General features: G+C 42.6%; 2 protein-coding genes and 1 pseudogene across 2 annotated transcripts; all 3 read left to right on the plus strand.

The window, feature by feature from the left end:
• The first annotated feature begins 8,745 nt into the window (after positions 1 to 8,745).
• GABRQ (gamma-aminobutyric acid type A receptor subunit theta) lies at positions 8,746 to 29,218 on the plus strand. Its single transcript, XM_013986506.3, has 9 exons — positions 8,746 to 9,376; positions 11,381 to 11,469; positions 16,421 to 16,488; positions 17,926 to 18,146; positions 19,692 to 19,774; positions 20,298 to 20,435; positions 21,194 to 21,346; positions 22,471 to 22,721; positions 23,366 to 29,218. Exons 1-9 carry the CDS (start codon positions 9,228 to 9,230, stop codon positions 24,305 to 24,307), a joined length of 2,094 nt encoding a protein of 697 aa, XP_013841960.2. The 5' UTR covers positions 8,746 to 9,227; the 3' UTR covers positions 24,308 to 29,218.
• Positions 29,219 to 37,614: 8,396 nt separating this feature from the next.
• LOC100152658 (NHP2-like protein 1 pseudogene) lies at positions 37,615 to 38,143 on the plus strand (annotated as a pseudogene).
• A 4,504-nt stretch (positions 38,144 to 42,647) lies between these two features.
• On the plus strand, positions 42,648 to 47,526 carry LOC110257698 (melanoma-associated antigen 8-like). The gene is made up of 3 exons (XM_085007425.1): positions 42,648 to 42,677; positions 43,466 to 43,555; positions 43,854 to 47,526. Exon 3 carries the CDS (start codon positions 43,912 to 43,914, stop codon positions 44,896 to 44,898), a length of 987 nt encoding a protein of 328 aa, XP_084863551.1. The 5' UTR covers positions 42,648 to 42,677; positions 43,466 to 43,555; positions 43,854 to 43,911; the 3' UTR covers positions 44,899 to 47,526.
• The last annotated feature ends 19,859 nt before the right edge of the window (positions 47,527 to 67,385 follow it).

A 67,385-nucleotide genomic window follows, 5' to 3' on the forward strand; every position in this document is an offset into this window, starting at 1 on the left:
CAGCTCACACAAGATCAGATGCAAGTCACTGGCCTCCCTCAACTTGCTGGGGTGGGGTGCATGGTGGGGAAGGTGCCAACTGCACTCAAGGCTGGCAAAACTTGACATGAAGGAGGAACAGAGTGAACGTGGCTAAGGAGACAAAGGTGATGGGTGAGTAGAGTGGAAATGAAAAGGAATTGAACACTAAACATTAGTACCTGTCAAGACTAGTACAGGTCCTCTAACATCCGGGAGAGCTCTGTGAGTCACTTTTAAGAAAGGAGCCCCATTTACCATTTGTACAGGATCTCTGTGTCTCACCGGCTGGGAACAGGAGCAAGGGTGCCCAAGGCCAGCCATCAACAGTCTGATGAATTATAGAATTGCTAGTGACAGCTAGGACCCCAGTGCAGAAGCAGAGATCCATCCATATAAACACTAAAACCTCCTTCCTCAGAAGGATCTTTGCTCGCTATGCTTATCACGTGTCTGTTTCCCTGAGTTGAAGTTTATTTTTGTAAATGACAGCCTGGCTTCCCTGGATCGAGGTAAACAATTAGTCCATAATTACACCAAATGAGCTGAGGACCCCTGGTGGCTAGTAGTGGTAACGACAGCAATATTTCCAGAAGGAGTTTATCAGAAAACTGATGGGGCTGAGGGATTAATGAGGTGAAGCCTCAGAGCTAGGATGTTAGGATGGACAGAGATTTCCCCTCTGACTGCATTCACTGTTCCATTAACAAGTAGGCATTATTATCACCCCATATTTCAGATGAGAGAACCGAGGTTCAGAGGCAGTGACACATACCTAGGTAGCTGGTGATGGAGCTCCAATCTAGATCTTCAGATTTGCAGTCAAATACTTTGTAGTACACTGTGCTACAAACAGTTACAGAGGGGAAAAAATCCTTAGAGTTGGTGGAGCATTCTCCCTATTCCTGCTTTTCCATGATAAGGGAGTAAGACAGTGCTTGAACGTACTATATATCAAAAGGAAGTTTTCTGCAGACTTTGGGGAGAAAGCTGTGACCTACTCAAAATATGAATTCCCAGTAAAAGGGAAGAGAAACCCTGCAAACTCAGAATCAAAATTATGGCAACTCCTCTCTTAATGACATTTGATCAAAATTGGTCTTGACATATTTCATGCCACAAATGAAAGTAGTTTTATGTATTCTCTGTTGGATAACTTTCTGATTAGTTTAGGGTGAGGCAATAGAGAAAGCTTTCTTACTCTCACAAAATTTTTTCTTGGAGAAATGGCTTTCTAGGGAGGAGGGTCTAGAAGGTGTATAAGAATGTGTGTCCCTCATTTACAAGAAATACATAAAGGAGTTTATACAAAAATACTTGAAATTCATCTTAGAAGACATTATATAGATAAATATTTTCAGCTTAGGTTGTCATCAGGGAATTTCGGAGGTGGAGGAGACCACAGGAACTTTGATGCTCCTATATGGCCATCCCTGACTGTGGCCATTCAGTCCATCAGCCTTTGTATGAACAGCTCTAGTAACAAGTCAGGAGTTCACTCTCTTGAAATAAAGTCTATTGCATTTTTAGCTCTTTTTGCTGCAAATATAAACCCCTAAAGGAATTCAACTGCAGTCCATCCTGGAAAAGACTAGTGAGGAAATGCACGTGGTCAAGCCTGAAAGGTGTAGTAAGACACTTAGGGAGCAAAGAATTATTTATTTTGTATATTTTTACTTAGAAACAGAGTGAAAGTCTTGGGGGGGAGGTGGTAAGGAAAAGGAAGCCTTTCTACAAAGATTCACTTTTATTCTGCTTAGTCTTAGAAAGCCTTACGTAAGCACATTTCTCCAACCTTAGAGATCAGCTGCAACCAGCCTTTCAAACTCATAGAGAATGCTCGCCTTTCGTGGCACTTATAGGAAGAGGCCTTTCAAGCATGACAACTGTAAAGCTCCTACATGTCAGGTTTCTCTAAATCCAATTTTTAAGAAATATATGTGGTTAATTGGAATTAAGTGGAAAACATCTTTATTAAATTGTTTTTCATGGAAAATTTGAGTAAAATGCATTTTGAAGTCCAGGATCTAACACCTATCCTCTTGCCTCAATCTCTCTTGCTTATGTCCTTGATCAGGAGGGATCTTATCTCTAACTTGGACCATTATCATGGCTTTCTCTCATTTTTTACACTTTCACTATGATATCTCTAGGAGTAGACTTATTTTTATTTATTCTATGTAGGATTCACTGGGCTTCTTAAAACTGTGAAGTAAAATTTTCAGCCATCATCTCCTTCCCCATTTATCTCTCCTCTCCTTCTGTGACTTCAATTAAATGTATGTTAGATCTTCTCACTCTATTCCTTGTATATCTTATCTGCTTTTTTTCCCATATAATTTGTTTCTCCAGGCAGAACTGTGGACAGTATCTTATGACCTATATTTGGATTGAATAATTCTCTCTTCAAATGCATTTTGCCTTCTGTTAAACCTGCCCATCCATTAAATTCTCAATTTTCATCATTATACTTTTTAGTAAAACTATTTTTTTCCTTTTTCAAATGGTTGTATGACATTTTCTGTCCCCTGAGGATATTTTCAAATTTGTCTTTTATTTTTGAAATATGATTAATCATTTATTATACTCTATGTCTTATAAGTCTGATTTCTGAAATCTTTATGAATTTTTTTGTCATCTATTCTTTTATGTTGGATGTAACTCATGTTATATATTTTTTTCTTTGTATTCCTAGTTACTTCTGTTTCCTGACATATTATGGAAAAAATATTTGTAAGAATGATTTCAGGCCTGGAATGACAGTACCTGCCTATATAAATTATTTACATTTGCTCCTGACTAATGAGTAGGTATATATACCTATGCAATACAACTTTAATCAAATTCAGAGATTCAGATTCCTAGGATGATCCACGTGATGTGTATCTAGACTGTAAGTCCATTCAATGCTTTTTGTTCACCATTATCTTGAAAGGACAGCTACTCAGAATCTGAATTTAAATCAGCACGAAGGCTTATCAAATCTCCCACTTGTTTGGGTCTTGGGCTTCAACTTTTGTCCTTTTTTCTCATGAGGGCACCTCAACCAGAGATTAGTTTCATAACTCTCTTATGTTTCATCAAATACCCTCAGGAAAATGGCAACCACCATTTTACTCTTTCTTTGAGTTTGGGTTATTTAGATTCCACATAGAAGTGATGTCATACAGTGTTTGTCTTTATCTGACTTATTTCACTTAGTGTAATGCGCTCAAGGTAAATCCATGTTGTCACAAATGATAGGATTGCCTTCTTTTATGGTTGTATAATATTCTGTTGTACAAATATACCACATCTTCTTTATCCATTCATCCATTAATGAACACTTAGTTGTTTCCATGTCTTGGCTCTTGTAAATTATGCTTCAATGAGCATAGAAGTACAGATATCTTCAAGATTCTGATTTAATTCCTTTTGCATGTATACCCAGAAGTGAGATTGCCTGATCATTTGTAGTTCTGCTTTTATTTATTTATTTTTTTTTGAGGAACCTCTATGCTATTTTCCATAATGGCTGCATCCATGTACACGCCCACCAGCAGGGCAGAAGGGTTCCCTTTCTCCACATTCTCATCAACACTTGTTGTCTCTTGTCTTTTTGAGAACAACCATTCTAACAGATGCAACATGCTATCTCATTGTGACTTTGATTTACATTTCCCTGATATTAAGCAATGTTGAGCACATTTTCATGTACCTGCTGGCCATTTGTATATCTTCTTTGGGAAAATATTCAGTTCCTCTGCCAATTTTTTTATCAGATCATTTGTTTTTTTGCTGCTGAATTGTATGAGTTCTGTATATAGTTTGGATATTTACCCCTTATCAAATGTATGGTTTGCAAATATTTTCTCCCATTCCATAAGCTTCCTTTTCATTTTGCTGAGTGTTTCTTTTGCTATGCAGAAGCTTTTTAGTTTGATATGGTCCCAATTGTTGATTTTTGCTTTTGTTGCTTGTAATTTTGATGTCATATCAAAAAAAAAAAAAAACTGTTGCCAAGGCCAATGTCAAACGGCTTTCCCCCATGTTTTCCTCTAAGAGTTTTACAGTTTCAAGTATTATATTTAAGTCTTTGTTCCATTTTGAGTTAATTTTTGTGAGTAGTGGAAGTTGGGGTCTGATTTATTTTTTTCTTCATGTGATTAATCCAATTTTTCCAATACCATTTATTGAAGAGACTCTTATTTCCCAATTTAGTCTTTTTGGCTCCTTTTTCAAATATTAGTTGACCATATAGGTGTGGACTTTCTTCTGGGATCTCAATTCTGTTCCATTGTTCCCTGTGGCTATTTTTAAGCTATTTTATTTTTTATTGATGTATAGTCAATTTACAATGTTGTGTTAGTTTCAAGTGTACAATATATAACTGGTGTGAAAGGTACAATCTCAGAGGTTGACCGATTACTGTAACACACTTACTGGTCATTTGTACAATGTAGATTTGAAGTATAGTGGTGAAAACATTAAATGTGACATTTGAAATATATATATTGTTTTTCATATTATTTTCCATTATAGGCTATTACAAGATATTGAGTATTGTTCCCTATGCTGTACAGTAAGTTCTTGTTATATATATATATATATACCAGTACCATTTATTTTGATTATTACAGGTTTGTAATAAAGTGTACAATCAAGAATCGTGATGTCTCCCCTTTGTTCTTTCTCAGTATTGCTTTGGTTATTCAGAGCATTTTATGGTGCTGTATGAATTTTAGGATTTTTTTTTTTTTGTATTTCTGTGCAAATGCCATTGGAATTTTGATACAAGTGTTCATTGAATCTATAGATTAGACATTATTTGTACCTCCTTAAGAAGATGATTTCTTCCTACATTTCATCTACATTTCATTTACTTGTCCTCATTAAGATAGGAATTGCATAGCCTGGAATACCTACCTTCTATTTATTATTCAGATCAGATATGGCCTATTTTTATATTTAATCCTAAGCGATCAAATGGGTTAGTGCCTCTTGAACAATTAACAATACTTTAGATGTTGGCACTTTATTTTTCTTGTTGATCTTTAGCTACTTGGGGAAGGAGGGAAGGTGCTGATATTTTCAATTTATTACTTTTCAAGAAGCTTTTTAAAGATGAATAGTGTAGCTTAATCTTTTTATAAGGGCTTCAGGTGTCATTAGTGAAACAGACTGGGGAGCGTGCAGATGCTTCCTTAGCAGGGACGATGGATAATCCTTTAACAGTTTATCTTAGATTCCTCCCCCTGCCATCTCAGAACAGAAAATATACTTTTAAATGTCAAACACTTTTTTTGTTTTTTAAATAATCAATGTACTATCTGACACAGACTATATACACTTAAGAGTTACAATATTGACATTTCCGTGAATTTTAGTATGTAATGTCTTCACTGCTTTGAGGTTTCTGCCAAAGCAGAAATAAGCAACAGGCTAGGGTTGTTAGATAGTTGCATTCCTAATGCCTAAGTATTGTCAGACTATAGTATTATTTTAATGTTTTTAAAACAATCCATAATCTGCTAGTTTTGCATGTACTTGTGTGAAAGCAGTGCAAGAAGTTGAATAGAACTAAGTAACTATGGAACTGATAAATGTTGATCTAGTAACACATTTGATCTCCAGTTTCTTATGTTAAAAAAAGTCTGATGATTACGTTTTCTTTCGTTTGTAATTCACATTTCAAAAATAATGGTGTTAGTATATGGGTGCCATATTGAATATGAATGAAGTGAAAAAAAAAAACCCTAAGTGTTTTTAGTGTTAGTTTTAAGCATATCTGTATGGTGGTACAGCCATAAGAATAGGGATTTATAAACTTTGTGCAAATAAGCTTTTGTACAGAGAATTTTTTAACTCTATAAACTGTATATGAAAATGTAAATCTTAGAGTTCCCGTTGTGGCTCAGCGGTTAACAAAATTGACTGGCATCCATGAGGATGCAGATTTGATCCCTGGCCTCGGCGTTGCCATGAGCTGGGGTGTAGGTCACCGATGCAGCTCGGAGCCCGCATTGCTGTGGCCCTGGCGTACGTAGGCTGGTGGCTACAGCTCCAATTGGACCCCTAGCCTGGGAACCTCCATATGCCGCAGGTGTGCCCCTAAAAAGAGAGAAAGACAAAAAAAAATGTAAATCTTTTAAAAATGTACATAAAAATAGTGTGTTTTTTTAACTGTGTGTGATAGTCTAGTCATTGCATGTAAATATAATTTACTGTGTATTCTGTATTGTAGATCGTATAGTGATGGCTTACTTTTTTACTGGTAAGTCAGCATCCACTGGATGTTTTCTGAAGAGAAGCTTGTCCCCATTAAGATAGTCCAAATTATCTAGGCTGTCTCCTAACTACTGACATTGTTCTCATTCTCTCTTCCTTCCAGGTTCAGCTCTACAAAGTAACCAGGGATTCCGCCAAGGTACCATTACGATTGAGTCATTTCCTTGTACAAACCTTTCAAAAGCACTCTAAAATAAAAGTCAAATTCCTTTGTTTAGGCAATTAGGTTCAAAATTATCTTTCTTGCTTCATTTATTTATTGTGCACTGAGTATGTGGTGCTCATGTAGGCCAGTTCTGCCTCATCTCTTGCTTCTTATCTGTCTTAACTCTTGTCTTACTCCAAACTTATCCTATACTCCAGCCAAACGCGAACATTCACTGCCATGTGCCAGACCTGGATCCAGAACACAGGTGGGCTAACTTCCAGGTCAGTGTTCTGTCTCCTACATCATGATCTCATATTCAGGTTTGAGTCCATTCAATCTGGATATTTATGGATATTCTAATAAATTAACTAGCCAAAAGCTCAAGTACAAATTATAGCGGCTGTTGTGTATTTCTTGTCATGTTTCAGGCTATTTGTCCTGTGAGTTAGAAATTTCAACCAAACATTATACCTCTAGGGAGAATAGAAATAGGGAAGGACTTTCTGGGATGTAAGGTGTGAAAATGAATTCTTCATCGTCAACTTTTTGGCAACCTTCATAGTCACAAGGGCATTTAAGAGCAAAACTTCAAGCTTCAGGCTTGTTTTCCTGTGACAAATATGAGACCAATTGCCTGTGGAATTTGATTCCGGCATACTGGGAACATTCCACATCTAAATAAATCTACTCCCATCTGCTGGCGGTTGCTTGAATTTCTAGTCGAAGCTGAATCGCACTTAAAAAAAAAAAAAAAAAAAAAAAACCTGGAAGTACGAAAGCCTGAAAACAGGATTCTAGTTTTCTAATGTGGGCCTCTACTGCTTTATGACCTTGGGCCATACTTTTTCCTTCTTTGGGCCTCAGTTTCCCCATATTACAATCCAGATGGTTGGATAAAATGACCGGGAATAGCCCTTCCATTTTTATCAAGCAAGGATTGTTTCTACAAGGATGCCTAAATGACCAGAGACAAGGGGGGCAGAACTAGTGGCAGTAGGGATGAGTTTTATTGATCTACTCCTGTTTTAAATAGTCAGTGACATGAAAGTCCAACTATCTTTTATTTCTGTACCCATGTGGGAAGAGAACAGTTGCTACAATGGTGGAGAGAAGGGAAAGGAAGATATGAGGGTGCTCTGATCATTTAAAAAGGCAAGGAATTGTGAGACACATTTTTTAAAATTTTGATTCTAAGATGGTTAAGAAAGTGGGGATAAAGAGTTAAACACTTAGCTGTGGGAAACAACCAACCAGTCAACTGAAGGTTTTCTGGGCACAAGCAATACCATTGCACTCTGCCAATACTGAGAAAAAGGGCAAGAGGGCTGTATTTCTGTGTGAATGTTCTAGTTAACCAAGAGTGAACTTGAAATCCATTTTTACTGCAACCCTTCTCAATGGCATGCCTTAGGAGGTTCAGCACTGGTGAACCTGACTAAGGTCTATTTGTTGATTGCCCATCTGGCCCATGGGCTTTGAGGAACCGCTTTCTGAACTTACTTTATCAAGGATCTGAGATGGAAAAGACAAAGGGATTGGATGGAGGAATCTCCTTATCCTCTGAGATCCTTCTGTTTCATAGGACAGCGTCTGAGGTAGTGTAAAGAATAAGACCCCTCTAGTCAAAATTCCAGGCTTTTCCACATGATGGGGTCAAAATGCAGTAGCGTTAGAGTTGCCTGCCCGGACTACCTCTGGTCTTTTACCTCTTCCCATGACAGTCACTTTAACTCGGCATACCCTGGGTATGGGACAGAGTCACATCTCAGTAATCCCAGTTGGTGAACCCTTCCAGTTCCCTGAGCTTTGTCCTGGGGACCCAGACTTGGGGCCAAGAACTCTGGGAAACTCTTCAAGAAACTTTTAAACTCCTGGAACCCAATTTCCAACTTGATTGGGGTGAGGGGGAACACTCTTGCTACGGCCAGAGCTCTATCATAAAACCTATTGGTGATTCCCCCTCCACTCACTCAGAGGTAAGGTAGGTGGGATTACTGCAGGGTCAAGGTTTTGGCAATGAACAGTAGGATACTTCTTGATATCCAAGTATGCCCATCTCTATCGGAATGTAGATTCCGCTAGGGCAGTCAAATTTCCTCACTCCCCCCCCCCCCCCACACACACACACACGTATCGAAAAACAAAAACCCTCTTGGGCATAAGGTCTTCCAAAAGAAATGCACATTTTGCATTTTTGCAAAGAAACAGACCATGACCAACCGGCCGCCCCTAGCTGGAGAATGCATGCCCAGCCCAACAGCTGACTCCCCTCCCCCTCCCTCGGGCCAGCTCCGCCCCTGTCTATTTCTGATTCTCGCGGGTGGGGGTTGGAGGGACGACTGCAGAGGCCTGAAGGGGCGGGGGGCCGGGCTGTGAGCTGGCTGCGGGCGGAGGCAAGATCCCGCGCCTTTTTGTGTGGCTCCTGGCACCTGCTGGATTGGTTTAGCCAGTGCTACCGTCGGAGTGGGCGGAGCCATCCAGGCGACCAGCTGGGTGCCCAGTCGCAGGCTGGAGCTGCCACAGACGGAGCGCCCCTCACAGCTGCCCGGCGCGTCCTAAGGGCGCTGCGTCGGGCAGAGCTACTGAGGGACCGCTCCTCCCAGGTTCTGGGCTCCGGTCTGATCCCTGAGCTCGCTGCTCCGCATACTCTCCCTACTGTCTCCTTAGAGGAGACTCCTAATGACCCCCTCCCAGCTTCTTCTCGCCCCGCACTGCCCACACTCAGTCCCTTCCCCAGGCAGCGGCAGCGGACGGCAGTATCTCCTGCCCTCCGGTCGCCTGGAGTGCTGCAGCCATGGGCATCCGAGGGATGCTGCGAACCGCTTTACTCTTGCTGCTCATTAGAACCTGGCTCGCGGAGGGCAACGACTTCAGTTCCACTCCGAAATTCCACTTCGAGCTCTCCTCCACCGTGCCCGAAGTCGTCCTAGACCTCTTCAGCTGGTAAGCGGGAGCCGCTAGGCGGGGTATGGCGGCAGGAGAGGACCCGCAGCCTCGAGCCTCTTGGACGGAGCGGGCTGGGGATGACTTGGACCCGGGCTCACCGAGCTTCGGCGCATCAGCCCTGCCTACAGGTCCCTGGAGGGTGGTGTGGTGGGAGTGGGGGCAACCGGTCAAGATAGAGCCCTGTTCTTCAGCCCACCTGTTACTGCGGCACCTGACAGAGACCCGCGTGCGCCCAAACTGAAGCCCCCGGGTGGGGGGATAGGGGTGCTGCCATCCACCCCCGGGGGACTAAGGCCCCTGGCAGCTTTTCCTATTCATGTCCTTTGGTACCTGTGGGATGGGGGGTGGGGTACAGGGTGATGGGAGATTCACAAAACATACACAGTAGAGACACCTGTTTGAGTCCGGATTTTAGTCTATTCTCTGAAGCTCGTGCTTGTGTTTCTGAATGTGTGTAGTGAGCAGTGAGGTACATTTTCCAATGCTGCAAATAAAAATTATTGACTTAACCTCATCGGTACCCAGACAGTGAGATCGGTGGCTGTATAACATATGACTGTGTGGCCTGAGATGGGTGCGCTTTTGTACTTACTCCTGTGAAAATATTTGAAGATTTGGTGTTTGATTTCAAGTTTGTTTGGGTATGCAAATATCTGAAGAGATGTTGAACAGTCAGCCTTTACACGTAGATCACACAGAAATGGGTATTTGCAGGGGCTATATATCCTTAGCGCTGGCATATGGGTAATGTGTGTGGTCCTAAACAGGCAGAAATGCATTGCTTTAATTCGGGAATAATTCATGTGCTCACTTTGAAATTGTGTCATTAAAGATGATTGAGAGTAATTTTTTAAATGGCAAACCAGAAATGAACATGTATTCAGAAAAAGGGGGGGGGGATAGTTGGGCAAGGTTCCAGCACACAGCCCTGCAACGTCCTCATCTCAACATATCAGACTGCGCTAGTGAACACACACACACACACACGCACACGAGATTTGCAGAGGCTGACGTTCCATAGTCAGTGCGTCAATGATCCTAAGAGTCATACTGATGTGCAGGGCCTGTTCTTATTCACAAGCCCCTTTGGGGGAAAAGAGCCCCCCATGAAGGACTAGGTGAGTTGGGTGAATACAATAGAGACTTCGAGAAAGGCCAGCTCTCTGCAGGATTGAGATGGGTCCATTTACATATGCTCACCCAAAATACGTCTAGGCTGAAGCACATGCTTAGCAAAACAGATGCCTGCTCCAAGAATACGTGTGTTTTTGAGGACAGCCCTGAGCCCCAAGAATCAGAAGTGGTTTGACTTATGAGGGTCATAAATCTCTGCTCCACGAGCAAGGCTCTATCTGTGTGTCATATTGCCATATGCCAAGTCTTAGAAACAGAGGTGTCCAAACAAGATTCACATGGATGTGACAACAAAATGCCAGTCCTAGCCTAGGTAGGGGGACTGCGACTGAGCTGGAGAAGGTAGTCTGTTTGGCTCAGACAAGGGAGGCACTGAGGGTGAAAGATGACCTTTCCTGGGGCAATCAGGTGCCCCTGCAGGGAGGACTCCCTCCAACCTAGAAAGCTGCATTCAGGCTAATGGTAAGGTGGGGCTCCTTAGGGAGTTGAAGTAATGCATTTATATGAAGGCTCACACCTGCCCACACTCTCTCTTCTGGACTTCCTCTACAGAGTCCCCCCAGTCCCCCCCCCCCAGTTCTGCCTGGTAACAAGGATCCAGTCTGTACGCCCCACCGTTTGGATGAAAGCTGGGGAGGGGGAGGGGGAAAGAGGAATTTAGTCTGCGTCACTGCTGCGCTTCTCGCTGACTCACTGTAGGGAGGGAGGGGAGCAGGGAGAGAGGTGTACATGTATGACTGTACATGTCCGCGTGTGTGCAGGAGGAGGGAAGGCCCTGACAAGTTGATGCTCTTTGTTGTTTGTTTTCTGAGAAGCAATGTGGCGTTTATTGATGATCAATATTTACCAATGACTTCTCTATTTCAGCAAAAACTGTGCAAATGAAGCTGTGGTTCACAAAATTTTGGACAGGGTGCTGTCGAAATATGATGTCCGTTTGAGGCCCAATTTTGGAGGTAAGACATGTCTAGACACTAGAGCTGAGACACATCTACCCAGTGAGCTGAACAGTGGTACTTCTCTATCCTTCAGCTCCCACCAAGTTCAGTTTATTCAACACACTGGAGTCAGCGTGATCTTTATGAATCCAATCTGATGACCTCAGGAACTTTTGATGGTTTTATTTAACTTCCAAGTAAAATCTAAACACCTTAGCCTAGCACTCAGATCTCAAGCGCAGAGATGAGAAATGACAAGGAAATGTAAGTACAAACCTCCAAGAAGCTAATACATCAATTTCTCCTTTTATTTCTGCCTAGTCTCCCCCACCCTTTGGAAAGGGTGACTGACCTCCATCACACAACTTTAAGTGACAAGCAACCTACTCCTACCCCACAGAACAGGGATAGCATTCTCTGGCAGAGGGGACACCCAGTAAACCTAGACCAAGGACAGACAACTGAAAGGGTGCATTAAATAGATGTTAGTCAGTCACTTTTCAGCTCAAAGTAAACCAAGAAAGAGCTAAAAAAGCAGGGTAGTTAAGTCAGAGAAACCACTCCACTTCCTGCAGGCAGTAGAATTAGACACCTACTCTAAAGGGTTAATGAATGCTAATTGTTCACATTTGTACATATGAATAGAAGTCTTCTGAATACACAATGCCTCCACGCTAAAGAACGCACAGCTATTTGCCTTCCCATTGTGGTGGACCAACGGGGGCTCTGTGATCTGCCTGGGAAACTCCCTTGAAAACCAAGGTGGTTGCCCTGTGCTCTAAGGTTTTGTGCTGGGATATTTGACTGGTATCCCCTTTGCTGCTTTGCTCCCTCAAAGTATGCAAGTAGAAGGCAGTGCAGCCCCTGGATCCGAGGTGAGTGTGCATTGGGGACTGGGAAGATGGAGTGGCGAGAGCAGAAGGCAAATAAGGTATTAGGACACAGCAAGCACTCCATTGCATGACACTGATTTTGGACCAGTTGCACCATGCAGTGGTGGGTATTAAAGGTGTAGCTGTTAAATTTTCTCCATTCATTGTTCTCATGTTTCTCAGCAAAGGCTGACCAACAGCCATTCGAGTACATCGAGCAAATTCTCCCCACTGCTTCAGGTTGTCATCTCTGCAACATCCAGGGCCAGGGGGAGGGAACAGAGGCAAAGACCAACCTCTGAGGATGTCAGGTGCGGCTGGCCCACAGCATCTTCAAGGCACCTCACCACAACTTTTGAGCTAACTTGTATTTGTTTACCCTTGATGCCTAAGCTTCTGGGTTAAACTAAGCTTTATGGGCATGTAGACCTGGGAGTATGAGAATAGCTGAGTCCCCGATTTGGCCAAACAGTGGATGAATGTGGGAGGGCAATGGCAATTGTAGGACCTTCTAGCATTTAGATGGAAGGAGGCACTATAAGCTTTAAGTCCAGGGCTGCTTTATGGGGGATGGCAATCAGTGGGACTGCTGGGCCATTGGGGTTAGAGTTGGAGTAGCCCAGGACTCCTTGCAAGGCCTCCCAGTAGACATAGAGTCCAATTCCTCTCTGTCTGAAGTTAAGAAGAGTTTCAGGGCTTCACACACAGGCACACAGGTACACATACCCCCCACATGCAGAGGCCTGACCTAACTGTGGTTAGGTTCAAATGAGAGCCTTATTACTTCCTTAAAAAAAAGAAGGAAGATGAAGAGGATAATGAGATCCAAGGAAAAGTTAACAAAACTGCTTCTTTCTGAGCAAAGGAAGTGGGACTCTACAGTGCTGCAAAAGGCAAGTCCCTAAGGATTTTGCCTAGCCCATCACCTGACATGATATAGGTGTGTAGTGAAGGAATAAATGGGGCATTTTTATCATTCCTTCTTTTACTTATTCTTCCTCTGGTACTCTAATGAATGCTAGGGGGGAGGAAGAGTTGGGGTAGCCATGTTTCCAAGAGGAAGGAAAGTGGTTACCACCTCCCACTTGTCATGCTTTCCTGAACCAATCAGGGAGGACATCCATGGGATATCTCTGAGGCCATCACCCCAGAGATAGCATTTAGACACTTTAAGCTGAAGCTTCTTGTTTTCTCCTGTTATCCTTATAGGAATGTGGGATATCTTAGCTAAGCTCTTATTCTGACTACTGCTAGCACATAAGGTATCCCTGCTAGGTGGATAAATTAGAAAAAGGTCCCAGGTCCCCTTCCTCCAGACTACACTCCTTGGCCAGGACTCATGGCTTGGTGAGGGGAATGTAGACTGCATCTCAGCTCCCACTTTCCCCTTTCAACTGGGAGACTTTGGACAAAGCTATGCCCTGGCCCTTTAGGATTCATGTCCCTAGGATTCTGTTGTAAGGGGTGGGGTTGTCTGAGTGATATGGAATGGTCGAAGATGAGAAGTTTAACATTAGAGTAAGGTGGTTGTGGGGGGTGGCTGCCTGGCCCTGTTGGGGCTTGTTGCCTGCCTAACAGTTTGCATCCTCTAAAGGCATGTTGGGAGCCTGAAAAGCTGTAATTAAAAAAAAAAAAAGGTAACTTTCTAGAAACCCCTGTCACTACATAGCACTTTGCTGGGGATTACTCACAATAGCCCCGATGCTGGAGTTTGGGCCTAGCCCTCACACAGAGGTCCACTTATTCCTCAGCTGCTATTCATACATGGGTTCCCAATAACAAATTTCCCTCTTTGCAGCTCAGCTTCTGGACAATCATCCTGCAGTGAAGCAAGCAGGCTGAATTGAAAGCGTCACATGTGTTTCCATAACAGCAGTATGATTTAATACACATAGAATAATGGCTTAGCTGTGGGGTTGAGTGAAGGGAGATTTGATCCAATGAGGAAAAAAATGAAAATGTACTTTTCCACAGTACTTTATAGTTTACTACATATTTGCACATCCATTATCACATTTGAATAGGCAGCCCTTACACCTAGTCCTTAAAAAGAAAGCCAGGGGGCAGAAACACACACAAATTCAATCACAGTCACATATTAACACACACAAACACTCTCATGCATGCACCCACTCACATGAACACGCTCACAAATTTACTCACACATATATACACAATCACATATACATGCTCACACATTCACATACACACATGAACACTGACAAACGTTGACACATACAAACAGGCCCACATACAAAAACACACTTGCAAATTCATTCATACACACAGACACACACTCCCACATGCTTTGACATTCACACACATGAACATACTCACACCTTCACATATGCTCACACACAAATATGTCCACGTATTTACCAACTCACAGACAAGCTCATATATAAACATGGTGACAAATTAACACACATATACAACCACATGCACAAACACACTCACACATTAACATGCTTACACATTCACTCATACCTGTTTAGTGACAAACTAACACATATGTATGAATATGCTCAGGGATTCACTTGCACATCAGCATGGTCACACATTTGCTCACACACAAACACACTCACACATTCAACCACACTCACATAGACATGCTCACACATTTACTCAAGCATATAAACATGCTTACATACACTCACACTTACAGGTGTGGTAATTATGAATGTACAACTGTAATTACTTATCACACTTATTACTTACATAAAAACAAAGTCACACACACAAATACATTCACATATTCACACAATGAACATGCTCACTCACACTCAGACATATAGTCACACACCCATAAGTTCACTTATATTCCCATTCATTCACAAAACACATGTTAAATCATACACATGCAAAAATGCTTACACATGCACTCATACACACACACACACATTTTCTCACACATGCACTCAACATGCTCCCACAGGCTTACTCATGAACATGTTCATACACTTGAAAACACAGACACTTTTAGTGAACACACAAACATACTCGTATACACTCATGTAAACACAACTTTATACACACAATCATAATTATGCATTCACTCACACATGGACATGCTCACAAATACACAATCAAATGAACAGGCCACACAGGCAACTTACACATTAATTCCCACACAATACATTCAAATACATATGCTGACACATACATTCACCCAGAAAAGGGTTCATACATTCACTGGATCACATTCACTCACACACAAACGTGCTCACATACATGAAAATACAAATTCACTCACACGCATACAAACAAGCTCACAAGTACACACATTTACTCACACATAAACACATTTATACATTCATTTCCACACACCATGCCCACATGTTTGCATGTGCTTACACATTTACTTACATGCAGCATATCCAAGGATGTGAACCTGCTCCTGCCTTCAGTCACATAGGAACACACACAAAAATCATTCACCTACATGAACATACTCACGCACATACATGCACAGTCACACACATAGATAAGCTCACAAATATATCCATGTTTACACATTCCCTTGCACATTAACAAGCTCACATATACTCACACAATCATTCTGTCACCCATGAACACACAAACATATTTACCTGCACGTGAACACACTCAACAGATTTACTCATATAAATGAACATGCTCATGTACACTCATGCCCACAACTCACACATTCGTCCACAACAAGACACACATTCACTCATGGACCAACTCATAAGAACTCACACAGATATATTTATGCACAACACAAATCTTAGCTCTTGTTTTTAGACTCATTGCTCTTGAGTTTTTATCAAGAAAACACTTAGAAAAAGTATTTCATCCTGTTATTTTTTTCTTATTTTGCCTTAACCCCTTCCTTTCATCATATAATTGGCCAGGCCCTACTCTAAATGTGTGGCTTGCATTAACTATGAGATCAGAGCTAACATTACCCTCATTTTACTCAAAGGAAACTAAGGCTCAGAGAGCTTAGATAACTTATTCAAGGTCACACCACTAGTAAGTGCTAATAAGGTTCAAACTCAGGCAGTCTGGCTCCTGAGTCCATGCGCTTACCCTTTTTGATACCCTGCATGTAATAGTATCTTCCTGTATTGTAGGTGCTCCTGTGCCTGTGGGAGTATCTATCTATGTCTCCAGTATTGAACAGATCTCAGAAATGACTATGGTAAGTGTGTCAGCTCCAGCTGTGGGGCTGGGGACAAGGGACATGAGACAGGGAGCAGGGTCATAAGCCATTATTCTAACCTGCAACAGAGCCCATATGGAGGAATATGATAGGTGTTGGAAACTATGGCCACCTGGAATAAAAAAATAAATAAATCCAGATGGATTATAGACCTAAAAGTGAAAAGCTATGAAGCTTTTAAAATGTAATATAAGATATTGCTTTGTGTCTTTGAGGCAGGTAAGGACTTTGTTAAAAAGGACACAGAAAACACAAAGTATAAAAATAAATACTGGTAACTTCAACTGTATTAATATTATCTTTAGGAGTTTCCGTTGTGGTTCAGCTGTTAACGAACCCAACTAGGAACCATGAGGTTGTGGGTTCAATTCCTGCCCTTGCTCAGTGGGTTAAGGATCTGGTGTTGCCGTGAGCTGTGGTGTAGGTCGCAGACGCACCTCGGATCCTGCATGCTGTGGCTATGGTGTAGGCCGGCAGCTGTAGCTCCGATTTGAACCCTAGCTGGGGAACCTCCATATGCCGAGTGTGTGGCCCTAAAAAGCAAAAAAAAAAAAAAAAAATCTTTAGGCAAACTTCTGGTACTTTCATTTTGCAAAACAAAGACAAAAAACCAGTATGACAGGTTTGAAAGGATAAGTCATAGCGGACTAATATATTTGCAACATAAAGGACTGATATTGAAAATATGCAAAATTCCTAATTCCTACGAATTAAAAAGAATATTTTTAAACAACAGAAAAATGATCAGAAAATTTAAATAGAAACTTTATTTTTCTGAAGAAAACCAAGTAGCAGATAAACTTATGAAAAGATGCTTGAGTCTATTATTAATCAGTGGGGGTATAAACTGGAACTTTCAGTTCATAGTTTTTATCATTGTGATTTTAGTATGTATGGTGTGATTGCATAATAATATATATAGTATATTTTTATAAGAAAATATTATCCAGCAATGCAAGTGAACAAATTTTAATTACACACATCAACTTGAAGCAATGAATGATTATGAATTATGAATACATGGAGCATGATTCCATTTGGAAAATATTTTTAATTAAGTCCAACTAAACAATATATTTCTTAGAAATACATAAACAATAAAACTTAGGAAAACGTAGCCCCCCCAAAAAAAAAAACAGAAAAAGCAAGAGATTATTATCATTAAAATCTAAGATAATAGGTACTGCTGGGAGGTGTGGGGAATATGTTCTATAAGGAACACATTAAATTTGAAAGTTATTGAGAACATTTTATTTCTTAACCTGAATTTTAGTTATATGGGGCCCATTTTATTGTTAACATTAAACATTGCTACATACAATTCATTACTCATATTTATTTGTGATGTATTCCATACAGCTTCATAAAAAGATACACATACACTCTAAGGACTGAAATTTACCTTTCTTTCCTCAGGACTATACTATTACGATGTTTTTTCATCAGACCTGGAAAGATCCACGTTTAGCATATTACGAGACCAATCTGAACCTGACCCTGGACTATCGGATGCTTGAGAAGTTGTGGGTCCCTGACTGCTACTTTCTAAACAGCAAGGATGCTTTTGTGCATGATGTGACTGTGGAAAATCGTGTGTTTCAGCTTCAACCAGATGGAACAGTGCGATATGGCATCCGGTGAGTTCCCCAACGGACCTGGGGATCATCCTGGCCAGCTAACTTCTTCCCTCTAAGTATCCCACAGTTGCACTCTATCTTGCATGGCTCCTTCACTCATCCTACCCAGTAGTCAAAGTGGAACCCACACCTTGGTTCCTGCTGTTGCTTCTGTATGGAATGGCCCTTTCCTCTTTCTATGAGTCGAAACCTTGCCCACCCTTCAATCCTTAACTCAAATGCCCTCTTTGTCAAGAAATTCTCTTTGGAAGAGCTCTTCTTCCACCTTAGCATTGTATAAACATTATGCTATTTAGTTGTGTATTTTCTCTGCCGTGCAGCGGTGGAGAGGGATTGATCTCTGCCATTGGTCATACATGCATCATGCAAGGGACCCAGGGGGTGTGTAGGATGCATCTCTTGCGTATGGCTCTGTACAGACAGAATGTGTGCACTCCTCACTGGTCTTTTTATAGCATAGCAGATGGACACCAAAGCCTTCCTCACAGCCTCAACTCTTATAAACCATCTCTTAAGACACCATGAGAGATAAATTTAGCTTAGAAAATGTATCCAAGAGTCAGATAACAGGTTAATGTATCCAAGAGTCAGATAACAGGGTAAAGCCCTTTCTCTGGGTCTCTTTCTCTGGGATGCTCTTGCTCTGTTCCTTTGTTTCCTTCTTTCTCCATCTACTTTCCCATGGACCAAGGCACTTGAGTCAGAGAACAGTAAAGCTTACAGGAAACAGGTCATTGGTCATGCTTATTTCATTTAAAGGTGACCTCAGCTGGGTATTGCTCATGGAGGATTCATAAAAGGGAGATAAACACACACACACACACACACACACACACACACACACACACACTACCCACTGTGAAAAAATGGAAATAACTTCAAAGGTTGAAAGGGACTAGGCTGGGGTTAGCAGCTGGGAAGAGCAGGATAAGGAATGGAGCAGAACCTCCCAGCTGAAGCTTCAGGGAGCTTTCATAATTATCCTCTTTCCCACTGGACACTTTTCCTACTTCCTCAGGTCTTCCATGATCCCTCCTATCCATTTACACGCACTGGCATTTTGTTAAGCCCCAGTACCCTCATAAGCAGATACACAAATCTGGAGTTTCAGCTGCTACAGTGCAGCCGTTCCCTCCTGACAGCCTTGCTGCTTCCTCACCAAAAAGTTCCCTTTCTGTCTCTACATTCAGTTTCCTCAAGGACTCTCTCACTTCTGACACCCCAAGGATTCCTGACATGGCATCTTTCTATTCTCTGTATAAGTCCTACCAGACCTCTTGGTTTCTTTGTCGCATACAAATTCCCTCCATCCTCCTTACACAACTGCAACTCATCTTTCCTCTAGGAGGGAAGGTAAGGGAAGAAGGGGAAAAGAAGGAAAGAAGAAAGGGACGGAAGGAGGACCCAGGTCTAATGTAGGCAGTATGGGAGGGTGTTAGCTGAGTCAGTCCTTGGGATACCTCTTCCTGCCCCATTCTTACAGTTTTCTCAGTTACTTACCTGAGCTTGAATCATTGTTCCCTTCTTTTTGCTTTTCCTTTGCAGACTCACCACCACAGCAGCTTGTTCCATGAATCTGCAAAATTTCCCTCTGGACAAGCAGACCTGCAAGCTGGAGGTGGAGAGCTGTACGTATGTCTCCTATAGCCCCTTCTTCCCAAAGTCAGACTTGACACCTCCCTCCCCTCTTTTTCTCTTTCCTTGATAGATAGATAAACAGACAGAGGTGAATAGATAGATAGATAGATAGATAGATAGATAGATAGATAGATAGACAGACAGATAGACAGATAGATAGATAGACAGATACAGACGTAGACATAAATATAGATATAGATATGGAGTCTGGGAGAAACTGCTCATTAGGGTGTAAATAGTCCCATAGGGAAATTGTGCTTTTCTGTGGGGAAATTGTGCACAATCTAGTGGGTAAGAAAACATCTCTTTGCTGTGCTTTCCTTCCTGGATAATAAACTCAAAACTGAGAGTTCTATTCCCATGTGCCTTTTTGCCCATCCTCAGACCCACCAAACACAAAGAGACCCCAAAAGTGCAGGTTCCAACTCTCCTTTGGTTTTCACAAACTGCTGTGGTGTGAAATCTTCCTATAACTGCTTTCTGAGACTGACTCTGTTTCTTTCCCCCTCCTAGATGGCTACACAGTTGAAGACATCCTGTTATACTGGGAAGGCAATGGGAATGCAATCCAGGGGACTGAGAAGCTGCACATCCCTCAGTTCAGCTTCCTGGGAAAGACAATGACTAGCAAAGAGGTGTTTTTCTACACAGGTGTGTCTGATCTTCTTCTCTCCAGTCTTTTGTCTCTTTTGTACCCTAGGAAACTCCTAGTGACCTCTGACTTTGACCTTTAGACTCTCTGCTGCTTTCGTTCATATTTCCTTCTTGTTCTTGACACTTTCCAAAGCCCACTTCATAAAGTCCCAATGGACTATTGCATTTGCAATGATATTCTGCTGTATAGCACAGGGAACTATATCTAGTCACTTGTGATGGAACATGATGGAGGATAATGTGAGAAAAAGTATATATATATATGACTACATCACTTTGCTGTACAGCAGAAATTGACAGAACACTGTAAATCAACTGTAATAGAAAAAAAATAAAAGCTTTTAAAAAAAGTAAACTAGAAAAAAAAGTCCCAATGGCTTACCCTCTGCTAATAAGGAAATGGGTGTGGAAGCACTTGGCCAAGTTTGACATGCCACAGACCTCATTTCTGGGCCAGCCTCTCCCCCTCCACCTGTTTACAGCTTTGAAATATCTGTCTTTACCATTTCCACTTAAGTTGACATGGAGCAAGGAAGGAAGGAAGGAATAGATAGCAGACTTGCTGTGCCATATGTGCCTACTGACACATGCCATTGTCATTGGCCTTAAGGCAGCAAATGGGTCAGGTCTGAAGACTGCTCGGGCTGGAATATTAGAGGTTGAAAGTGCCATTGGTTTTCACTCAACCATCCTGTACTTCACTCTGAAAATCCCCTCATCCCTACCACCCTAATACAAGTATGTCTCATTGTCAGGTTCCTATGTGCGCCTGATACTGAGGTTCCTGGTCAAGAGAGAAATCATCAGCTACCTTGTGCAGATCTATTGGCCTACTGTCCTCACCACTGTTGTCTCTTGGATATCATTTTGGATGAACTATGAATGCTCTGCAGCCAGGGTGACAGTCGGTAGGTCATGTCCCCATCCCAGGGAGGAACTAGGATCATCTTGCTCACAAAAAAAAAAAAAAAGTTGATATTGACAGTAAGGAAGAGTACCTGGAGCAGTGTGTGACTGCACAGGCAAGTAAACAACATGGGACCTGCCCAGCAAGCATTGGTCCATGGGCTCAGCCAATCCCCAGCAGAGAGACTGACATTGGAGACAGGGGTGAAAAAAAAAATCAGGGTTGGGATCTTGGTATGTTGGGTCCAAAGTACCAGAATTCATTATTTGATGGATATGTATATGAATGCACAAGTCACAAATTTAGATCAGAAATTCAACAATAAACATTGATTAAACAATGTGTCAAAATGCCCTACTAGGCAGCAGAGGGCTTCTAGAAGAGCTGTCCTTGACAAGGGTCTAGTGGAATGTTGAGACAAATGTTATCAGAGTCCAGAGGAGGAAACAGCCCAGGTCTTATTGGCTAAAACTGGGTTCTGAAGACTTCCAGGAGGCAGTCCCTAAGAGGCATTACCTAAGAGAAGAAACAGACATTCCCTAAGAGAGGGAATAAATTGATTAGAGGTAAAGTGGCCCTAAATGGGGGCTAAATCAAAGGGTGCCTGGAGTGCAAGCTGGGAAAAAGCCTGAGATGACTTAGGCAGAACTTGAAATTCCACTTTAAGCAGTTGTAATTTCATGTCTAAGCAATGTGGAGCATCAAAGAGTTTTGAGTGGTACCAAGGAGGAGTCTAAGAGATCAGCCTCCTTATTTAGTAGCACACTGTAAACTAAACTTTTATATTTGTGTAATATTACAGGAAAGCTTACATACTAGAAGGCAAAAGGGGAAAGGATCATAGGGCAAAATGGGGCTAGACATGAAAATCACTGAGAAACCATGGCCGGAGATTTTTGATTTGATACTAAGAGCAATGGGAAGTCACTGAACCATTGAAATACAGACTGGGTGTAAATATGGGGTAGGAAAAGAAGAGAGAGCACTTGATCCATGGCCATAAGCCTGGAAAGCTGAAGGTTTTTTGCTGAGGGCTCTCCCCACCTCAGAGATGGCCTTTGCTCCCTTCTAGTGGGAGAACTTCAGCCACCTGAGGAGACTAACCCTGTGCTATGTTTTTCACAGGTCTGACTTCAATGCTCATCCTGAATGCCATCAACTCACATCTGTGGGATAAACTCCCCCAAATTGCCTGTATCAAAGCCATTGACATCTATATGGTCGTATGCTTCTTCTTTGTGTTCCTGTCCTTGATGGAATATATCTACATCAACTATCTCTTCTACAGCCGAAGAAGACCTCGGCGCTCTAAGAGGCAACTCACAAGAGCCCAAAGACTCCTAGCCCGCTACCGTTACCAGGAGATAATGATGCAGGTTTGGTTTTTTGACTAACAATCCACTTTCACCAAGAACCTCTTAAGCCTAAGAGCAAAACTTGACCCTTTCACCTTTCATAGCTACTCAAATCCTCACACAACACACATCACACACACACAAACACACACACACACACACACACACACACACACACACACACACACACACCACACCGCTCACACACACCCAGCAGATAACAAAGAAGTAGAAGAATTAATCATCACTCCCTTATAGGTAGAGTCATTGTCCAAAGTCACAGTACTAGTAAGTGGCAGAGCTAGAGTTCCCCCAGACCTTTGGGCTTCAAATCTGGTCTACTTAGCATGCTTTCAAGGGCAGGTGATAGAGCCAGAGAGAGTGGGAACACAGCGAAGCTGAAAGGAAGAGATGGACACTAGAGAGACTCAGCTACTCCTCCTTCCTTTTCTCTTCTGACTCCCAAAGCCAAGCTGAGGCTTTCGCTGCCAGCAGTATATTAATGTCCAGCATCCCCTCCCTCACAGGGGACCCAGCTCCACCTTCTGGAGAAGGCCTTGCCTCTGTCCCTATACAGCACTCCAGAGGGAGCAGCTACCCCAGGGGGATAGTAGATACCATAGACTTCCCTTGCATGCTAACAGCCTCTCTGTCCTGTTCCTCAGCACCCTGCACAGGAGAGACCCCAGGAAGAAGAGATTTTTTTGTCGATGGAAGAGACCATCCATCACGCTGATGAGGAAAGTCCCCCCACTCCTCCCTCCCCAACTGTGATTGTCCATGCAGCAAGTGACTTCATGACTCTATCCACTGTCTCCATGAAGAGTGACCAGATGGACATAGAAAATGAAACTGACTCTCTTCTCTCCACACCAGTGCAGGCCCGCCTAGCAAGCTCAGAAAGCCTTGGCTCTTTGGCCTCTATCTCACTGCATGCACCGCTGGCCTCCTCAGAAAGCCTCAGCTCACTGTCTTCTCTCTCAGACCAGGCCTGGCTGGCTACTGGAGAAAGCCTGAGTGACCTCCCGTCCACCTCACAGCAGGCCCTGCACAGCCATGGCATTTGCTTTAATGATTCTAAGATTGAAGACACTGTTATTCCTACCGAAATCCGCAACCGTGCTGAGGCCCATGGCCGCGCTGAGACCCGTGACCCCGAAGACCCTGAAGAGAGCTCCAACACCGATGAGAGCCCTGGCCATGGTCCTAGTAGGAGGCATCTGCTTGACTATGGCCGGAGGTGTGTGCAAGATGCAAGCTATGACCCTAATGAGATCCGTACCACCCTTAATATGCTCCGTGGCTTGCCTGATGATGTCAGAGTTGAGACCGGCTACCTTGACCTTGAAAAGCAACTTAAATGTGATGCTACCAGCACCTGGAGCCTGCATGATAGTGATTTGATGAGCCTCAATGGAGACAAGGACAGTAACTCGGAGTCTGAGGATAGCTACCCTCCAAGCCCTGGATGCTCCTTCAGCAATGTGTTCTCCTCCAAGCTCTTTCACCCTGACTACGTCCCTAAGATCGACAGATGCTCCCGAATCCTCTTTCCTCTTGCCTTTGTGATGTTCAACGTTGTTTACTGGGCATACCATACCAATTAGTTCCATAGTGTCCCAGGGTGGCTGTGCTCCTTTCACAGTTCCTTTTGGTTCCATTCTGCCTTCTTTTCCTTCTTCATTTCATTTTGTGGTTATTTGGGCTGTTGAATCAGCTCTCCATTTCTCTTCACAAACATGAAGTGGGGAGTAATTGGAAAGGATGTGTTCTGGCTGGAAGGAAAGATTTGAGAAGGAGTTGGAGGTAAATAACACATTGATTTTCCTTTTCTACAGAATACTATCACCTTTCTAAAGACTACTAACACCTAATAAGCACAGAAAAGCCCCCTGGCAGAAGTTAGAGGACAGAGAGAAGTCAGCTTAGGGGACAAGAAGGATCCGAGCCCTGTGCACAGAAACATTTCTGGGGGCCTTTCTGTCCCACTGAAGTGTTGAATTTTCTTTTTCATTACTTTTTTCTTCTGTTTTTTTTTCCTCCTAGAGATTATTGTCCTTGCCCACCTCCTGCGTAGAGTTTTATAGGAAGGAGCCAAACTGGGTTGTGCTTCAGTGCACAGGAGAAGAGCTAGCCATCTCTTGGAAGTGCAGCAGGACGGCTCTAGGGAACTTGCGGGTTTTGAAAGTGCCTTTCCCTTGATTTTTTTTTTTTCTGTTGTATTTTGTGTGTTGTGGTACAGTGTTATGAATGGAATATGAGTGTGGATAGGGGTGCTGAGTGAGATGTCAGGATAAGTGAGAGAGCATGTTCCCAAAAGGAGCTTGCAGGGGGTAAATGATGTTGGGCTGGAGATTATTCAGATTGAGCTGGCATCTTTGGAAGGATTGGAACTTCTCTTATACACATTTCTGCTTCGGAATGCTTGACAATAGGGACTCAATACATCTTTCTAGGTCAGATGCTGAGTTGATCAATGGATACAATGCAAGTACTCAGTGAATGAAGACTAGGATTAGGAAAGTTCACCATCTGATCTAGAATAGCAGATGAACAACTGTTGTGCATCTATATACTAATCCTTTCTGTTTCTCTAGTGCATAGTAAATATCAATGAGCTCACCAACACATCACATTGTCAAACCCTCACAGGAGCACTGTGAGCCAGGGAAGACAAAGCACATTGTCCCCAGTGTACTGAGGGATAAAAATGAAACTTATAAGAACATGCCTCCAGTGAGTGGTGGAACCACCCCACTTGCTCTTCCCTCTTCTTGTTCTTGAAACTTTATCAGCTGAAGCGCTCCACCATCTCCCCTCCCCTTTACAAAATGGGGTGCTCCATCAGATTCTGCTTAGGCCTCATTCTGCAGCACATGGAGCATCTCTGCAGAAGGAGACTGGTGACCAGTCAATGAGTGTGAACTGAGCACATTGAACAAAGGCACTGTCTACCCAGTGCACCTCCTAAAGGAAGTAAACAGTAGCCTGCTCTCCAACTTGCCAAGCAGCTCCACTTCATTGACAGAGGAGGTAGGGGAGTAAGATTTGCTATGCACTCAATTGATGTCCCTCCTTCCTCCCTAGGCAGCCTCTCCTGCAGCCCCTCAGCCAGCTACCCTTTTAACTGTTTCTATGTTTGTGTTTCTGTGTGTACCTGGGTGAGTGTGTGCATCAAGGTAGTTCTGCATACACCATTTGAGAAGCTGTATATTTCTGTGTACATCAGTGTAAATCTATATTGGTATATATAAGAGTGTATATATAATAGTGTGTGTATGGATATGTGTGTGTGTGTACACTCCTATGAAAGAGCATGTAAACTTATAATTTATGTATTGTGTGATTTTGTGTACACAAGTGGGTGTATTCTGTGTGCATGTGTATAAATGCATACATCCATACATATATGTTTATATATCTGATTTGTGTGGGTGTGAAAGGAAATATACATGAAAGCCTATGTATTACCTGTTGGTAGTTCTAGAACCACGAGAATTCCCTTTGGCCTTTTCCCACATAAGGGAGGGGGGCTGTATTTGGCCAGGCTGTTTAACTGACTGTTTCTTTCCAATTACCTGTTCCAGGGAGCCACGTCTCCCAGTCCCCACCCACTCTTCTCCTACCTCCACCCATCTGTGCTGTCACCTGGATAGAAGATGCAGAAGAAGTGAATGTAGTCCCAGGAAGTGATAATTTAGTGCCTTTGAGGTAGGACGTACTCAATCATGGGCTATGCTGGGAGTGCAGAAATTTTACTTTGTATTGGAAGGAAGTGTTTAGGAGTTACAAAGGCAGGGGTTGGGGTGGGGAAGCCTTGAAGATGTATTAAGAACAAAAATTTGGTATAGAAAATAGGGTAGGATTGCTAAAGAGCTGGAGAGGGGGTTGTATATAGCCTTTATAATGCATGCCTTTATTCCAATCACCTTAAGTCTACAAGTGTCAGGGCCAGAGGCAGCCACAAGCAGGTGAGTGATGTAAGGAAATGGCCCAGGGGATTGGCTGCTAGCCGCTGGGTACAAATAACCAAAGGTGCCTGGGAGATGGCTGCAGGCATGAACTGCACTGGTGGGACAATTCGGGGCAGGGGCATTTTAATAGCCCATCCTGGGATGGTTGTTTCTTGAACTTCAGTGTTGGATTTGGTTTTGGAGCCCAAAACTCCCTCCTTCCACCCCCTCCAAGGAAAGAAATAGTCAAAGGGGTGAGAAGGCTGACCAAGGAGAGAAGAGCAAAGGAACCCCAGGGATGATTGCCTCAATCGGCCCACCTTGTCATCTCTTCTTCTTTTCTATGCACACACACACACACACACACACAAATATAACCTCGTATACACATCCACAAAAACCTACACAGTCACATATACATGTGTACACACATGGGCATTCACTTTTAGTGGTATATACATATATACACACAGACATGCACAACCAGTCACATACAACCACACACACATATATTCACACACAAAATCACGTTTACCCTCATATACACACACAAACACACACAGATGCCCACACACACAAAACTAGTGAGAGGGCTAAAATCAAGAAAATTACTGCTGGAATGTCTAAGATAGCCTCTTTCTTTTTGGACATCCCTCACAGAGAGATCAGGTTGGGAGGAAGAGCAATGACCCCACATCTGAAGCTCCCACAATGGCTATTGAAAGGCTTGCCTCCTGGGGCCTAACCACTGGTTGATTGATTTGGATTTGGGTTTTCAGGACCCAGGAGTGCCTTTGAGCCCTGCAGGAGGCGAGCAGTTCATTTGGGATGAGGTCATACAGAGATTGGAGCAGTGGGGGGAAAAAAGAGGAGGTTTAAGATGTATCTGGCAGAAATGCTCAGGAACGCTTCAGAGTACAGATTAAGGGCAGAGAGGCCAGTTGTAAATATCTCTATAGATCCATGTAACTAGATATAATGCTATACCTTTAAAAAAAGAATATTTTGCCCTATTGTGCTGCAATGAGAGCAGTTGAACTACTGCTACTCACACTGTGTGAGATAAGTGTCAAGATGAGGTGGAGGTTTGGCAATGATACCTTTTCAGAAATTTGAGCCTTTGAGTTTGCCATAGACTTGGTCATTTTAGCCTGAAAATTGCCAGATCTCCCCTTGTCATGTTCTGTGTCTGTTCTGTCATCAGCGTTGTTGTTGAGACCCACCCTTAGCTACCCCTAGCTGTACAAGCGTGCCATCCTCCAGCTGGCTGCCTACCTCCCCTCACCTCGCACCAAGTAACTCTAGAAGTACAGAGCATATAGCGGGGCGCTCCTGGGGCTCAGCCCATGGAGTCTTTCTCAGCCCAGCCAATCAGAGAGTGCTTGTGGAGATAGAGAATTTGGAGCTTGGGCAGAGGGAAGGGTCTTGCTTATGCCGGTATGGAGCAACCCCAACTTTACTCCTCTACCCATCTTCCCTTTCTTTTCCTCACGTGTGATATCCCATTAACCTTCCCCCTAAAATCCCTTCTCCACCACTACCACAGGAAGGAGACCTCTGTGTCTCTAAAGTGCATTTTGTTGTGGGAATGTGTAATACATTTCCTCCAAGTTCTTGCCCATTTTATCTGCCACTGTGGGGCATCTTTGCAGAGATAACAGAAGATCTTACTAGAGCTTGTCAAATGTATTCTTACAATCCATGTCATCTTGTTAATAGCAAGGCTGCAAAGTTTTTGCATATTTAGAGCTGAGATTTGCTGAGACTGTGGCCACTCTTAATGAGGTTTCCTTATTCTGTACATAAAAGAGCTAACCCTGAGCTATTAACTAATGAATACATTACTAAGCTATCCACCTGCATGGTACCCTGCTGTGGTGATGAGCACCAAAGGAAATCATGACTTGTCCTACTGAAAGTGTCAGTGTGTTTGTGTTTGTTGTATAGTATCCTGTGATCAATATGAAATCTCTATTATCAGTGTTGGGTTTTCAGGGTAGGGAGGGGGGAGGGTGTCGCAGTGTCTCCTTGATATACTTCAATTATGAAATACTCCCAGTTGGTCAAGGTCACCTCTGTTGACTCAACTTTGACCTACCATCTTGCCGGGCTGCATCCCCCGGGTCAATACTTAGCAGTGTAACTGAAGGCACCCAAGTCTTTTGCAACTGGCTGTGGTGCCAGGGAACTATTCGGACAGCAGCCAAGGCAGTGCCATGCTGGAAGCAGACAAAATACAGTAAAACCACACATATGCAGGTCTTCAGAAGTGGTGCTGGGCCCAGGCATTGAAAACCAAGAAAGGAAGAAGACCAAGACCTATGTGTACTGGATGATCTGACTGACAAAAGGGCCCAGAGAAGCAGAGACCCCCCTCCCCCCGCAGGATGACCCGGTTCCCTCTTTGTCCTCATTAAATGCACACTTTTGCATAAAAAAGACCTTGACCAGCTCTGACTTTGAGAAAGGAAAACATGAAGAAACATAAAATTATGCTTCTGAAAAATGTTGAAATAAAGGTTTGTAAATAACCAAAAGGAGAAAATAAATATATATACATGCAAATGTGCTTACAGGTCATTGTGTTTCCTCTCTATTGCATTGGGAGGGACGTTCATCTGGGTCCAGGATGCCTCTGGCTTCCATTGCTTACCTTTACCTCCTCACAGCTTTGCATATCCACCTCCTCACACCCTAAGATATTTAAATCCATGGTTTTCAAAAAGAGGGGAAACAGTGATGTCACAGTTGAAATTAGTTTACACTCTCATAGAAATCATTCTAATCATTTAAAACAAAAATTTAAAAACACTGTGATGCCAAAATATAATGTGGGCACATTTCCATTTGGGGGTGGAGGAGATGTCTTCATAAACATCATTAAAATTCTCCCTTGCAGGAGTTCCCGTCATGGTTCAGTGGGTTATGAACCCAACTAGTATCCATGAGGATGTGGGTTCAATCCTTGGCCCCACTCAGTGGGTTAAGGATCTGGCGTTGCTGCGAGCTGTGGTGTAGGTCAGCAGCTGCAGCACTGATTCAACCCCTAGCCTGGGAACTTCCATATGCAGCCCTAAAAAGCAAATAAATAAATAAATAGATAAGTAAATAAATAAAATAAAAATCTCCTTTGCCAATGTGGATGTGAAGAATAGAGAGCAAGAAAGCCCTGTGAGAGTGGGAAGAGGGATGTGCCCAGATTTTAAAGTTTGCAGAGACACATTAAAACATCCTACTGCGGCTCACATTTGTCAGTGCACCTTCCTCTAAGCGACTTGTGATAAAAACCTTGGAGTTGTAATAGGAACCCTAACCCAATGTCTCCTCCTCTGTGGTCCCTTTTGTGCCCAAAACAGGGCAGGAGAGCTGAACATTCACAGGTGTGATCTGCCCAAGGGAGGTGAGGGCTGATGTTGTCAGAAAGAGAAAGTGCAATTGGGGGTAGAGGGGTAGTTTTCATAGTACTTCTGGAGCCTGCCCTTAGCTACTGAGTTCTTTTCTGCTGGTTAAATTTCTTCACAACAACTCAGGTTCTGAAAATGTCCTGCAACCCCAGGTGGAAACTGTGGCCCTTGAATGATCCTACTGTCACCTGCTACCAATGAATTATACAACTACCTCAATGGATATGGAGTAAAAGGAGGGAGATGTGGTCTCCCTTCCTAGTTACAGCTTCTGTAATTCTCAAGATGAGGAAGCCCTTGCCACAACCTCTCCAGGCTTTCAGCAAGATCTCTTCCCAGCCTCCTATGTTGGCTCAGCTTCTTGTGTGCCCTGGTAGGGCCTCCCAGGGACCCCAGGACCCCTTAGTACTGCCATGGTGCCACTTCCCCCATCCAGGTCTCTCCCAAGCTCTTCCAGATCAGACTCACAAGGAAATTAGTGAGGTATACAGGACTAAGGCAGGATTATTTCATTTTTTAATTTTTAATAACTTTTAAAATAACTTTTCTATTACCATTTTTATACTGGTATGTCTAAAAGTAATAGTGGGAAAATGGAGGGAGGAAGAAAATGAAAACCAAAAAAAGAAATAGGGGATAAGTACCTATCCCTCATGAGACTCAAATGAGTTTCTCTCCAATGGTCTGGAAGCAACTCAGGGACTGTAAAGTGAGCAAGGGCCAGAATTTGAACATAAACTCTTTGGATGGCCAGGCTAAGACTACAATAGAATGCAGTTGCGCATCCTTGACTTTAGATCAATTTTAATTACAAATTGGCTCCTTTGAGTCTCCCTTTAATATAAACTGAGGTAAGCAGTTTAAAAATTTATTGGAGATAGAGGACCCCAGTCCTCCCTTACATCTGGAATTCACTGTGTGTCCTTAGGCAAGACCCCGTCCATTTGGGAGCCTCTTCCAATCCTCTCCTTTCCCAGCCTCATCCAAGGAGTCGACACATTTTCACCCCAGGCCAGGTACACCACCCAAAGCTCTGCCTTTTAGGAAGATTTTCTTTCCCCACTGTCTTTCAATACCACCCCCAAGCGCCATCCATTTTCAGCTCATACTGACATACTGAACCAACCTATGCTTAAACTAGCCAGTGCCTAAAAAACCCCATATGGTCATAGATGCAAGCTGGGGAAGTGGTGCTTATGCAACTGTAATGTGTGATATGGGAGTCTGACCTATCTCTTAATATAGTTGCTTGAATCCTCTAGTCCTGCTCAGGCTGGAACAAGCCAGTGCAGTTATCCCTGCCATGCTGAATCATTGGATGGGAGCAGCCTGGGGCAGGCGTGATCTCATTGCAAACTTAGCTGGGGCTGTCAAGCAACTGTGCCCCCTACAATACGTTATCTTCCTGGTGACCTGAGTGGCCCACCTCCAAGACCACAACATGAACACATATTTCTATTGCTAGTGTTGGTCTGTCTCTTTTTATCTTTAGGATAAAATTTTGTACCTAACCAAAAACCTCCTTGTACTATGGCTATAGCTTGGTATAGGCCATGGATCCAGGACAGTTCCCACTTTGACACTTTCCAGAGAGGAATATGTGGATTCTTTGCTACAGAACTGAAACACTCACCTTCCTTTTCAATGAGCAAAAATCACTCTACTCCATCATACCACCAGACAATGGCTAACCACGTAATGCTCAACAGGGTTCCTTTAAGATAATCAAGAGAGGTTATGTGGGCGCTGTTGTGGTAACAACCCCAAAATCCCAGTGACTTATTTCCTTCTCACAGTATGTATCCATTGCAGGTCATCAGGGGAGCTTCTGCTTATCATAGCCACTCAGGGATAAGCTGATGGAGGCTTCAATGACATTTGCTTCTCTAATCTTTGTAGCAAGGAAAAGGGAAAATAGCCGGCATCTCACACTAGTAATTCAATGTTTCAGGTGGAAAGGACACACAACACTCACACTCAGAACTCAGAAGCTAGAACATATAGCCTGACCCAACTCTATATAAGCAGCCAGGAAGTTTAGATTGCTATGTACCCAAGAGAAGTAAACTACTTCACTGAGTAGTTTAATACTTCACTGAGCAGTATTAACAACAACCATTGGGAGTTTCCCTCAGTCTCTGCAGGGATGTTGTTTGCTCCTCTTCCTAATCAGAAGTATTCAGGTCCTCCTTTTGTAATAGTCTTCTCATCTTTAACCTTAACACATGAGCCAGCAATATACATTAAAATGCCAAAAATCTGTCATTCATCAGTGAGTGTATCTGCCATTCTTGAAGTATTTTTTGGCATCTGGAGTAAGTTGTACTTTCCTTATGGACAGGACTCCAATTTGTCCTTTCCAGCTACTCTGGGCCAATCACCACTCTCATCTGGGGAAGTTGTCACTAGCTCAAGACCACATCTTCATGGCATGTGGTGTAGGTACAGTGTCCAGAAGGAGCTTCAGGCAAGCATGCATTCTTCTCATCCCTTTCCTTTAAGAAAAGCAAAAATATCCCCTTTGCTATTTCAAGTAGACTGCACTACCGTAACCCCAGAGGTCTTGGGGGCCAAGAACTGAAACCCATCCCCTAGATGTCTCAAGGCTTAGAAGCAGAACTTTCTTTCTCTGTTTATTTATTTCTTTCATTTTTTCTTCCTTTTTTTGTCTTTTTAGGGCTGCACCCACGGCACATGGAGGTTCCCAGGCTAGGGGTCCAATCGGAGATGTAGCCACCGGCCAATGCACAGCCACAGCAGCACTGGATCTGGGCCACATCTGCAACCTACACCACAGCTCATGGCAATGCCAGATCCTTAACCCACTGAGGGAGGCCAGGGATCAAATCTGTATCTTCATGGATGCTAGTTAGGTTCATTAACCTCTGAGCCATGATGGGAACTCCAGAAGCAGACCTTTCTTATATGAGCTTTCCACCTTCACTTCTGAGAAGTTATACCCAATCCCAGCTACAAGGAGAGGTTAACTGCACCTGAGATGCTAAAACCAACACCGAGGAAAAAAGCAAACTCCACCATAGCTGAGTTTTGAGCAAGGTAGGCCTACAGGTGAATGACCTAAGCCTTCCATGAAATTACTGACAAAATTACAAGTAAACTTCTTTTGTAATCTCAGGGTTTTTGAATTATTGTGAGACTCTTGTCAAAAGTTAAGACTGCTGAAAGGAACTGTGTGGCACCAGAGATGGGCCCAGTTCTGAGCTAGCAACTCCTCATGGGTAAATGAGATGGCAAAATGAACTCCTTCCTCCTGTAGGGCACCCTCAGCTAATGACCTTGTGGCCCTGTTTATAGATGACTTCATTCTCACTCAGAGAATGAGACTGCCAGCCTGGATGGAGCCTTTCTAATCAGGAGCTTCAAATCTCATTTTGACAGTTGAAGTACTTCATTAAGACGCTTTCATAACACTAATGTCAGGTGGTTGACATGTAATGGGAATAATGGCCTACCTCCCTTCCCACATGGATGATCATTAGCTCTAAGTCAACAAAGGACTCCCGGGCCTGTTCAGGGTGTCCATAGTCAGGCCAATATTCCCTTATCATGAGTATCTGAAATCTTACCATCAAGTCATACATGTGTGAGTGTGTCAACACACTCTCTCCAGAGTTCCAGAGATCAGTGAAAAGACTGGTGCAGTGGGAGGCAGAATAAACAAATCATTTGCCCAGGTAGCTTTTTCCCAAGCCACTATTAAGTAACAGTTCCTGCTCTTTTTTATTTTATGTATTTATTTATTTATTTATTTATTTATTTGATTGTTAGGGCCACACCCAAGGCCTGTGGAAGTTCCTGGTCTAGGGATTGAATTGGAGCTGCAGCTGCTGCCTACACCACAGCCATAGCAATGCCAGATCCCCAACCCACTGAGCTAGGCCAGGGATCACATCCTCATGGATACTAGTCAGATTCTTTTCTACGGCACCACAATGGGAACTCCAGTTCCTGCTCTTTGAAAGCAAAAGCCCATGAAGGTGGCAAGGCTATCAGTGCTAGAAAAAGGGAGAAGGAAAAATGGTAGTAGAAGGAGATATCATTTCCTCTCCTCCTCCCCAATTGATATCATCACCACCATCTTTGTTATTGATCTGACCAATGTTCCCAGCCTTTTTCAATCTTTTCCTCTCCAGCACTATCTATGCCCTACTTGATCTGGACTGCTGGTTCTCTAGATGACAGAATATTTAAATGTTTGTTTTACTATTCTGTATATTATATTATGGTTGAACATTTTTATAACAATTTAAATAGTAGATCTTTAATCCCTCTGCAGCTGATTTTTGTGTAGCAACAAGGAAGTTTCTAGCTGCATATTGTCTTATTTATATAAAAATTCTTATTTATCTAGTAGTATAACTTCTCTTATCTTCTATTATCTCAAGAGTGTCTTGGATATTGTTAGCATATTGTATGTCAGTTTAAATTTTACAACCATCGTGTCATGTTTCATACACACATGCACGTAAATACATACATTCACCCACAAAGCCTTTGGGCATTTTTATCAGAATTGCAATCTGTAGACTAATTTAGGGAGAGTAAATATGTTAACTATATTGAATCTTCACATCCATGATTGTATTACATTTTATAATTATGCAGATCTTCATTAATTTAGCTACACAGCATTTTTGCATTTTTTCCGCAAAGTTTTTAAACATTATTTAGCTAAAATTATTCTTGGTACTTGATATTTTGTTATGATAGATTACAAATTGCATTTTGTTTACTTTCATTTTCATACTATTTGTTGCTATAGAAATAAACTTGATTTTTGTACACCAATGTTAAACCCAGCAACCTTTATATACAATACACTTTTACTGACAGAATAGTTTAACATTAGTTCTTTGAATTTTCTTCACACACAATCTAATCATCTGTTAATCATGGAAGCTCTGTTTCTTGTTTTCTGATCTCTATCTCTTTTATTTTTCTGCTTCCCTTTACTGCATTGGCTAGTGTTTGTATCAAAATAGTAAACTGAAATGGAGATAGCAGGTATTCTTGCCTAAGTCCCAATTTCAAATTAAAAACTTTCAGAAGTTCCTGTCGTGGCTCAGCATTAACAAACCAGACTAGCATCCATGAGGATGCGGGTTCGATCCCTGGCTTTGCTCAGTGGGTTAAGAAAAAGCAAGTATCAGAATCAGACCTGTTGGAAGTTAAAATAACTATGATTAATATAGCAAGGGCTGTAATGGATAAAGTAAACAGCATGCAAGATCAGATGTAAGCAGAGAGATGAAAATTCTAAGAAAGAACCAAAAATAAAAGCTAAGTTATCAAAAACACTAACAGAAATGAAGAATTTCTTTACTGGGCTTATTAGTAGTCTAAATACAGCTGAGGAAAGAATCTCTGAGCTTAAAGGTATCTCAATATAATCCTGAATTTCTGAAAAGCAAAGAGGACAAAGACTGAAAACAAAGAATATAATATCCAAGGACTGTAGGAAAAATATAGAAAGTGTAACATAAGTGTAATGGGAACACCCAACGGAAAGGAAGAGAAAAAGGAAAGGAAGACATTTGGAATAATATGATGAGCATTTACCAAAAGTAATGACAGAAAACAAACCACAGACACAGGAAGTTCAGAGAAAACTGGTAAAAGGAAAGCAAGGTAAATGTGGTGCAGGGGAAACAAATACAACTAGTACCCATGAGAATGGGGGTTCAATCCCTGGCCTTGCTTCCTGAGTTGGGGATCTGGCATTGCTGTGGCTGTGGTGTAGGCCAGCAGCTGTAGCTCCGATTTGACTCCTAGCCTGGGAATTTCTATATGCCACAGGTATGGCCCTAAAAAACAAAACAAACAAACCACACACAACAACAACAACAAAGCCAAATCTACACCTAGGTATATCATTTTTAAACTACAGAAAATCAAAGATGAAGGAAAAAAATCCTGAAAGAAGCTAGAAGAGGAAAAAACAACCTACTTATAGAGGAGCAAATATAAGAATTACATATGACGTCTCCTCAGAAACCATGCAAGCAGGAAAAGAGTGTAGTGAAATACTTAAGTTGCTCAGAGGAAAAAACAACAACCTAAAATTCAAACATAAAGGAGAAATAGAAATTTTATCAGAAATAGAAAAACTGAAGGAATTTGTTTCCAGTAGACCTGTCTTCTAAGAAGTGTTAAAAAAAGTTCAAGAATAGGAAAGTAATATGGATCACAAACTCAAATCTACATAGAGTAAGGAAAAGCATAAAAGACGAAATAAGTCAAGGTAAATGAAAATTTACATTTTTAAAAAATTTTAGTTCATCTAAGAAATAACACTTTATTCAAAATAATATACCAACAATGTATTTGTGAATATATTTATTTATATGTCCATATATATATATATATACACACACATATTTACATATGCTCATATAAAAATAACTGTAATATTATAAGGTACAGGAAGAATTAGGATATTTCGTTATTATAATGTAGTCACACTACACATGAAGTAGAATAGTGTTACATGAAAGTAAACATGGATTAACCTTAAAAGGAGTTCTGGAGTTCCTGTCACAGCTCAGCAGTAACAAACCCGACTAGTATCCATGAGGATGCAGGTTCGATCCCCAGCCTCACTTGGTGGGTTGAGGATCCAGCTTTGCTGTGAGCTGTGACCGGCAGCTGCAACTCAGATTCCACCCCTAGTGTGGGAACTTCCATATGCCATGGGTGTGGCCCTAAAAAGAAAAAAAAAAGTGTATTACACACTCTGAGTCAACAAATAACAAAGTTTTTAAAAGTATAATTGATATGCTGTGAAAATAGTAAAAATGGAATCATATGAAATTTTGAATTAAAAACCACAAAAGGCTGAAAAATAGAAACAAAGAACAAGGGCAACAAATAGAGAACAGTAGCAAATATGGTAGCTATTAATCCAACCAAATCAGTAATCACTTTGAACATCAATGGCTTAAATGTACCAATTAAAAGAGACAGATATTATCAGAGTGGATCAAAAAGGAAGACCTAATTTTATGTTGTCTTCAAGAACCGACTTTAAATATAAAGAACCATTTAGATTAAAAGTAAATGGATATTTGGGGGGTGGGGGGATGCGCTGGGGTTATGGGATGGAAATCCTATAAAATTGGATTGTGATGATCATTGTACAACTACAAATGTAATAAATTCATTGAGTAATAAAAAATACCAGAAAAAAAAGTAAATGGATAAAGGAAAATATACTATGCTAACACTAAACAAACAAACAAAAAAAGCAGGAGAAGCTATATTAATTTCAAACAGAGCAGACATCAAGGCAAAAAAACATAGTTATCAGATATAAGAAAGGAATTCCATAAATTAAAGGGGTCAGTGCCCCGAGAAGACATAACAATCCTCAATGTGTATGTGCCTAACAACAAAATGTCAAACCATGTGGAATAAAAAATGATATAATTGCAAGGAGAAATAGATAAATCCATTATCATAGTTGGAGAGTTCAATATCATTCTATCAGAAATGGACAGATCCAGTGGTGAGCGTTCGCGCTCTGTCTCCTGTGCTCCTAGAGGAGTGACGGACATATCGGCACCGCAGCCATGACTGAGGCTGATGTAAATCCGAAGGCCTACCCTCTTGCAGATGCCCACCTCACCAAGAAACTATTGGACCTTGTTCAGCAGTCGTGTAACTACAAGCAGCTTCGAAAAGGAGCCAATGAGGCCACCAAAACCCTCAACAGAGGCATCTCTGTGTTCATTGTGACGGCTGCAGATGCAGAGCCCCTGGAGATTATCCTGCACCTCCCACTGCTGTGTGAGGACAAGAACGGGCCCTATGTTTTTGTGCGCTCCAAGCAGGCCCTGGGGCGAGCCTGTGGGGTCTCCAGGCCTGTCATCGCCTGTTCTGTCACCATCAGAGAAGGCTCACAGCTGAAGCAGCAGATCCAGTCCATCCAGCAGTCCATCGAACGGCTCTTAGTCTAAACAGGTGGCTTCTGCCACACTCCCTCATGGCTCCTCCCCCAGGGCTTGTGTATCATATTGTCTGTTAGCATGTAGTATTTCCAGCTGCCTTCTGTTGTTATAAAATATTGCAGTGCTAAATCTAGGGGGAAAAAAAAGAAAGAAATGGACAGATCCAAGCAGATGGAAATTCAATAAGAACATAGTTGAACTCAAAAACATCATCAATCAATTGGACATAATTGACATCTATAGACTGCTTCATCCAACAACAGCAGAATACACATACATACTTCTCATGCTCACATGAAACATTCACCAAAATAGACCACATTCAGGCTCATAAAACATATCTTAACAAATTTTAAGAGATGTCTGTTCTCAGACCACAACGGAATTAAGCTAGAAATCAATAAGAGAAAAATAGTTGGAAAATCCCCAAATACTTTGAAATTAAACCACATATCTCTAAATAACACATAGGTCAAAGATGAAATCTCAGAGAAATGATAGAAACACAATTTACCAAAATTTGTGAGATGCAGTAAAAGCAGTGCTCATGAGGAAATTTATAGCATTGAAAGCATATATTAGAAAAGAAGAGGAGTTCCCGTGGTGGCGCAGTGGTTAACGAATCCAACTAGGAACCATGAGGTTGACGGTTCCATCCCTGGCCTTGCTCAGCGGGTTAAGGATCCAGCGTTGCCCTGAGCTGTGGTGTAGGCTGCAGATGCGGCTCAGATCCCGTGTTGCTGTAGCTCTGGCGTCGGCCGGTGACTACAGCTCCAAACCTCCATATGCCGCGGGAAGCAGCCCTCGAGAAAAGGCAAAAAGACAAAAAAAAAAAAAAAAGAAAGAAAGAAAGAAAAAAGAAAAAAAGATAATCTATGTTTCTATAATCTATGTTTCTACCGTAGTTATTATAAACAGAAGAGCAAATTATATCCAAAATAAACAGAAGAAAAGAAACAATAAGTCTTAGAGCACAAGTCAATGAAATTGAGAAATCAACAGAAAATCAATGAAACTAAAAGCTGGTTCTTGGAAAAGATCAATTAAATTGATAAGCCTGGCTAACTAAGCAAAAAAGAGAGAGGATACAAATTAGTAACATTAGAAATGAAGGAAAGGGGAGTTCCCATCATGGCGCAGTGGTTAAGGAATCCGACTAGGAACCATGAGGTTGAGGGTTCGGTCCCTGCACTTGCTCAGTGGGTTAACGATCCGGCGTTGCCGTGAGCTGTGGTGTAGGTTGCAGACTCGGCTCGGATCCCGCATTCCTGTGGCTCTGGTGTAGGCCGGTGGCTACAGCTCCAATTGGACCCCTAGCCTGGGAACCTCCATATGCCGCGGGAGCGGCCCAAGAAATAGCAAAAAGACAAAAAAAAAAAAAAAAAAAGAAAGCACTAAAAAAAAAAAAAAAAAAAAGAAAGAAATGAAGGAAAGGACATCACTAGAGATCCCATAGGCATTAAAAGGATATTAAAGAAATATTATGAGCAACTTGATGTCCACGAATTTGATAACCTAGATGAAATGAACCAATTCCTTGAGAAACACAACCCATAAAAACTCACATAAGAAGAAATAGACAGGGAATTCCCACTCTGGTTCAGCAGTAATGAACCCGACTAGTATCCATGAGGACACAGATTTGATCCCTGGCCTCGCTCAGTAGGTTAAAGATCTGGTGTTGCCGTGAGCTGTGGTGTAGGTCGCAGATGCGGCTCAGATCCCATGTTGCTGTGGCTCTGGTGTAGGCAGGCAACTCGGCTCCGATTTGACGCCTAGCCTGGGAACTCCCATACACCACACCTGCTGCCACGAAAAGCAAAAGAAGAAGATGGAGGAGGAGGAGAAGAAATAGACAATTTGAATTGAGCCATATTTATTTAAAAAATTAAGGAAGTTCCCTTGTGGCATAGCAGGTTAAGGATCCAGCTGTGGTGTAGGCTGCAGAAAGAAAACAAACTGATTTTAAAATGATGGAAGATAGTATGAGAAAAAGAATGTACATATACGTATGACTGGGTCACTATGCTGTACAATACTGAAATTGACACAACACTGTAAATCAACTATACTCTAATTTAAAATAAACAAATAAACAAATACAAATAAAAATGGCCCAAAGACCTTAAGAGACACCTCACCAAAGAAGATTACATATAGGAAATAAGTATATGAAAAGACACTGCACATCATATGTCATCACAGAAATTCAAATTAAAACAAGATACTATGGTATGCCTATTAAAATAGCCCAAGTCAGAAGGGACCTCAGAGAAGCCCTCCCCGACATGCATAGCCTTCCCCATTATCAACACCTTTCACCAGAGTGGTACATTTACTACAATTGATGAACCTACCTTAAAACCTCATAATCAATCCAAGTCGATAACTGATATTTAGGATCACTCTTGGTGTTGTACTTTCTATGTGTTGGAACCAATGTATCACATGGATCCATCGTCATGGTATCATACAGAGCATTTTCACTGCCCTCAACATTCTCTGAGATCAGCCTATTAATTCCTTCCCTACCTCAACTCCTGACATCTGCTGATTTAAAAAAAAAAAAAAAAAAAAACTCTCCATAGTTTTGCCATTCCCAGAATGTCATATAGTTGGAATCATAAAGTATGTTGTCTTTGCAGATTGTTTTCTTTTACTAAATAATAGGCATTAAAAATTCCTCCATGTTTTTTCATGACTTCATAGCTCTCTTATTTTCAGTCCTGAATGATGTTGTATTGACTGGATTACTACAGTTTACATTTCCATTCACCACTGAAGGCCTTCTTTGTTAATTCCAAGTTTGGGCAATTATGAATAAGGCTGTTATAAACATCCATGTGCAGAGACCATACGGGAAACCTCTGTAACTTCCTCTCAATTTTGCTGTGAAACAAACTTCTGTAAAAAAAAATCGCTAATAAATAAAAGCAAATAAACGAGGAGTTCCCACTATGGTGCTGTGGGTTAAGGATCCAGCATTGTCTCTGCAGTGGAGATCTCTGCATTTGATCCCTGGCTCAATGCAGTGGGTTAAGGATCCAGCATTGCCACAGCTGTGGCATGGGTCGCAGCTATGGCTGGGATTTAACCCCTGGTGGAGGAAATTCCATGTGCAACGGGTGTGACCAAAACAAAAAGTACATAAATGAATGATGAAAAATAACAATTTTTACTCTCTAGTTTTTGTGTATGTATGTTGAAAAAACTAGTAACTAAGAATAGAATGATGATATCTTCAACTCCTAAAAAATGTAAGCAATACACATAAAGCTATATAACACTACCAGTGTGATACAGGCCAAGTGATACTCTGAGGGAAATATATATAGCCTTGAACATATCAGAAAATAAATATTTAAAACATCCAAGCAGTTCAAGAAGCTATGAAATGAATGCCATAAAAAACCTGAAGAAGTAGAAAATAAGAAATAATGAATATAAATGCAAAAGTAATGAAATAGAAAACAGTAGAGCTAAATAACAAAATTCAGTTCATTGAAAACACTTATAAGTAGACTTTTTTTGCAAATATGCTCCATTACTAAGGGAAAAAGCAGAACGATATAACTTAGAAACAATTTGTACAGAGGGACCCCACAGATCCCTGCCCCTGCGGTCAGCCACAGGAGACGCCTAGGCAAGATAAGCCCTTGGCAGCCTATCCTGACCTCCTTACATTCAGGTCACAGAGAGACTGGGGACCTGGTATAACGGGCGGGGCCTCCAGGGGGTAGAGGGGAGAATCCAAGGTCCACCTGGGACCAAGGTGAGGACTCTGAGGAGGGAGGAGGAGGTGGGGGCGACCTGGACGCCAGGTCCGAGATCTCCGAGAAGCCCGCCCCTGCCATCAGCCCTGGGAGGCCCCGCGGCGGGATGAGCACGTGGCCCCGTGGCCCGACTTCCTGACATCCGGGTCTCAGAGACCTCAGGGACCTGACCCAAAAGGCGGGGCCTCCAGAGGGCAGAGGTCGAGTCCGAGGTCGTGCTGGCAGTCCGGGTGAGGCGCCCGAAGGAGGACTGAGGGGGACCTGGACCCAAGAACAGAGGGGACCTCCGAGCAGCTCGCCCCTGCTGTCGGCCCTGGGGGGGGGGGGGTCGCGTGGGGAGGGATGAACGTGGGGCAGAGCGTCCTGACTTCCGGGTCGAAGAGCGTCTGGGGACCGGGTGCCAGGAGGGTCGGGCCCTCAGGGGGGCAGAGGGGAGGCCCAGGTTCTCTCAGGACAGAAAGCAGGGCCCTGAGGAAGTCTGCTCCTTTCAGGGGGCCTGGAGGGCTCCTGTGCCGGATGAGCCCTTGGCAGCCTGTCCTGACTTCCCGCCCTCCGGGTCCCAGAGAGCCTGGGGCCCAGGTCCCAGGCGGGGCGGGGCCTGAGGTGGGCCGAGGGGAGGGGCTCGGGCTGAGGCCTCAGGATGAGGGGCCCGAGCGCGGGGAGGGGGGGGGGGGAAGGGCCGCCTGGACCCCGAGTCGGAGGGGAGCTCAGCGACGCCCTCCCCGGAAGTCAGCCCCATCCCCCCGCCTCGGGAGCGACGAGCACGTGGCCCCGTGGCCTGACTTCCTGACATCCGGGTCTCAGGGCGGCTGGGGCCCTGGGATAAAAGGCGGGGCCTCCAGGGGGCAGAGGGAGCATCCGGGGTCCCGCCGGCACCCAGGTGAGGCCCCTCAGGGGGGCCCGAGAGACGCCGAGGCCTGGAGCGGAGGGAGAGGGCGCGGGGCGGCCCCGGGCCGGGAGGTGCACACGAGGCCGGGCCCGTCGTCGGCTCCCGGGGCTCAGGCAGACGGGGGCCTCGGAGAGACGAGCGGGCCCCTCACGGGCAAACCGGGCGATCCCGGGCCCTGCCGGGCGTCCGGGCTGGATGCCGGGCAGGGTCGCGGCCCTCAGACCCCGGCGCCGCGAGGGAGCCTTTGCCCTGGCGCGGGGAGCAGGAGGCCCGGGGGAAGGAGGAGCAGAGGAGGCGGTTCCTGACCTCTGGCTGAGGGTCTCCGGGCCAGGAGGTCCCTGGTCTGAGGGGTGGGGCTTCGGGGCGGCGGAGGTCGACGCCCAGGACCCCCGGGGAGCACGGAGCAGACCCCACCCCTGGCAGAGGGGCCCGGGCAGAGAGCTGCCCTGTGCTGGGTGCTGGGAGGCCAGGCAGGAGGGGCGCACCCAGCAGTCTCCCCGGCCTCAGACCCGGGGGGGGGCTGCTGGGCAGGTGTGGCCACGTGTAGTCCCCTCACCTCTTCCTGGTCCACATGGGGTCTCGTTCTGAGTTTCCCTCAGGCTCGCAGGGGAGAGGGCCTGGGCCTGGCAAGAAAAGGCGAGCAGAGGCCGGAGCCCTGAGGGGACCACCCACCGGGGACTGGGGGCCCTCCCAGAGTCCGGTTCAACCGTCCTACCAGCACTGGAGACCCGGGCTGTGCCACGGTCTACACCCGCGGTGCCCCTCCATTCCTCTTACAGCGTCTCCAGGAACCAGAGGTGAAGGCCCAGGTGTGAGGCCCGCGTCCTCGTGTCACAGAGCAGGAGGCCCAGGCCGTGCCAGGCATCCAGGTGAGGTGTGGGCCCCGAGTGTGGACCCAGGGGCTCCCCATCCCAGAGCAGAGGGGACCCCACAAGGCCAAGTCACCCCATCCCCAGGGACCCCCAGATCCACACGCTGAGCCGGCTGCACCCTGAGGAGCCACCTTGCATCCCCTTTCAGGGTCACAGGGGACAGGCCGCCCAGGAGGAGAGCCTCTGTGAGGCCTAAGAGCTCCCCTAGGGAGAAGACCTGTAGGGAAGTGGCCTTTTACACAGCCCGTGGCTGAGATTCTCAGCCATGGCCACTCACACTCCCTCTTTCCCCCAGGACCAGGGTGCCATCTATCACCTTCCCACACACCTGTTGGCTGCCTGGCCCCGTCATCATGCCTCTGCGTCAGCAGATTGAGCTCCACAAGATAGAGGATGAACCTGAGGACCCAGCAGAGGCCCAGGACCTGGTGGAGACCCAGCTGCATTGGGGTGAGGAGGAGTCCACACCCTCCTCGTCTTCCTCCTCCTCAGTCTCCTCTTCCTACTCTGTCCTGTTCCTAGAAACCCTGGAGGAGGAGGCTGATCCTGAGACCCCCAGTCCCCCCCAGGACCCTCAAGGTGTCTGCCCCTCCCCTGCTCCTGTGGCCCCCACTCCACTGAGCCAATCCAAAGATGATGCTTCCGGCAGCCAAGATGATGAGGGGCCAAGCCCCTCGCATGACCAGGAACATGCCGATGCTTCCCAGTCAGGCTCTCTGCATCTGAAGGTGGCTGACCTGGTGGAGTTCCTGCTTCTCAAGTATTGTGCCAAGGAGCCCACCACCCAGGCAGAGATGCTGAGTGTGGTCCTCAGAGATGCTCAGGACCACTTCCCTGAGGTCCTCAGCCAAGCCTCCGAGCTCATCCAGCTGGTCTTTGGCTTGGATGTGAAGGAGGTGGACCCCAGTGAGCACACCTACGCCCTGGTCCCCACCCTGGGCCTCACCTGGGATGGGGTGCTGAGTGATGGGCAGAGCCTGCCCAAGACCGGCCTCCTGGTGGTGCTCCTGGGTGTGATCCTCCTGAAGGGCGAGTGCGCCCCTGAGGAGGAGGTCTGGGGAGCCCTTGGCAAGATGGGGGTGTGTGCCGGGAGGGAGCACTGCATCTATGGAGAGCCCAGGGAGCTCCTCACCCAAGTGTGGGTGCAGGAGGGGTACCTGGAGTACCACCAGGTGCCGCACAGCAACCCCGCCCACTACGAGTTCCTCTGGGGTCCCCGGGCCCACGCGGAGACCAGCAAGTTGCAAGTCCTGGAACATATGCTCAGGGTCAGTGAGAGGGATCCCAGGTCTTTCCTATCCTTGTCTGAGGAGGCCGTGATTGAGGAAGAGGGGTCCTGAGCCCAAGTGGTGGCCAGGCTCCTTATAGGCCCAAGCAGTCACCTCCTAAGTAGTGAGGGCCAGGTGAGGTAGGGGCACACAGTGTATTGCAGCTTTGGGTTCCCCTTCTTTATGATGACATGGAATTTCATCCTTGTTTCCTTTAGTGAGTTTCCAAATGTTTTTCCTTTTAAGATTATTTTTAATGTCAATATATTTTATTTTTATGCAATATTTAAAGTGCTTATGAAATAAATCCTTTGTTTTTATGAAATATTGGCTGTATTCCCCATGTTGTACAATACATCCCTGTGGCGTATCTTACGCACAATATTTTGTACCTTCCACTCACCCACCCCGATAGTGCCCCTCTTCCCCTCCCTCCTGGTAACTGCTAGCTTGTTCTCTGTAACTCCAAGTCTGCTAGTGTTTGATGTATTCACTAGTTTGTTTTATTTTTTAGATTGTAAGTGATAATCACACAGTGTTTGTCTTTCTCTGTCTGATGTATTTCACTTAGCATAATGCCCTATGAGTCCATCCACGTTGCTGCAAATGGCAAAATTTTGTTCTTTGTTATGGTTGAATAGTATTCTATTATATATATAATCTTCATCCATTCATCTGTCAGTGGACACTTAGGTTGCTTTCCTGTCCTATTGTTTTTTTTTAATTAATATTTTAAATTTTTTATTATTTTTTTTTTTATTTTCCCACTGTACAGCAAAGGGGGTCAGGTTATCCTTACATGTATACATTGCAATTACAGTTTTTCCCCCACCCTTTCTTCTGTTGCAACATGAGTATCTAGACATAGTTCTCAATGCTATTCAGCGGGATCTCCTTGTAAATCTATTCTAGGTTGTGTCTGATAAGCCCAAGCTCCCGATCCCTCCCACTCCCTCCCCCTCCCATCAGGCAGCCACAAGTCTCTTCTCCAAGTCCATGATTTTCTTTTCTGAGGAGATGTTCATTTGTGCTGGATATTAGATTCCAGTTATAAGTGATATCATATGGTATTTGTCTTTGTCCTGACTATTGTAAATAATGCTGCTATGAGCATTAGAATGCATGGATCTTTTCAAATTAGCGTTGCTTTTCTCAGATATATACCCAGGGGTAGAATTGCTCGATCATGTGGTAGTTCCATTTTTACTTTCTTGACAAACCTCCATGCTGTTTTCCACAGTGGCTGCACCAATTTAAATTCTCTCTAACAATTTAGGAGGGTTCCCTTTTTTCCACATCCTTGCCAACATTTGTTATTTGTGGTCTCTTCAACAATAGCTATTATTGCAGATGGGAGGTGGTATCTCATTGTGGTTTTGATTTGCATTTCCTTGATGATTAGTATCTTTCCATGTGCCTGTTGGCCATCTGCATGTCCTCTTTGGAAAAATGTTTTTTTCAGTTCTTCTGCTTATTTTTTAATTGGATTGCTTTTTTATGAGCTGTTTGTATATTTTGGATATTAACCTCTTATCAGTGATATCATATGCAAATATTTTCTCCTATTCAGTAGGTTGTCTTTTTTGCTTTGTGAATGGTTTCTTTTACTGTGCAAAAGCTTTTAAGTTTAATTAGGACCCATCTGTTTATTTTTGCTTTTATTACCTTAACTTCAAGAAACAGATCAAAAAAGAGATTTCTGTGATTTATATCAAAGAGTATTCTGCTTAGGTTTTTCTCTAAGAGTTTTATAATATCTGATCTTACATTTAGGTCTTAAATCTGATTTGAGTTTATTTTTGTATGCAGCGTTAGAAAATGTACTAATCTCATTAGCATAGCTGTCCAGTTTTTCCAGCACCACTTATTGAAGAGACTGTCTTTTCTCCATTGTATATTCTTTCCTCCTTTGTTGTAGATTAATTGACCATAGGTGCATGAGTTTATTTCTGGGCTTTGTATTTAGTTCCTCTGATCTGTATTTCTATTGTTGTGTCAGTATCATGCTGTTTTGATGACTGTAGCTTTGTTTTATAATCTCAAGTCAGGAAGCCTAATTCCTCCAACTCCATTCTTCCTTCTCAAGATTGTTTTGGCAATTTGGGGTCTTTTGTGTTTCCATACAAACTTTAAAATTATTTGTTCTAGTTCTGTGAAAAGATGCCATTGGTAATTTTGTAGACATTGCATTGAATCTATAGATCGCTTTGGTCATTTTAACAATATTGTTTCTTCCAATCCAAGAACATGGTATATCTTTCCATCTTTTTGTGCATCTTCAATTTCTTTCATCAATGTCTTATAGTTTTCAGAGTACAAGTCTTTTGCCTCCTTAGGTACATTTATTCCTAGACGTTTTATCCTTTTTGATGGGATGGTAACTGGGATTGTTTCCTTAATTTCTCTTTCTGATACCTCATTGTTGTGTAAGAAGGCAACAGATTTCTGAATATTAATAATAATAGTTAATAAGCTCAGTATCTAAGTTGGTGAATATTGATCACACGTGTTTGTACTTATCCAATTTAAGACCAAGTTTAAGTTTGCTATTTTGTAAAACAAATTGAGAAACCCTCCCATCATAGTTTGTGATCCTGAACTAAACAGAGCATCCAAATGGTAATTTACTTGGACATGTGAAAGAAATTCACAGTAACATTGATGAGGTCAAGAAATAGAAAAATAAAAGTAGTTAATTCTTGCTCTCTTATCCTTGTCTGTCATTGTAGAAAACTAAAATATCTGTGTTTAATTGAATTTGCATGGGTTCTTTAAGAAATCAGGAGAAAATTTTTTTTTCTTTTTACAGCTGCACCTGCAGCATGTGGAAGTTCCTAGACTAGGGGTCGAATCAGAGCTGCAGCTGCCAGCCTAAGCCACAGCTACAGCAACACCAGATCCGAGCTGCATCTGCAACCTATGCCACAGCTTGTGGCAACACTGGATCCTCAACCCACTGAGTGAAGCCAAGGACTGAATCCACATCATCACAGAGACTACGTTGGGTTCTTAATCCACTGAGCCACAATGGGAACTCCAGAATCAAGAGAAAAGTAATTTGCTCACTGGCTCATTTCTTCCACAGACATTCATTGAGCCTCTGTTCTATGCAAGGTCCTGTGTTAGTAGTGGGGACACCAGGAAATCAGAACACCCCTCACCTAGAATGATAGTCTAGGAGCTTCAGTCACATAAAGAAGGTGGCAAGATGCTCCCTGAGTCCCACACAACAAGTCAAAGAAAGGGTGAAGGCCTTGTGGCCAGGGAGTAAGCATTCAAGTGTAAGTGCCCTGAACCAGGGTAGTTTGGGACTTTTGGAAGCAGGAATTCCCTTTGTGAGCGTTGGATGTAATAAAGCTGGATAATGGCAGCAGCCAGACTCATAGACCTAGGAGTGTCTTTGTGTGTAAGAAGGTGTTTCTGGAGCTGATAGTCTGCTGTTATTTTATTTCAAATACAGAAATCTGATTTAGTAGTGTTCTGGGAGTGTTATGAAAGGGAAAGTAAGGATCTCTGACAAGCAGAGAGATATCAGGAAAGTCAGAACTGGTCAGTCAGCCCAGACCTGGTTTCCTGAAGGGGAAACCTCCCCAAGTTGTGGAAAACACTATGTTGGGGCAATGTTTTCCTACAGAGCACCCAACCATTTGTCTCCTTAAGACAATGTACATTGTGGCAAGACTTCAGGCATTAAAGAATAAGTTTCTTCACACCCACTACCCATATCACTTGCTCCTGAAGGCCTCTTGGCTTCCTCATTCCAACAATGAGACATGAGTCACCCCCTAAATAATGCAAAACAAAGACTGCAAATACAAGACAGGCTAGTAAGGAAGGGAAAAAATAGCGCTCCTTGGTCCAAGTGCCAGACAGAATGATTTAAATGCATGCTTCCCACTTTGAATATAAAGACACTCAACAGTGCTGAGAAAAGTAATGAAGAAGATTAATAAGCCAAGACACTCAGCTAGAAGGTTCATAGCCTCAGAACTGTGTGGAATGGTGATTGTGTCAACTCTCTCCTACACTTATTCTTGTGTGACAACCTTCCCCCACCCCCTCCCAGATCTACAGTCCTCGCTGCCTAGGGCACATAAAGCAACCCCCAGAGGATGAATCTGGCACTTTGAGGAATGATGGGGATTTAAGGAAAAGTCTGGCCTTGATTACAGTAGACTACAAAGAACCAGTTGAAATCGCTCCCTGAGAGGATAGTAGCCCTGTTTTTTAAACAGGAAAGAAAGGAGGAAAAGATGAAGGGATAGAGGAAAGGGAAAGGGGGGGGGGAGAAAGGAGAAAGGTAAGGAGAAAGGGAAGGAAGATAAACCTTTTAAAAACCTAGGAAGCAAATAATCAAAAGGGCTGTTTTGGAAGAGGAGGGAGCAGAAAGGAAAAGGGAGCAGGAAGAAGATTAATGAAAAGTTGTCCAGTGGTAAGAGCCTTGGGCAAGGGATTAATAGATTCATATTCTATTCCCTGCTCTACTACTGACTTAACTAATTTGCAAGTGCCATCTCTTCTCTAAGTATCGGTTTCTTCATCTGTGAAATGGGGATGTGTGGGGACTTAAAGCTGCCACAAGGTCCCTGCCTGCTCGGTTTTCACAGGAGAAAGGCAGATTCCTCACAGAATTAGGCTGTCAATAAGCATATATATTTTTTTAATTAGTAATGGATTCAGTAAATAACAGATTCAGCTGTTTATGGAAAGTTTCTAACACTCTCAAACATTCAACCATTTACATAAATCACATCATGTTGTTCATATTATGCTGCAACTTGCTTTTTTTAAAAAAGGCTCCATTGAGATATAATTTATGTACCATAAAACTCACCCATTTAAAATGTACAATTCAGTAGTTTTTAGTATGTTCACAGAGTTGGGCAACCACCACCTCAGTCAATTTTAGACCATTTCCATTAACCCAATAAGAAACCCTGTACTCAGTATTCACTCCCCGTTTCCTCCCAACCCCCACACCTCCAACCACTGACAATTACTAGTCTACTTCTTGTTTCTGTAAATTTGCCTATTATAGACCTTTCATATAAGTGAAATCATGCAATATGTGACCTTTTAGGTCCAGCTCCTTTCACTTAGCAAAATATTTTTGAGAGCTTCATCCATGTTGTAGCCCATATAATATCTTTATTTTTATGGTAAAATAATATTCCATTGTATAGATATACCAGAGTTTTGAACCTATCTGTTGATGAACATTTAGGTTTTTTCCAACTTTGAGGTATTTTAAATAGTGCTACTGTAAACATTCCTGTTCAAGTTTTTGTGTGAACATATATTTTCACTTCTCCAGAATATATATACAGGAGTACAATTGCTGGGTCAAACAATGATTCAATGTTTAACTTTTTGAACAACTGCCAAATAGTTTTCCCAAGTGACTGCTCCGTTTTACAATCCCACCAGCAAAGTATCCTTACCAACACATTATTACCTGCCTTTTAGATTCTAGTCATTTTAATGATTGTGAAGTGGTATCTAATTGTTTTTTGTTTTTTGTTTTTGTCTTTTTGCTTTTGCTAGGGCTGCTTCCTGCGGCATATGGAGGTTCCCAGGCTAGGGGTCGAATTGGAGCTGTAGCCCGCGGCCTACACCAGAGCCACAGCAATGCAGGATCCGAGCCGAGTCTGCAACCTACACCACAGCTCACGGCAACGCCGGATCCCTAACCCACTGAGCAAGGCCAAGGACGAAACCTGCAACCTCATGGTTCCTAGTCGGATTCGTTAACCACTGTGCCACAACAGGAACTCCTAATTGTTGTTTTGATTTGCATTTCCCTAAGAACAAAAAATCTTGATCTTCTCATGTAATTATTGGCCATTCCTATATCGTCTTGGAGAAAGGTCTATTTAAATATTTTGGCAATTTTGAAATTGCAACATTTTTCCTTTTATTTTTGAGTTATAAGAATTCTTTTTATAAAAAATTATTTTTATGCTCTGGATACCAGTGCCTCCTGATGTATGTAATTTACAAATATTGTAATTTTTATATTTGTATTATAATTTGGGGGGATAAAATTTTTTCCTCTACCCAATGCCAAGGCCATAGCAAGCAAATTTCCTTGCCATTCTATCTATCTGGCAGGCTTATTATTATTTATCCTTTTAGTAATGGTGTAACTAATTCCCAAGCAGGGGATCTTCTATTAGACTTCCTACTAATCTCCCATTAGATTTCCCACTTTGGGAAATCTACCCTATGCACTTTATGTAGCCCTCAAAATGAAACCTCAAATTTTCCAAATTTTTCAGCAACCTCAAGGATAAAAGCTGACTTTTATACCCTCCCACCTCCCGGGATTCCTGCTATCATTTCATTTATGTCTTCTGTGAATTCCAAATTTGATTACCAAGGAGTGATGCATTTAAGAAGCTTTGACTTAGTATTTTAGTAGTTTTCATGAAGAGGCTTGTTTAGGGTATCTTTTTAAATGTGCTATAAAAATGGCGTTCCCACTGTGGCTCATTGGGTTAAGGACCCAAAGTAGTTTCCATGAGGATGTGGGTTCTATCTCTGGCCTTGCCTAATGGGTTAGGGATCCACCATTGCTACAGACTGCAGCATAGGTCACAGATGTGGCTTGGATCTGGTGTTGCCATGGCTGCGGTGTAGGCCAGCAACTGCAGCTCCAATTAGACCCCTAGCCCGGGAAACTTCATATGCCACAGGTGTGGCTGTAAAAATAAAATAAATAAATAAATAGTTTAAAAATGGAACTCTGCGTTTGCTTTTTTAAAATTTTCTTTTCAAATAATTGTAGGCTCAAAGAAGTTGCAAAGATGATACAGAAAAGTTCTGTGTACCTTTCATCTAGTTTCACCCAGGGGTTGCTATAATACCATATCAAAACCAGGAAACTGACATTGATACAATGTATTAGTATAGTTCAATTTTTCATGTGTAGATTTGTGCAACCACCACCACAATCAAGATACAGGAATTTACTGTTGTGGTGCAGCAGAAATGAATCCAACTAGTATCCATGAGGATGCGGGTTTTATCCCTGGCCTTGCTCGGTGGGTTGGGGATCTGGCATTGCTATGAGCTGTGCTATAGGTCACAGACGTGGCTCGGATCCTGAATTGATGTGGCTGTGGTGTAGGTGGGCAGCTGTAGCTCCAATTTGGCCTGGGAACTTCCACCATATGCCGTGAGCGCGGCCCTAAAGAAAAAAAAAAGATACAGAATTATTCCATCATCATAAAGCCTTCCCTTGTGCTGCCCCTCTATACTCATATTCATCCTTCTACCCTCATAATTCCTATCCCTGGAGACCAATAGTGTATTCTCCATATCTATAACTTTGTTATTTCAAGAAAATTGCATATGCAGAATCATAAAGAATGATACCTTTGGCGAATGGATGTTTTCATTCTGAATAATGCCCCTTAAGCCATACAAATCATTGCATGTATCAAGTTTGTTCATTTTTATTGCAAAGTAGTAGTCCATGTATGGGAAAGCACTACACTGTTGGCTTATGGAAGTTCCCAGTCTAGGGGTCTAATTAGAGCTACTTCTGCCGGCCTATACCACAGCCACAGCAATGTGGGATCCAAGCTACGGCCGCAACCTACACCACAGTTTACAGCAATGCCAGATTCCCAACCCACTGAGTGAGACCAGGGATCGAACCCCCAACCTCATGAATACTAGTCAGATTTGTTGTCCCACTGCATCACAGTGGGAACTCCCAAATTTTGAAAGTAACATAGTCAACAAGTGTAACCAATGTCTGAAGATTATTTGTTTTTAAGACCTTTATTTTTTTTTCCCACTGTACAGCAAGGGGGTCAGGTTTGTTTTTAAGACCTTTAAACTTGAGTTGCTAGATGAAGTGCAAGACCTCCAGTTACTATTTTAATTTTGTGACAAAGAAAGTTTAGTATAAGAATGTCTCATGCTAAAAAGAAGAGGAAAATAATTATCGTTATTTATCTGAAATTCAAGTTAACTGGGTGCCCTGTGTTATTGTCCATTGACAGATGAATGGATTAAGAAGATGTGATACAGGAGTTCCCGTCATGGCGCAGTGGGTACAGAAAGGATCCTAATAGAGTGGAGTTGGTCAGATAAGCTTCCTGGAGAATGTGAGTTTTAAGCCAACTGCAGATGAAAGCAGTGGATAGAAACAGAAGGCATTACAAATGTGGGACAGGCGTGTCCATGGCACTGAAATCGAGATGAGCAAGGAATTCCTGGTTAGGATGGCAACCAGATTAGCTGAGCCGGAGGAAGATTTTCAAGAGGGACAAGAGAGCTGAAAACTACTGACGTAAAAGCACAGTTTCTTTAACCATTCTTTTAGTAAAGGACATTTTGGTTGTTTGCAATTTTTTACTATTACAAATAAAGCTGCAGAGTTCCCGTCGTGGCACAGCAGGAATGAATCTGACTAGGAACCATGACGTTGCGGGTTCGATCCCTCGCCTCGCTCAGTGGGTTAAGGATTCCGCATTGCCGTGAGCTGTGGTGTAGATTGCAGACAAGGCTCAGATCTGGCATTGCTGTGGCTGTGGCGTAGGCCAGCAGCTGTAGCACCGATAAGACCCCTAGCCTGGGAACCTCCACATGCCACAGGTGTGGCCCTAAAAGGACAAAAATAAAATAAAATAAAAAAATAAAGCTGCGATGATGTTCCTGTTTGCTTTCAATTTATTTATTATATTTGAAATGAGTTTCTAATACATGATAGAGTTCAGTCATTTTTTTTTCTTTTTTATGGCTGTATCTGCAGCATATGGAAGTTCCCAGGCCAAGGGTTGAATAGGAGCTACAGCTTCAGCCTATGCCACAGACGTAGCAATGCCAGCTACTTAACCCACTGAGCCAGGCCGGATATATGCCCAAGAGTGGGATTCCTGGATCAAATGGTAGTTCTATGTATAGATTTCTAAGGTACCTGCATACTGTTCTCCACAGTGGCTGTACCAGCTTACATTCCCACCAACAGTGCAGGAGGGTTCCCTTTTCTCCACACCCCTCCAGCACTTGTTATTTGTGGACTTATTAATGATGGCCATTCTGACTGGTGCGAGGTGGTATCTCATGGTAGTTTTGATTTGCATTTCTCTAATATCCAGGGATGTGGAGCATTTTTTCATGTGCTTGTTGGCCATCTGTATATCTTCCTTGAAGAAATGTCTATTCAGATCTTTTGCCCATCTTTCAATTGGGTGGTTGGTGTTTTTGCTCTTGAGTTGTATTAAGTTGTTTCTATATTTTAGAGATCAGGCCCTTGTCCGTTGCATCCTTTGAAACTATTTTCTCCCATTCTGTAAGTTGTCCTTTTGTTTTCTTTTTGGTTTCCTCTGCTGTGTAAAAGCTTGTCAGTTTGATGAGGTCCCATGGGTTTATTTTTGCTCTAATTTCTGTTACTCTGGGAGACTGACCTAAGAAAATACTCATAAGGTTGATGTCAGAGAGTGTTTTGCCTATGTTCTCTTCTAGGAGTTTGATGGTGTCCTGTCGTATATTTAAGTCTTTCAGCCATTTGGAGTTTATTTTTGTGCATGGTGTGAGGGTGTGTTCTAGTTTCATTGCTTTGCATGCAGCTGTCCAGGTTTCCCAGCAATGCTTGCTGAATAGACTTTCTTTTTCCCATTTTATGTTCTTGCCTCCCTTGTCAAAGATTAATTGACCATAGGTGTCAGGGTTTATTTCCGGATTCTCTATTCTGTTCCATTGGTCTGTCTGTCTGTTTTGATACCAGTACCACACTGTTTTGATGACTGTGGCTTTGTAGTATTTCTTGAAGTCTGGGAGAGTTATGCCTCCTGCTTGGTTTTTGTTTCTCAGGATTGCTTTGGCCTTTCTGGGTCTTTTGTGATTCCATATACATTTTTGGATTGTTTGTTCTAGTTCTATGAAAAATGTTATGGGTAATTTGATAGGGATTGCAGTGAATCTGTAGATTGCTTTGGGTAGTATGGCCATTTTTACAATATTGATTTTCCCAATCCAGGAACATGGAATATCTTTCCATTTCTTTACATCTTCTTTAATTTCCTTGATTAATGTTTTACAGTTCTTGGCATATATGTCCTTTGCCTCCTTGGTCGGGTGTATTCCGAGGTATTTGATTTTTTGGGGTGCAATCTTAAAAGGTATTGTGTTTTTGTATTCCTTTTCTAGAGTTTCATTGTTAGTATACAGAAATGTGACTGATTTCTGATTGTTAATCTTATATCCTGCTACTTTGATGAATTTGTTGATCAGTTCACGTAGCTTTTGGGTTGAGTCCTTAGGGTTTTCTACGTATAGTATCATGTCATCTGCATACAGTGACAGTTTTATCTCTTCTCTTCCTATTTGGATGCCTTTTATTTCTTTTGTTTATCTGATTGCTGTGTAGGACTTCCAATACTATGTTGAATAGCAGTGGGAGAGTGGACATCCCTGTCTTGTTCCAGATTTTACTGGGGAGGCTTTCAGCTTTTCTCCATTGAGTGTTATATTTGCTGTGGGTTTGTCATAAATGGCTTTGATTATGTTAAGGAATGTTCCCTCTATACCCACTTTGGTGAGGGTCTTGATCATGAATGGATGTTGGACTTTGTCAAATGCTTTTCCTGCATCTGTTGAGATGATCATATGGTTTTTGACTTTTCTTTTGTTAATGTGGTGTATGATGCTGATTGATTTGCATATGTTGAACCATCCTTGTGAACCTGGGATGAATCCCACCTGGTCATGGTGTACGATCATTTTGATATGTTATTGGATTCGGTTGGCTAAAATTTTGTTGAGAACTTTTGCGTCTATATTCATCAAAGATATTGGCCTATAGTTTTCTTTTTTGGTGGTATCTTTGTAGTTTGGATTCTACATATGCATGAAATCACACAGTATTCGTCTATCTCCTGATTCATTTCACTTAGCATAATATCCTCAAGGTCTATCCATATTGTCACAGTTAATAGGATTTCATTATTTTTAGGGCTGAGTAGTATTCCATATATATATATATATGTATATATATATACCACATCTTCTTTATCGATTCATCCATTTATGGACACTTAGGTTGTTTCATATCTTGGCTCTTGTAAATACAGCTATAATGAACATACAGGTGCATATATTTTTTCAAATTAGTTTTTTATGTTCTTTCATAAATACCCAGAAGTGGAATAGCAGGGTCATATGCTAATTCTACTCTTAATTTTTTGAGGAAGCTCTGTAATGGTTTCCATAGTGGCTGCACCATTCACAGTCCCGCCAATAGTGTACAAAAGTTTCTTTTTCTCCACTTCCTCTCCATCATTTGTTATCTGTTGTCTTTTTGATGACGACCATTTTGACAGGTGTGAGGTGATAGCTCATTGTGGTTTTGATTTCCATTTCCCTGATAATTAGTGATGTTGAAGGATTTTTCATGTGCCTGTCAGCCATCCACATATCTTCTTTGGAAAAAATGTCTATTCAGATCCTCTGCCTATTTTTAAATCAGATGGTTTGGGGATTTTTGTTGTTGAGTTGTATGAGTTCTTTGTATGTTTTGGATGTGAACCCTTTATCAGATATATGGTTTGCAAAAATATTCTCCCGTTTGGTAGGTTGACTTTTCATTTTAATGATGGTTTTCTTCATTGTTCAGAAGCTTTTGTTTATGTTTTTTTATAGTGGGGAGCCCTCAATTTTTTATTAAAGTATATAAGTGGGTTACAATATTGTGTTAAAGTCAGTTGTACAGCAAAGTGATTCAGTTGTATATAATTTTTAAATTATTTTCCATTTTAAGTCATTATAAGATATTGAATGTAGTTACCTGTGCTGTGCAAATCCTTCTTGAGAAGGCTTTTGTTTTGATGTAGTCAAAATAGAATATTTTTTCCCTTGCCTTTGGAATCAGATCCACAAAACATCAATAAAATCAATGTCAGTGAGGCTACAGCCTATGTTTTCATCTAGGAATTGTATGGTTTAAGGTCTTACATTCAAGTTTTTATCCATTTTGAGTTAAGTTTGTGTATGGTGTAAGATGATGGGTCTTTTCATTCTTTGCATGTAGTTGTCCAGTTTTCCCAGCACTATTTACTGAAGAGACTATCCTTCTCCACTTTATGTTCTTTGCTCATTTGTCACAGATTAACTGTCTGTATATGTGTGGGTTTACTTCTGTGTTCTTAATATTGTTCCATTGATCTATGCGTCTGTTTTGTGCCAGTATCATACTGCTTTTATTACAATAAAACATAGAATAGTTTGAAACCAGGGAGCTTGATACTTCTAGCTTTGTTCTTTATCAAGATTGTGGCTATTTAAGGCGTTTTTTAAAATTCTTTAATTAAGTATAGTTGATTTACAATGTTCTGTCAATTTCTGCTGTACAGCAAAGTGACCCGGTTCATACATATATATACATTACTTTTCTCATATTATCTTCCATCATGTTCTATCACAAGTGATTGGATAGAGTTCCCTGTGCTGTACAGTAGGACCTCATTGCTTATCCATTCTTTTTTTTTTTTTTTTTTTTTGGCTTTTTGGCTTTTTGGCTTTTCTAGGGCTGCTCCTGTGGCATATGGAGTTCCCAGGCTAGGGGTCAAATTGGAGCTGTAGCCACAAGCCTATGCCAAAGCCACAGCAACTCGGGATCCGAGCCAAGTCTACGACCTACACCACAGCTCACAGCAATGCCGGATCATTAACCCACTGAGCAAGGCCAGGGATCGAACCCACAACCTCATGGTTCCTAGCCTCTGCTTGCTATGCCTTGGTAGGTGCAAGGAAAGGGCACAGGGCCAAGGCCTCACTTCTCTGATCTGCTGCTGCCAGTGGGGAGAACGGCAAGAGCTTGACTCCTCCAGCCTGCATGTTTTTTTCTTTCTATACAGTCATCAAAAGGATCTTAACTAAAAAAATAAATTAGATCCATTTGTACCCTGCTTAAACCTTCCAGTGGCTCCTTACTTTCCTCAAAATAAACTCCAAACCTCTTTCCATGGCCCATGGAGTGCTGCACACTGAGGATGTCGCCCCACCCCCATGCAGCCTTGCATCTTGCCACTCTCCCCAGACGACTGCAATCTGAGGCCAAGGGTCACCCCACCCCTCTTACTTGCTATAGTGGGGGCTTCTGTGCACATTGCCTTTGTGCCCTTGAGCTTCTCTGGCTTGCAAGAGCCACCCTGTGCAGGAGCTTAGGCTTACCAGGTCCCCACTCTTCTGATGACTCAAATGTAGGATTGTGGGGCAATGCCTCCTCTGGCTTTTCTTCCCCAGGTGCCTGGCTAAGAAGCCAGTAAAGTTGCATGGGTCTCAGTCCAATTTGCAGGACATGTGGAGCTGAAAGTCAGAAGGCTAGAAAGCCTGAGAGGTAAAATGTGAGAGTGGTTCACAGATCCCTCAGGGCCTTCCAAAGTGTTCCTCTTAGCAGGCATCCTTCTCTGATATCCCATGAGGCAATTGTGTGGTACAGGTCATTTATCCCAAATGCTGGCTCAGGTTGCAGGACCATGAAGTGAGGCCATTGACTTCCTGCTAGGCCCTCACCAGGATTCATGGGCACCTTTTTCCCTAACAAGGCATTTGCAAGCTAGGAAGCGGCCTCTTCCTTTCCCTCAGATCTTTTTAATTGTGGTAAAATACATATAACATAAAATTGGCTATCTTAGCCATTCTTAAGTGGACAGTTCAGTAGCATTAAGCATATTCACATAGTTGTGTAGCCACTACCAAAATTATCTCCAGAACTCTTTTCATCTTGCAAAATTGAAATTCTTTTCCCATTAAACACTGACTCCCTTCCCTTTCCCTCAGCCTCTGGCAAACACCATTGTACTTTTTCTCTATGAATTTGACTACTTGCTTTCATTTCTTGGCTACTATGAATAGTTTTACAAAGAACATGGGTGGAATTGCTATTTTCTGTGTTTCTTTTTAAATAGTAGACATCCTAATGGGTATGAAGTCATATCTCATTGTGATTTAGATTTGTATTTCCGTAATGACTAATAACATTGAGCATTTTCATGCACTTATTTGCCATTGTTATCATCTTTGGAGAAATGTCCATTCAAGTTTTGACCATTTTTTTTCAGCCACCCTCATGGCATATCGAAACTCCTGGGCCAGAAATCAAATCTGAGCTTCAGCTGAAGTCTGCACCACAGATGTGGCAGTGATGGATCTTTAACCCATTGCATCAGGCCAGGGAACAAACCTATCCCTCCACAGCAACCTGAGCTGCTACACTCAGATCCTTAATCCAATGTGCCACAGCGGGAATTCTTTTGGCCATTTTTTATTGGGTTGCTTGTTTTGTTGTTGTTCAGTTGTAAAAGTTCTTTGCATATTCTGCATAGTAACTTCTTACCAGATACATAATTTGCAAATATTTTCTCCCATTCCATGGGTTCCCTTATCACTCTTGGTTGTTTCCTTTGCTGCACAGAAATTTTAACTTTTGATGTAGTCTAATTTTTTTTCTTTTTTGGCCACACCTACAGCATATGGAAGTTCCTGGGCCAGGAATTAAATTCAAGCTACAATTGCAACCTGTACCACAGCTGTGGCAATGCCGGATCCTGCACCCACTCTGTTACAGCAGGAATTCCTTGATGTAGTCTCAATTATCTACTTGTCCTTTTGTTGCCTGTGCTTTGGGTGTCATTCCAAGAAATTGTTGCCATATCCAATGTCATGAATTTTCTCCCCTATGTTTTCTGCTAAGAGCTTTAAGTTTTAGCACTTATGTTAAGAGCTTTATAGTTTTAGCACTTATGTTAAGGTTTTTGAGAAATTCTGAGGGTTTTTTTTAAATATGGTGTAGGAAGAGGGTCCAACTTTCTTTTGTATGTAGATACCCAGTTGTTCCAAGTCTATTTGTTGAAATTTCTCAGCTCTTAAAAGAAGAGTGACAAAGAGCAGAGTGTCTGAAGTGACTGGATAACTACGAACAAAGTCCTTCCTCTCACTGAGCCACTCACTTGTTAAGGAACCTGGGTCATTTACTCAGCTCCTGCTCTTTCATCACCCATTCATACATTCATACAGCAAGTGGTATCCAAACTTAGAGCCCACAACCTAGTAGAATTTAGGAAGTTCTTGGAGTTACTATCGTGGTGCATTGGTTAATGAACCCAACTAGTATCCATGAGGATGCAGGTTTGATCCCTGGCCTCACTCAGTGAGTTAAGGATCTGGCTGGCATTGCTGTGAGCTGTGGTGTAGGTCACACATGTGGCTCGGATCCCGCATTGCTGTGGTTGTGGCGTAGGCCAGCTGCTACAGCTCCAATTCGGCCCCTAGCCTGGGAACCTCCATATGCCGCAGGTGAGGCCCCAAAAAGACAAAAAAAAAAAAAAAAAAAAAAGAATTTAGGAAGTTCTGTGGAATTAGGTGAGGGGAGAATAGTGTTTATTTTCACTAAGCTATAAGTGAATTTTTAGCGTTATGGACAATGAATGCAGGCTACCCACTGCAGGAAGATTAACAGTACCTGCAACTTTGTCACCAAGAGAAATCCCTGGTATTTTCATATAATGTTACCATGGTAGCAGCTCTCTCCAAATATTCTTTATACTTGTCACTACCTCCTAATTACAGTAATTATTAAACCTAGACTCAATCATATTATTTAATGCATCAATCAAGATGCACGTGAATTGTACAGTATCACAACTGTGTTTTTTTAATATTTTGATAACTTTATTTTAATAAAATTGCTTTCCGTTGTAGCCCTACTTATTTTGTTTCATGCATTCAAAAACAGTATTCTGAGATGGGCCCCCCAGGCCTCCCCAGATGAGCAAGATAAGAAGCCCTGCCTTATATTTGGGCCCTGGGGACACAGTTGCCCATGACACAGCCACAGTAAGATCCAGCCACTGGGAGTAGAAGGGCACACAGATGTGTAGATGTAGCATAGTGTGGTGATTTCTATGCTGGGGCCACCAGGTACTGTGGGACCCCAGCAGATTACTCAACTCCAAGTTGAGCAACCATTTCTTGGAGGTTTATACATAAGGAGAAACCATCCATTTATCCGCATTGGGGAGTGATTCTGCCCCCTTCTGACTTTATCACCCCTCTTTGTGCAAGGTAATGAGATTCAAAGGAACCAGCCCTTGGCAACAGAACATAAGCTCTCCTTCCTTCGCTTCTGCTGACACCAAATATATTCAGCTATGGGAATGGAGATGCTCCCTGAGCTCTCAGTAGCTATGGAAATCCCAGGGTTTCCCTAGCAACAGCTCTGGTTCAGCCTTGTTGCTAGGGAACGCTGGGATTTCCCAGGCTGCCACATGAGCAAGACTGCTCTAGCCCAAGGGCAGAGTTGTGGGCATAGCGGTGGGTCTGACCCCCAGGGAATGGGTGGATCACTCTGATCCTTTGAGGGCAAGCTGGCCCATAACCAAGTGAAAGGGGGCTGCACACTGGGCAAGAGGTCTTGAGAGGGCATTAAAGAAAAAGTGCAGTGGGGTAAGCAAACTAAGGAGAAAAGTTCAAGTGAGCCCAAAAGGTGCCAAGAACTGGAAGACTCTGAGCTTCAGGAAGCTCTTCAATCTTCAAATCCAGCACTTGGCTTTTTGTAAAGCACTTTCTCCAAGATTATCATGTGGTACACACCCGTCTGAGTTCAAGAGAAGGCCTAAGGTTAGAAGTAAAGCCAGCCCCATGGGCGAGGGTGTACAACCTAGGTAGTCCCAGAGGGCCCCATGCTTAGAAGGGCTCTGCAGGCTTGGTATAATGCTCTGTTGTTACCATATTGAAATTCAGTTTTTGAACAAGCAGCCCTGAATTTTTATTTTCAGTAGGATCCACAAAATTTGTAGCCAGTCCTAGTTATAACCCCTGCTTTACAAAGGAGAGAACTGACCTGTAGGGAGTAGATGTAATTAGCTCAAGTTCACATGTCAGAAAACACACCTTAGGGACCACTATATTTTCCCTTTGCTGCTTTCAGACAGCTGGAGGGGTTTGACCCATAGAAAGATAGGGATGGCTACAGTCATGGTCCCCTCGCTTGTTCTAGGGGTTGAACAGAAAACTGGATAAGTCAAGTTTTCAGAGAGCTCCCAGTCTAGTAGAGGAGATACAATTGGAATAAGGGCTGAGGTGGTGGCTCCAATTCTGCCCATATTTTGAAGAACTCTGAAGAGGGTATCTGTTTCCCGTTGCCCAGGACCCTTTAGAAAGTGGACCTTTCCCATTTCTTTATCCCTTAGGCACTAATTCTATGGTAACAGAGAAAGCCCCATGCATCAGTATACAAGTATTTAGTGAGACTTCCTGCTTGCCAGACACTGGGATGATATCTGTTTGAGGCTGAATTGCAGTCACCCAAAATTCTTATGTTGAAGTCCCAAAACTAGTACCTCAGGATGTGACCTGTGTCTTTGCAGATAGGGTCTTTCAAGGGACAACAAAAGCTAAATGAGGTCATTGGGCTGGGCCTAATCAAATGTTAGTAATGTCCTTATAAGAAGAGGTAATTAGGAGTTCCCATTGTGGCTCAGCAGAAACAAATCTAAATAGTATCCATGAGAACACAGGTTCTATCCCTGGCCCCACTCAGTGAGTTAGGAATCTGGCATTGCCCTGAGCTGTGGTGTAGGTTGCAGACACAGCTCAGATCTAGCATTGTTGTGGCTGTGGCGTAGGCCTGTGGCTGCAGCTCCGATTCAACCCCTAGCCTGGGAACTTCCATATGCCTCCAGTGTGACCCTAAAAAGACAAAAAAGAAGAAGAGGTGATTATTACACAGACACGCAGAGGGGAGACCATGTGAGGACACAGGGAGAAGATGGCCATCTACAAGCCAAGTAGAGGCTTCTGACGGAACCAAACTTACTGACACCTTGATCTCAGACTTCCAGTCTTCAGAACTGGGAGACAACATATTTTTGTTGTTCAAGTTCCCCCCACCCCCCGCCAAGTCTGTGACATTTTGTTATTTTGGTCCTAGCAGACTCATATAATATCCTTCACTGCTCCTACTTGTGTGAGGTAAGGACTATTACTATCTCACAGAGGAAGGACCTGAGACTCTGGAGGGTTTAGTATCTTGCTCAGGGTCACACCAGCTACCATGCAGCCAGGTGAGGACTCACACTCAGCTTAGTCTGCCTCCCAAGCCTGTGTTTACAACTCAGTCAGCCTGAATGCCTTGCGCCCCAGCTTATCCATTTCAAAACATCCAGATTCATTTCCAAAGCATGCCTGTCCCTCTGCTGTCCTTTGGGATAAGGGACTTATGGCACAGTTCTTCTGTTCCTGGGCACATGACCAGCACATTTCTGCCCAGAGTTCCAGTCTCAAAGCTTCCTGGATGTAGCTTTTCACAGAAGAACTATGAGGCCATATTTACATTTACTGTCCTGAAGACCAAACAAGAGTAGATATGAGAGTCCTTTGAAAAGTGTCACAAAGCAAAGTGGCAATTGTATGGAGTCCTAAGCCCACCAACACTAGGGGACACTTTCCTCTAGTGTTAAAGTGACAGTACCAGGAAATTCCAGATTCTGCTGTCTTCATGTTGGGGGAGAAATTCAGCTCTCTGTGACTCTCTCATTTCATCCCTGAGGAACCAAATATCTTCCTAAGCAAAGAAATATCTACCCAGAGGAAAACTGGCCTCTCCCCTGGAGAGCAAAAGCAACTGCAGGTGGTTAAGGGGATGGATTTTTCTTTTTTTTTTCTTTTTAAAAAAATTTTAACAGTGATTTATCAAGGTATAATGTATATACAATAAATTGCACAGACTATAAGTGTGAAACTTGATGAGAGAGTTGACAAATGTGCACTCCCATGTAATCATCATCGAGCTCGAAATGGTAGTTGCAATTTTAAGTGGAAATCTCCACCTCTCTAATAGAAAGTTTCCACACTGTGGAATATATCACCTTGCTAATCTAACAGGACCAGAGTAAGTTTGGTCTTGTAGGATAAGAATGAGTCTGCTGGGGAAAAGAAGAAATGAGGAGACATCGTAGACATAAGGATGTGCAAAGGCCTAGGGGTATCATAAGCTTAGGAGAAAGACTTCAGAGTAAATACAGCATAGGACGGGTCAGAAACAAGATATGATTATAGAGAAATGATACCAAGCCTCTTGTCTGACTTAGAAGCTGTTTCTGAAGCCAGAACATTCAGTGTCTGTCTCATGTTCATGTCAGATTTTATTGCTTGTAGTCAAAGGCTGTTGCACAATACACAGGGCAAAGAGCAGGGACTGGATGATTCTCATAGCAACGTTCAGAATAAATGTGAGTCTCTGCCTGAAAAGTGACATTGCAGAGTAAGTTACATAAATGGAATTATCCATCTGATAGATCACAGCACAAATTGATCAAGGTATCTAAAATCAGCTCAGCACTGATGTTTAAAGTGGTCAGAGATGTTTAAAGTTACAAAACCTAAATGCATGTTTCACATACATTGTCCTACATATCATTTTCTCCTTCTTTTAACATTTGCTTTATTTTTTCACCAGAATGCATCTTTTCAAGTGTCCTTAAATCCTTTCCCCCCAAAAAAAATTATACACGTAGATAGCCATTTCACAGCATCCCTGACATAAACCAAATTGCTAAATATACTTAAGTCTGTTTCAGGACCATTTTTTCTGCTCCAACAGTCATATTTTTCCTGGCCATGTACCACACTTTTTATTCACTATGATTCCTTCCCTTTAAACATTCGCACATTGTCAAGTCTCTCCCATTAAAAAAAAAATGTTATTTCCCATGACACTTCCACATGACCACTAGGTACTATCTTTCTCTTCTTACTCTTTTACAATCAACTTTCTCAAAAATGTTCTACATATATCCCTCTACTTCCTCACCCACCTTTCACCCCTAAGCTACCACATTTTGATTTCCAGAGAAATTTCTCTTGCTAAGGTCTGTCTGTGACATTCTATTCTCTTGAGTGTCCTGCAGTCAATTTCCTTATTTTCAGTCTCTTTGCTTTGCCTCTCCTCCTCTTCCCATTTCTTAAAACAATGAAGCTCCCAGGAGTTTGATCATAGGCAGCATTCTCCCAACATGTGCACTACGCATTTACCTTTACTGCAGCTATGCCACATTTCCCACAATCCCTTGTGATTCAGTGTAGTCAAGTACTGAGTTCTGACCAATGGAGTGTGGAGAAAAAAGATGTATGACACTTGCAGGACTGGCCACTTGAACTTCCCATATGTCTCTTCACTCATCTGCCAGCCAGGTATTAAGAAGTCAGTGGGGACTTTAGAGTACTTAGGGGACTCTGAAGCTACTGGACAGAAGGAAGCTGGGTCCCTAATACCTGTATGGACTAGAGCACAACCACCACCTCAACCCACCCCCACTGACTTTGAGCTTTGAGTGAAAAATAACCCTTTATTAAGTCAGTTCACTAAGATACACTGTTTGTTTGATAGAGCTGTTAGCCTTCCCCGGCTGACACGCTACCTCTAAGCTTATGACAACCAAATATATGAATTCCAGGCTTGTAATTCTCATTGAGCATCAAATAATTGACAATTTACAATGGTGCTCAAAAAGATAGGACAGAGAATGTGTTTTAAGGTAGATTATTACCAAGTCACAGAAATTCATTTGTTCATTCAACAAATATTTGTTGAGCACCTACTGTGCACCAAGCACTGTACTAGTCTCTAAGTTTGCAATGATCCCATACTTGCTCTTGTCGAATTTAGCGTGAAGTAGACAGCAGCAGGTCCTCACCTCTCTGCTATATTGCAACTGTCAGAAACATCCTCAGCATTTGCTGCTTCACAAAAGCACATCATTCATAAAACTGAGCCTGCCCCTTTGTAGTTCCTAGAAGCCACTTTTTTCCCCTTTGTAAAATAGTACAACTGGATATAATAGTACAACATCCCCTTCCAGTAATCATTTTCAGATTTTTTATTCCAGTAAAATATATACAACATATTTCTCATTGTAATTGGTCATAAGTGTACAATTCAGTGGCATCAAATGTATTTATAATGTTGTATAACCATTGCCACTATTACTCAAAAATTTCATCATCCCCAGTAAAACATTAATTCTGTATCCATTAAATAATAGCTTCCCTTTCCCCCTTCCTCCAGCCCCTGGTAACCTCTATTCTACTTTCTGTCTCTGTGTATTTGTCCATTCTAGGTACATCATGCAAGTGGAATTTGCCCTTCTGTGTATTTGTCCTTCAATATTTGTCCTTCTGTGTCTGACTTTTTTTCACAAAGCAAGTTTTCAGGATCCATCCAAATTGTAGCATATATCAAAATTTCATTCCTTGTTATACCTGAATAATATTCTATTGTGTTATATAAATTATACTTTGTTTATCCATTCATGTGATGATGGATAGACACTTGAGTTTCCACCTTTTGGCTATTGTGAATACTGTTGCTATGAACATGAGTCTGCAAATACCTTTTCAAGCCTCTACTGTCAGTTCTTGTTGTAATACACCTAAGAGTGGAATTGTTGAGTCACCAGTTTTCAAAAGTGGCTGCACCACTTTATACTCCCACCAACACTTGTTACTTTCCATTTTTACAGACATCTTAATAAGCGAGAAGTGTTATTAAAGAATGGTTTTAAATATGAAAATCATAGGTGAAAGCAATCTTGTTGAAAGAAATGCAAACCCAAAACATATTAAAAGGAGGAAGTCCATTTCACTATAACCCTCTCCAGGTGCCTTCCTCTCTCCAGAGAAAACCACTGTTAAAAGTGAGGTGTGGAGTTCCCGTCGTGGTGCAGCAGAAACGAATCCGACAAGGAACCATGAGGTTGCGGGTTCTGTCCCCAGCCTCGCTCAGTGGGTTGGGGAGCGGGCATTGCAGTGAGCTGTGGTGTCGGTCACAGATACAGCTCAGATCTGGCATTGCTGTGGCTCAGGCGTAGGCCAGCGGCAACAGCTCCAATTAGACCCCTAGCCTGGGAACCTCCATATGCCCTGGGTGCGGCATTGAAAGGACAAAAAGGACCAAAAAAAAATGAGGTGTGCATCTTTCCAGACCTTTTTCTCTACACTGATATTCTTACATAGGTAAGAATATAAGGTTATACATAAGGTGTATGTACACGCAATGTCATTAATATCAATTTCCACCCTTCTTTCCACTCCTTCTACTGTTCTGTTAGAGAAATTCCACTTCTAAAATTTTTCCCTATAACTTATCTCACTGTTTGTAATGTGGTCTTTGATATCCTGGAAGGGTAGTCTGCATTGCCTAGTTTGGTCAGTAGCAGCAGAACTTTGGTGTCTTTCTCATGCCTGTCTTAGAATGATCTTATCCTATCACTTATGCCAACAACCTTTTATGCTACTTTTGTTCTCTGAAATTACCTTCTTTTGTCTGAGGGGAAAAAAATTTTCAAAAGATTTTCTCCCTTTTGAAGAAAACAACTGTCCAACAGTTCCAAATGGGAAACAGGCAGTGTTTGATGAGACATCGCCCTCTGCTGTCTATATTAGTTAAGGTTCATCAGAGAAGCAGAACCAATAGATTATGTATCCCCTAAATAAGCTCATGTTTAGAAAACATGTAAGCATGTAAACATAACTTGAGAGAAAAAGAATAC

Source organism: Sus scrofa, chromosome X (assembly GCF_054392235.1).
Source record: "Sus scrofa isolate SSC_HxYL_T2T_F1_AM1 chromosome X, Sscrofa_HxYL_maternal_Yorkshire_Landrace_v2.0, whole genome shotgun sequence".
Classification (NCBI taxonomy): domain Eukaryota; kingdom Metazoa; phylum Chordata; class Mammalia; order Artiodactyla; family Suidae; genus Sus; species Sus scrofa.

What these genes read in the sequence shown, in the direction of transcription:
- GABRQ (XM_013986506.3), top strand. Translation starts at nt 9,228, where the DNA reads ATGGGCATCCGAGGGATGCTGCGAACCGCTTTACTCTTGCTGCTCATT. An exon ending in GTCCTAGACCTCTTCAGCTG is followed by an intron (nt 9,377 to 11,380) that starts GTAAGCGGGAGC and finishes TCTCTATTTCAG; the next exon opens with CAAAAACTGTGCAAATGAAG. An exon ending in CAAGCTGGAGGTGGAGAGCT is followed by an intron (nt 19,775 to 20,297) that starts GTACGTATGTCT and finishes TCCCCCTCCTAG; the next exon opens with ATGGCTACACAGTTGAAGAC.
- LOC110257698 (XM_085007425.1), top strand. Translation starts at nt 43,912, where the DNA reads ATGCCTCTGCGTCAGCAGATTGAGCTCCACAAGATAGAGGATGAACCT.